At 36.5% G+C, this 72,089-nt stretch overlaps 4 protein-coding genes and 2 non-coding genes across 6 annotated transcripts; 4 read left to right on the top strand and 2 right to left on the bottom strand.

The window, feature by feature from the left end:
- Positions 1–6,580: 6,580 nt before the first annotated feature.
- LOC142179834 (uncharacterized) lies at positions 6,581–6,979 on the bottom strand. Its single transcript, XM_075250718.1, has one exon. The coding sequence runs from the start codon at positions 6,977–6,979 to the stop codon at positions 6,581–6,583; it is 399 nt and encodes a 132-aa protein (XP_075106819.1).
- Positions 6,980–24,621: 17,642 nt separating this feature from the next.
- On the top strand, positions 24,622–24,695 carry TRNAI-AAU (transfer RNA isoleucine (anticodon AAU)). The gene has a single exon. It is a non-coding gene; the product is annotated as a tRNA-Ile (tRNA).
- Positions 24,696–25,416: 721 nt separating this feature from the next.
- On the top strand, positions 25,417–29,197 carry LOC107815968 (2-hydroxy-palmitic acid dioxygenase MPO1). Its single transcript, XM_016641615.2, has 4 exons — positions 25,417–25,964; positions 28,648–28,710; positions 28,789–28,860; positions 28,949–29,197. Exons 1-4 carry the CDS (start codon positions 25,626–25,628, stop codon positions 29,063–29,065), a joined length of 591 nt encoding a protein of 196 aa, XP_016497101.1. The 5' UTR covers positions 25,417–25,625; the 3' UTR covers positions 29,066–29,197.
- Positions 29,198–30,613: 1,416 nt separating this feature from the next.
- LOC142179835 (uncharacterized) lies at positions 30,614–38,710 on the top strand. The gene is made up of 6 exons (XM_075250719.1): positions 30,614–30,861; positions 36,689–37,049; positions 37,153–37,502; positions 37,704–37,783; positions 37,982–38,148; positions 38,288–38,710. Exons 1-6 carry the CDS (start codon positions 30,614–30,616, stop codon positions 38,708–38,710), a joined length of 1,629 nt encoding a protein of 542 aa, XP_075106820.1.
- Positions 37,192–37,296, bottom strand: LOC142180419 (small nucleolar RNA R71). The gene has a single exon (XR_012709044.1). It is a non-coding gene; the product is annotated as a small nucleolar RNA R71 (small nucleolar RNA).
- Positions 38,711–58,108: 19,398 nt separating the features above from the next.
- On the top strand, positions 58,109–60,049 carry LOC107786226 (NAC domain-containing protein 100). The gene is made up of 3 exons (XM_016607673.2): positions 58,109–58,686; positions 58,786–59,063; positions 59,170–60,049. Exons 1-3 carry the CDS (start codon positions 58,494–58,496, stop codon positions 59,677–59,679), a joined length of 981 nt encoding a protein of 326 aa, XP_016463159.1. The 5' UTR covers positions 58,109–58,493; the 3' UTR covers positions 59,680–60,049.
- Positions 60,050–72,089: the final 12,040 nt, after the last annotated feature.

The raw sequence follows: 72,089 nt of genomic DNA on the forward strand, positions 1-72,089 counted from the left end.
CAAACTCTGTAAACACCAGCTTCACTAGTTTTGCCTTCATAATTTTCCTTTTTGTATTCTGCTCGATCCATTGTTGTATCTAGTTCCATGAGCTCATATCCACCCAAGTGATTTGCAGCCACTTCATTAGTTTATTCCACACCTGTCTTCCAACTGCACATTCCGCAAACAGATGGTCCCCGGTTTCAGCTATCTCTTTACACAACAACTTGTATTCCCCAGTTTTCCAGTCTTGAAGTAGTTAGTAGCTTGTCTTGTTTTTGGAGCCATATTATAAATATTGCTTTTGTCCGTGCTTCATTGCCAAAAATGATGTTTTTCCAGGAAACTTTGGGTAGATCCCCTACCATTCTCAAGTAAATACTTCTGATCAGACTTTTGTTCTTCAGGTGATCCGGTTGCACATGTCTCAATTCTTCTCTTGCTTTGAGTATTTTCCTGACCATCCAACTAGCTTGTTGGGGGATAGCCATACTCTCCAAAAGTTGTACTTTTATGTAGTATTTATGGATCCACTTAATCCACAGAATGCCTTTCTTAGTCTTCAAGTCCCAGTAAATCTTTATTATGAATGCTTTGTTCCACAGTTTAAGGTTTGTGAGATTCAATCCCCCTGTTTTCTTTGGCATACACATCCTACTCCAAGCTACTAGTGATTTTCTGGTGAGTTCATTTGCTCCTAACCAGATAAAACTTTTTCAATATCTTTATATAGCTTTCATCACCTTAGCTTGTATGATAAACATTTATGCCCAATAAGATTAATATCAAAGAGCACTGACTTTACCAATTGGACTATGCCTGCATATGATAACTTCTTAGCTGTCTATGATGAAATTCTTATTGTGATCTTGGTTATTAGAGGCTGCCATTCTACCAATTTCAGTTTTCTAGTAGCCAGTGGTATGCCCAGGTCCCTAAATGGTAAGTCACCCTGTCTATATCCAATTGCATGTTGGATTTCCTGCTTGATTGCTTCTAAGACCCCCCTCCCCCCATAATAGATAGTGCTCTTAGATTGATTAGCCTGCAACCCTGAAGCATTTGTAAATATACCAAACTTTTTATGTAAGAGCCCTACAGAGATTTTATCACCTTTAGAAAATATGAGGAGATCATCTGCAAAGCACATATGTGTGATATTTAGTTTAGAGCATTTTGGGTGATACTTAAACTGCTTCTCTTCCTTTAGGGTGCTGAGACTTCTACTCAAATATTCCATAATAATAGCAAATAGGAAGGGAGACATTGAATCTCCTTGTCGAAGTCCTCTGGCAGTATCAAAGGGTGGGGTTGATTCACCATTTATAACTATGGAGTAGTTAACAGTGGTAACATACTCCATCACCCATCTGATAAACTTTTGAGGAAAATGCAACTCTATCAACATTTGCTTCAAGAATCTCCAATCCACAGTGTCATATGCCTTCTGAATATCCACCTTAATCATGCATCTAGGTGATATATATTTTTTTGTATATATTTTCACCAATTCAAGAGCCATAATCACATTATCTGCTACCTTCTTTTCTGGGATAAATCCTGATTGAGTCTCTGTAATAATGGTTGCAATCACCTTCTGGATTCTACCTGCAGGGAGTTTAGCTATGATCTTATATAGGACAGTGCAACAGGAAATTGGCCTATACTCCTTGATTGTAGCAGGATTGGCTACCTTTGGTATCAGGGTGACTACTGTACAATTGATTCCTCTGTACATTTTGCCTGTTATGAAGAAATCTTGCACAGCTTCAATGATTTCACTTTTAATGACTGACCAGGCTCTTTTATAAAATACAACATTATAACCATCCACACCTGGAGCTTTGACATCTCCTATAGACTGAAGCCCTGCATAGATCTCCTCCTCTGTCACATCCTCACATATTTAGAGTTGTTGAGCATGATTCAGTACATTCCCCCTTCTCATGATTGTCTTTCTTACTGCTATCACATTATACAGAGCTGATCTCATAAGTGATTTATAAAATTGTATTATCTCTTGCTTCTGTTAATCTTCCTCCCTCTTGAGACTCTAACTCTAGTATTTGTTTCTTCTGCTTTCTGTCTTTTATAACAACTGAAAAATAGCTAGTATTGGCATCTCCAATTTTTATCCATCTTGCCCTGGCTTTTTGTTGCAATGCACCTTCTTCAATCATAGACCACTTCTCAAGTTGACATATAATCTTCTTTTTTGCCATTGCTAACTCATCTGAGTATTGATGTCTTATTTTGAGTTGTATTTCTTGGAGATCTTCTCTTGCTTGGTTGATTTTTGTTGCTACACCTTTGAACTTAGTCTCATTTAATCTTTTTAGTTTCTCCCTTAATTCCTTCTGTTTCAACCAGATATTCCTCATCTTATGCAAGTAAAGTTTCTATTTCCAGTTTTTCTCCACTAGGTGGAGAAAATCCTCATGAGTTGCCCACACATTAAAAAATTTGAATGCAGCTCTGACCCTTGGCTCCCTAATATTAGTGGCTATCGTCATAGGACAATGGTCTGATATATGTGGGAGTTTATACTCATTAATCAAGTGGCCATATTTTACCATCCATTTAGCATTTCCCAGTGCTCTATCTATTCTGCTCCATATTCTATCACCCCCTTGCTGCTTGTTTGTCCAAGTATAATAGTCTCCTTTCAAGGGCAATTTATTTAGCATCAGTTGTTGGATACATTCTGTGAAATCCTTTATCTCATAGCTAGTGGTTGTTGCTCGTTTCAATCTATTTTGTGGACTCAAGATAGAGTTGAAATCTCCCCAAATAATCCATAGTTTAGTTTTTGCTTGAGACAAATTACTCAATTGCTGCCATAAATCTTCCCTCTGCTCCATTGTATTGTATCCATAGACTATTGTCATTTCACAATCTATTTATTGATTCATGCTCATCACTTTACAATGAATAAGTTGTGCTTCTTTCTTCAGAACTTCAATCTTATAAGCAGTATTGTACTAGAGTAATCAAATCCTACCATTCTGTGCATGATTATAATTGTTTTCAAATTCCCGACATGGGGCAATTTTATTATATACTGCTTGTGCTCTATGCTCTTTCACCCTTGTCTCCACTAATCCTACTACTTTAACTCTGTTTTCTTTGAGATAATTAGCTAATTCTTTCTGTTTATATCTCTTATTTATTCCCCTCATATTCCATATTAACCATGACATATAAATCCCCTACCTATATCAGTAGGTAGGAGTTGTCTCATCACATCATCTTCACATTGCAGTATATCAAATTCATTTCTCACTGGAATAGCAGCCTCAATTAGTTGATTTACAGGTCGACCATTAATTTTTTTGGCTGCCTTCCCTTTTAGTAATTGCTTATCTTTAGATTGTGGGTTCAATTCCTCTGTATCTACTCTCTCTTTTGGTTGTTGCATACTTAGTTTCCTTCTGCTCATCATTAGCTTCAGCTGAATCTCTTTTATCCTCCTTTGGTACTCAGGTTTATACCGCCTTCTTAGGTCTTTGCTTCTTCTTTTGACTGTTGTTATTCATATGTTCCTCCTTTTTTAAATCCTTTATTTTCTGCTTTGTACAGTTATGCCCTATCGTTAGGCATTCTTCACAGTAATATGGTTTCCATTCAAATACTACTGATTGTTAGAATTGTCACGGTCCAAAATCCTACCACAGGCGTCGTGATGGCACTTAGTCTCTAAGACTAGGTAATTCAATTATAATTATAATTCAAGCCATTTTTTTAAAAAAACATATAATTTAATACACGTGTCGAAACCCACATCGAAAATAATTATAACACATTTCCAAGACTGGTAATACTGAGTCACGAACTCTATCTGAATACATGTAATGAATCTCAAAAATCGAATATACAACATTGTTCGAATAAGAGTTGACGGTACAATAAAATGAAAAGACTCCAAGGGACTGCGACGACTAAGCAGCTCTACCTTGAATCCTTGCGATCAACACACTAACTCTACTCGAGTCCGATATCTCCAATACCTGACTCTGCACAAAAATGTACAGAAGTATAGTATGAGTATACCACAGTCGGTACCTAGTAAGTATCAAGACTAACCTCGGTGGAGTAGTGACGAGGTACAGTCAAGACACTCCCTAGTCAAATAACTTGTGCAATATAGCAGTATACAATAGTACTGGAAAATAACTAGCAATGATAACAACAAAATCAACTAGTGATATAACAACAAGGCAACAAGAACATCATAATTATTGCTCAGACGAATAAGGAACACAAGTACAACCAATTAAACATGTCCTTCAAATATAAATCTTTCACATATAATTCTTTCGAATAAATACCTTCAGAATATAATTCTTTGAAATAATATTTTAAATATAATTCTTTCAAATAAAAATCACCTTGTGACACCTCATTTCAAAATCATAAACATATGGGTCTCAGCCCACTTCCATATTTTCACGGCACCTCGTGCCCATATTTCTATCACAACTGCACGGACAACTCGCGTGCCAATAATATCAATGTATATAAGATCCACATGATCAATTTATTTCCACTAAAGTGAGTTTATAATTTTTAAATCAAGTAAGAAATCAACAAAGAAATGAATTTATTTTAGAAATAATTTGGGTGAAGAAAATAACACTGCACTTAAATTAAAGCATCAGATAAACTACTAACTTGGATGTAAAATTATTTAATTTAAAACATAATAATAATTTTATTTATTTAAATCAATTCAATCATCGAAAATCAGTAAGAAAAACAAGAAATATTCTTCTTTAGAGTCTCGTGCTAAAAAGCCAAAGCCAACACAATACAACTAGGAGCACAAAATACATAATAATAAAGTCAACTAGTACATCACGGAAGAAGACAAGAATTTACATATTAAATAAAACAAAATCACCCAAGACAAGAATATAAATAAAGAAATATCAACAGGGCACTTTCAAGGTACCGCCTCATAGTCCCAAATCATAAATAAATTTACAATATCTCATTTTCTTATATCACCGCGGGAGCCTTCACATTTCATTTTTTTAAAGAAATTATTTTTTTCGAAATAGCATCCTGCATTTTAGCCACCCTTATCATACCGCATGACTTTTAGTAGTTCTCCTACTAGCCACGCGTTTCAAGCCACCCTTATCTCACCGCATGCATTTCAACACCCTGGCCTTATATCACTGCATGCATATCAATATCACAATATTTCACAAATCGCACCTCAAGTGCCCAAATATCTTAGCATAATACAACTTGCACCTCAAGTACTCACATATCACAACATATCACAAATTGCACATCAAGTGCTCAAATATTACAATATATCACAAATTCTACATCAAGTACTCAAATATTATAACATATCACAAATTGCACATCAAGTGCTCAAATAGTATAACTTTCCACAGAAATCAATAATACATTATTTTTCCACAGTAAGGAGCCCACGACTCGATCCTAATGTGTACAACATCTTAACAAAATGTTCGGGAGTGAACAACTCAACCAAATAATATTTCACAATTTGGCACTTTGCCTCAATATGATTCACGACCTTTATAATTCAATTTCAAATTTTCAACAACGTGAATTGAAAAGTAATTCATCAAGGAACAACACCTCTTTTAAATCACAACTTCAAGAAATAAATAGATTTATTCATCTTATTAACTAAATTTTTTTATTTAAATTATATGTAGGTAAAATCAATAATGAAAGTGTTTTCCATATTCAGTCGACCATAACTCTCTTTACAAATGTCCAAATGATAAATGGTTTAATTTTCTGGAAACTAGAATCAAAGAGCTACAACTTTAGTGTTTTGATAATTTTTATATTCCTTATAGATTTCGAGATATAAGCTTCCAAAGTCAGCTCTGTGATTGCACCAGTTGCTGTCCAAAAATAACTTCTGCAGCAGAAAAATTCCAGCAGCTCTTTTTGTCCGTTATCCATTCCGTTAACCTTCCAAAATCCACCCGAGATCCTCGGGACCTTAACCAAATATACCAACATGTCTTAAAATAGAATACGAACTTAGTTGAGGCTTGAAACTATGTCAAACAATGCCGAAATTACGAATCACGCATCGAATCGAATTATGAGTTTTCAAATCTTCCAACTTCTATATTTTGCGCCGAAACGTATCAAATCAATTCCGATTGACGTCAAATTTTGCACACAAGTCATAAATGATATAAAGGATCTATGAAAATTTTCATAACTGAATTCCGACTCCGATATCAATAAGTCAACTCCCCGGTCAAACTTCCCAAAAATTCAACTTTCGCCATTTCAAGCAAAATTTCATTACGGACTTCCAAAATATTTTTCGGACACGCTCCTAAATCCAAAATCACCATACGGAGCTATTGAAATTATCAAAATTCTATTGCGGGGTCGTTTGCTCAAAAGTCAACTCTCCGATCAACTCTTTCTATTTAAGCTTCAAAAATGAGAATTGTTCTTTAAATTAAATTTCGAATCTTCTGAAAATCAAACTCGACAATACACGCGGGTCATAATACATATTACGAAATTGCTCGAGACCTTATGTAGCTGAATGGGGCATAGATTCTTAAAATGACAAGTCGGGTCATTACAGGAATGTTTTCCCTGATGGATCCATCACAGTCACTTCATCTGGTAGTGGCTTGGTGACATTGACCTCTATAAGCATTCTAGCAAATGAGATTCTGGTTTGCTTTGATGTACATTTATCTGCATACTTTGGTACTCCAATCGCACTAGTTATCCTACTCAATGAATCCGGGCTCCAGCAACTTATAGGTAGGCTACGAAATTTAACCCACAAAGGCAGCTCTGTAAGGAACTCAACATTAAAATCAAACTCTGGACACCATTGTTTCAATATCATAGGTTTGTTGTTGATGCTATATGGACCTGCATACTGTACTTCATTCAGATCTGCTATCAATTGGAATTTAATAATATAATAGCCTTCTTCGTGATAATACACCTCAGGTTCTGCCACCATATTCCAATTTTGAGCCACATATCGTTTCATATAGTTATAGCCTGGTGTTTCACCTATCACATATACTACTAAAGCAGCCTTCTATTTATCAGCTTCCCTATTCGTTTCTTCCTTATCAAGCTTGACCATTAGACTATCTTCAACCAATTCTGGTGGTATGTAATCGAGTGACATACCGTTAGTTGCTGCACGATTCCGATTGAATAGCCCAGACCAGGTGGGATCTGGAGCTTGGCCTTTTGCAGTCTGCTCAGGTTTCCTCAAATCTAGTTGTTTGATCTGCGTTGATTGTTGTTGCTCATTAATTCCTGTCAATTGCAGTTGCAGAAGTTCACTTAAGTTCAATTTCTTAGCTCCGGTGGTCGTTTTGCTTGCCGAAATCAGCGGAGATAGAAGTGGAAATTGGGTTGCTAATGATGTAATCACTCGCTGTTCACTTCCATTTTCTAGGATTTCAGCTATCACCCTAGCACTGACTGAGCTTCCCACTGTTATAATTGCTTGTTTCTTCGGTCGTCCTCGCCCTCTGTCCATGGCTGCCGCCGTCGGCGTGCGTTTGCTTAACTTGCGCCGATAGCCCTAAAGCCTTGGGTCAATCAAAATTTTTTTTTCAGCGTCACTTTCACTGGAAGGGTAGACTGCCCTTCGTCCCGTTCTCATGTAAGGCGTGGTTTCTTTCGAGTCTTCTGGAGATGAAACCGGCCCACGTATAACATATTAAAACAAACAAAGTTACATAATATTTGAAAGAAATGCTTGCACGTCAGATTTCAGATTTTCATCCTTGTATGGAAGTTCAAAAACCGTACTATCTAATAGTGGTGTACATGGGTCGGGTTGATTCGAATTTTCTAATTACCAAACCAAATCAATTGTATCGGGTTATTAAATCTAAATACCAAACCAAACCAATAAAAGTCGGGTTTTTAAATCTCAGTTTTTCTCGGATTTTTCGGGTTTTCGGATTTTTTCGAGTTTATTTTCATAAAGTCTTCATAGCATAAAACGTAAAATTTATACTCCAAATATTTCTTTAATTGTAGTAAGACAGAACTATATAAGGTGTTTTTCAATAAAATAACATAAATATGAGATGAGTCATGGCAATGTACTAAAATATTCAACAATAAATATAATAAAATCGCATAAAATAAATATTATTAATAAACCACAATGAAAACAAACATAATTTAAAATTATGACTAATAAGTACTAATATTATTTACATGACTAACCACTAAAAGAAAAATAAGTTATACATTTTATCTAAACCATGAAAAAACTAAAAAATAGATATCCAACACTATTTTCATGCACAGTACAATTGAATTGATTGTCTTTTATTAGCATTAATATTGATTTGATTTTGGTTTAGGATTTATTTGAGTTACTAACATTTATGGACTACAAAACTTATTGAAGCATCTAAAAATTATAAGCTCAAGCTTGAAATAATACGTTAAAAGATAAAATTATAAAAAATCTTGAGAAATATTTATAAACTACACTAACATAAATATTTTTATGTATTAAATATATTTAAAACTTCTATACATATAATGTCGGGTTGGTTTGGTTTCGGTTTGACTTTTTTTAGTTAAAACCAAACCAAACCAAATATGGTCGGGTTTTTTTTTCCAACACCAAACCAAACCATAGTCGGGTTTTTTTTTCTCGGTTTGACTCGGATTATCGGATTGATGCGGTTTGTCGATTTTATTTGTACACCCCTACTATTCTAGATCTGTTTTACTAATTAAAGTATTACCCATTAATTTTGCTCAAATATTCATTAATTGTTCTTGACATAGGTTCTTTTCCAATTTCTTATATAAGCTTGAATACAGAAAAAATTAATACTCTTAATCAAATATAAAAAGTTAAAAATCAAAAGTTATTATGATATCAAAGATTTTTGTTAAGTAACATTTATTTTAAATGTGCAAGATGTAATATTATAATTCTCATACGTATCTTATCATGTTCTTTCCTTAGCTGAAGCCTTCCATAATCTTTAAAGTTAATAAAAAATAGATAAAATACATAAATAGCCACCTAAACTATATACCAATTCCCTGTTACATATTTTTTGACGACGAATATTATCTTGCACACTCAATATTTTCAGAGTGTGTCTAATACGCACTACTTCGGCACAGATAGCATGCACATGTCTAACAAACAAAGTAAGCGCCTAAAACCTCTAAATTTCAGTCCAGATCCTTAATTAAATGTCATGTGTCATAATTTTTTAACACATGGCACTAGTGGGCCCCGTTATTCTATTCATTTCTTCTTTTTCTCTTGTATTTCTTCTTTTCTTTTCATCTTCATTTTTTTCCGATCGTTAATTAAGTGCATGTTCTCTTTCTCCCTCATTTTTTCTCCAAAGCAAGATCTAATCTTTTGTGCCCTATCGTCCCCATTTAAGCTTCTATGGTACTTTCTGTTATGTTTTTATTTTTCACGGCAGTTGATTGAAAGGGACGGTGGCTATGGAGTTTTGGGGTTTTCAGGTGAAGCAATTTTGGGGTCTCGTTCTATGATAATTTTCACGGCTAGGTTAATTATTTTTAATTTTGGAGTCTCTTTCTATGATACTTTCAGTTATTTTGGACGGATTTTTTTAAATCACCTTACGACGAACTGTTCTTCAGGAAATCAAGACTGGGAAATCACCTTCCAATTTTGGCACTTCAATCTTCAAATTACCTTCGTCGAAAGAAAATTTAATAGTGTTGGTGAACCCACTTCTTAATTTGCTTTTTATTTTCCTTTCCCAAATCATCTTCCGGTGAACTCAAATGTCTACACCGAATTAAAGCCAATTTTGAAGTGGGTTTTTGGTCTTACGTTATAATCTAGCTTGCTATTATCTCAAGATTTCTGATTCTTCGCGCTTACTTGAGATTTTCTATTTTAATTTTGGTTTGAATCGGAAGGTGGTGACCTGGATTATTCTAGTTGTCAGCGGTAATGGATAATTCATCGGAGAAGAGAGAGATGAAAGGGAGAAGATGGTTAAGGGGTATAGTTGTAATTTTAAGTATTTTATTTTTTTAATAAAAATAACGACACGTGTCACAACTTTGTTGGTGCGTGATACTACACATATTTAAAAAATTGGTCAAGAAAAAAGCAGTGTGTATTAGACACACTATGGAAAGGTTGAGTGTGTAAGATAATATTCATCGTCAGAAAGTGTGTAAGAGGGATTTGGTGCATAGTTCAGGTGGCTACTATGACTATTTTCAACCAAAAGATAAAAAAAAAATGAAAGAAAAAAAAAAAAGCGGAACAGGGCGAGTGAACGCGGGTACAAATACTATGTTGGGAGAGGCGAGTTGAAATTTCGTGAATTAAGACAAAACCCGCTCCGCCCATTGCCATCCCTAAATAAACTCACTAAGCAAACAAAGATTCAAATTGCTACTACATCTTCATTTATGGTACTAACATCACCAACACCAACATATTTAATGAAAAATCCCACCATTTATACTTTGTTGTAGAGTTGAACGAGTAGAAGCACCAGAATAGCATAAAATTGCAAATAAGAATTCATTTTGCAAATGTCAAAATGAAAGATCCTTCACTATGTAATCAAATCTTGATGGCTTTTTCCCAACCTAATTACCCTGAGTTGGGTATTTCATGATTTTTCACTTTCATATTTCATGAATTTGACACAACGGAAATACTTGATTTCAAAGTTTGGTTTATGTAAAATTTTGTGTTAGTTGAGTTACATAAAATCTCTCCTGTTTAAACTACAGACGCTAACTAAGTGAACAGAGGGAGAAACAAATCAAGTCAATCAAAAAAAGCATGCCATTGATTGAAACAAAAGAAGAACCAAAGAATTCTTTTTAAAACCTGTAAATAAACTGAAATAAAGCTTTACCACTTACTAGGAAAATCTTCTAAATGCTTCGGATCTAAAAAAATTGTTCACTTTTATTAACGCAAGAGACTGTAACAACCCGACCGATCGTTTTGAGTATTACAGTCCCGTTCCCTCATTTACTGCTCAATTTATGCCTTACAGTTGATTTATGACTTATCAAGTTAGTTGATTCGGGTCCGGAAGGATTTCGGAGTGAAATGAGGCACTTAGTCTCATAATTAAAAACTTAAGTTTGAAAAGTTGACCGGATATTCACTTATGTGTAAACAACCTCGGAATTGAATTCTGATGATTTCAATAGCTCCGTATGGTGATTTTAGACTTAGGAGTGTATCCGAAAAATATTTTGGAGGTCCGTAGTAGAATTAGGCTTGAAATGGCGAAAGTCGATTTTTTGAAAAGTTTAACCAGGGGTTGATTTTTTGATATCGGAGTCGGAATCTACTTCTGAAAATTTTCATAGCTCCGTTATGTTATTTATGACTTGTGTGCAAAATTTGAGGTCAATCGGACGTGATTTGATAGGTTCCGGCGTCGTTTGTAGAAATTAGAAGTTTCAAAGTTCATTAGGCTTGAATTGAGGTGTGATTCGTGATTTTAGCGTTGTTTGATGTGATTCGATGCTTCGACTAAGTTCGTATGATATTTTAGGACTTGTTGGTATATTTGGTTGAGCTCCCGAGGGGGCTCGGGTGAGTTTCGGGGTGATTTCGGACCATTTTCAAGCCATTTTTAATTGTTGGTTTCTGCCTACAGAGGTGTGCATTACGATCGCGAATATTTGGCCGCGTTCGCGAAGAGCAAACAGCAGTTTAGAACCTTGTGAATCGCGATCGTGGAAGCTCTTTCGCGATCGCATAGAACAAAATCTATGTTGCACTGACCGAATTTTGGAAGCTTATATCTCGCAATCTATAAGGAATTTGGAGAAAATCCAAAAATAAAAGTCGTAGCTCTTGATGTCTAGTTTTCAGAATTGTAAACCATTTTTCATTTGGAGTTGTGTACAAAATGTTATTATGCATAAACTATAGGCTATTTGGGAAGAGTTTGGAAATCTCTGTTACACAGGGCTAATTTTGGAAGCTTATATCTAACAATCTATAAGGAATTGGGAGATGAGTAACACATAAAAGTTATAGTACATGAGCAATTTTGGGGCTGAAAAGTTTTGTGCTTCGCGATCGCGAAGCATTTTCCACTATCACGACTCGAAATTTCCCACCGACGGGACCGTGATGGCGCCTAACATTTCACTTGCTAGGCAAGCCAACGTTAGAGAATCATTAAACTAATTCCTTATTTTCATTCAATAAATAACAATAATTAACTAAGATGAAATATAATAAGTGCGGAATATTATAAAACTGTATTAATTACTACCACCCGGATCTGGAGTCACAATTCACGAGCATTCAAGAATTTACTACAAGTAATAGTCTGAAAAAAATACAACTGTCTCAATGAAAGAAAACAGTAGGACATAAAAGGTAGATGGGGACTTCAAGGTCTGTGAACGCCGACAGATCTACCTTGAGTCTCCGAACAGCGGACCAATAGCAAAATTTCGATCAACCTGAGTCGTGCCAAAATCTGCACAAAAAGTGCAGAGTGCAGCATCAGTACAACCGACCCCATGTACTGGTAAGTGTTGAGCCTAACCTCGACGAAGTAGTGACGAGGCTAGGACAAAACACTCACATATAACCTGAACAATATAATCATGCTAGTGGCAACAACAGTGAATAAAAAAATAACGTAGAAATAATGGGAAAGGGACATACAGTGGGGTAATACAATATAAAGAGTGAGAATAATGAAAAGACAGAATTAAACCGAAAATCCTTAAACGAATTGAGCAAATAAAACAGCAAAGGAAAACTGCACGGCATCACCCTTTGTGCTTTTACTCTCAACCTCACTGAATAAATAAATAAATAGAACGGCACGTCATCACCCTTCGTGCTTTTACTCTCAAGCTCACCAAATAAATAAATAAAATGGCACGGTATCACCCTTCGTGATTTTAAACCTCATAATATATACGGCATCACCCTTCGTGCTTTTACACTCTTCCTCACAATATAAATAATGCATGCACGGCATCACCCTTCGTACTTTACACTCCTCCTCACAAATCATAAAATCAATAACAACTGATAGATAGGAGTACCACAAAGAAACCAGTATTTTACCCATAATCAATAGCACAATGTAACCTCAACCTTGAATCAATATTCGAAAGTTACCAAATCTCAGTGAAACCAGATATAAGTCACCCAACATTTCAAATAACCCGCTAAGTATGGATAGTAGAATTTAAGGCTACAAAATAGACAAGAATAGAATTTCACTCGCATGCTATGACTCGACAACGACGCATAGATGCTCGTCACCTCACATATACATCTTATTTAACAATCAAACACGTAGCAAATGAACACATAATGCATATTCCATCAAGCCAAAGTTAGACACGATACTTACCATGCTCTGAAAGCCACTTAATTCTCAATCACAGCTTTTCCTCTAGAATTCACCTCCAAACCACTCGTATCTATTCAAAGATGATTCAATAATATCAAATATTGCTAAAGGAATCAATTATATTGCATAAATTAAATTTTCCAAATTTTCCTCCAAAAAGTCAAAAATTGACCCCGGGCCCGCTTGGTTAAAACCCGAGGTTTGGACCAAAATTCATTTACCCATTCACTCCCGAGCCCGAATATATAATTGGTTTTGGAATCCGACCTCAAATCGAGGTCTAAATCCCCAAATTTCCGAAATCCCTAGTTTCTACCCTAACCCCTAATTCTACCATGAAAACTCTAGATTTTAGGTTGATAATTCAAGAAACGTAATGGGTACTTGAAATAAAATGATTTAGAATCACTTATCAATACTTTGGGGAAGAAATGACTCTTGAAAAATCGCCTCACACCGTTTGGTTTTTGAGAAAAATAAATTTTTGGCTAAATCTCGTGTTTGGATTCTATTAAGTGTTGGGCGACAGTGTTCATCGCGTTCGCGAGAGCACTGTCGCATTCGCGAAGAGTATAGGCTTCCAAGCCTTCGCGTTCACGAGACAGTGATCGCGTTCGCGGTGAAGAAAAGGCTGACCCCCCCCCCCCCAATGCCTAACATTACGCGTTCGCGAAGGGTAATGCCCCCATCGCTTCGCGTTCGCGACCAATCCTTCGCCTTCACGAAGAAGAAATCCCGGCTTCATCAATTTACTCTTCGCGTTCGTGAGAGTACCTTCACGAACGCAAAGAAGGATATGCCAGACACCAGAATCTGCAGAAAACCAGATTTTTCCCAAGTCCAAAATATCCTGTGGCCTATCCGAAACTCACCCGAGCCCGCGGGGCTCCTAACCAAACATGCACACAAGTTTAAAAATATCATACGGACCTGCTCGCGTGATCAAATCGCCAAATAACACCTAAAACTCTAAATTTATCACTAAATCAAATAAAATTCTCAAGAACACTTTAAAGTTACTATTTTCTCAACCAAAGGTCTGAATCACGTCAAATCAACTTCGTTTCTCACCAAATTTCACAGACGAGTCTTAAATATCATAATGAACCTGTACCGAACTTCGAAACTAAAATACGGACCCGGCACTCACAAATGCCAAACATCAATCAATTCTTAAAAATAATTAATTTTTAGACTTTTAATTTTTATCAAAAATTCATAACTCAAGCTAGGGACCTCCGAATTCGATTCCGGGCATATGTCCATGTCCCATAATTCGATACAGATCCACCGGAACCATCAAAATACAGATCCGGACCCGTTTACCAAAAATGTTGACCGAAGTCAATTAAAATCAACTTTTAAGGCAAAAATTATTATTTTTATTAATTTTCAACATGAAAACTTTCCGAAAATATGCCCGTACTGTGCATGTAAATCGAGGAGGGTAAAAATGATTTTAAGGCTTAAAAGTGCATATTCGAGTTCTAAAACATAAGATGACCTTTTGGGTCATCACAGCCTTAGATTACAAAAACTCTGTTTATGTACTTTTCAAACATAAGATGTATTTACTTCATATCAGCTTCGTAAATTCTATTCTTAGAAGCTTATAATTTGTACTACCAGTTCTTGGGGAATGTATAAGATTAAGATTTTTTTTTACTTAAACTGCTTTAATAATTATTAATAGAATTGGATAGTTGATAATTGGCTTACCTAACGGGTTGGGTTAGATGCCATAACGACTAGTTGGATTTTGGGTCGTGACAAGTTGGTATCAGAGCCCTAGGTTCATAGGTTCTACGAGTCATGAGCAAGTGTCTAGTAGAGTCTTGCGGATCGGTATGATGACGTTCATGCTTATCTTCGAGAGGCTACAAGGCATTTAGAATATATACTTCCCATCTTTCTTTCCTTATCGTGCGGAATTGATTCAGCTTGAAATATAACTCTTTGAATTCCTTCCACGTATTCGTATGCACACATGAGCGCTCGGTATCAGATGTGCATCACCGAGCTTGTGATTCTATGAACGAGGTTCGAGGTGTGTATTCAGTGTTTTGGTGATGGGCCAGTCTGGAGGACTTGAGGCCATGGTTAGACCGCAGCTTGAGCTCAGTAGCTTCAGTTGTAACTTGTACATTTGGACTCATATGTCTGGTAATGCCCCTACGAGTGGAATTTGTGACTCGATGAGCGGTGAAATGGCTTTGTGATAAGTATGATGTAACTGCAGGATGTGTTATGATGATGTGAATGTGGCGAGAAATGTTTCCTTGAAGTGTAAAAGAAGGCCATTGGGTGCTTGATTTTCGATTTGATGTGACGTACAGTCTCGAGTGAATGTTTTGAAGGATCTTTCATGCTGTTAAATTCTGGGACAAACTAAATTCTCATGTCTTGTTAATAAGATTGGACTTGGAAATATTAAGTGATTGCATAGTAATTGTGACTGCGAAAGGGTATAACAAGATACCAATTTGAGGCTAAGCAGGTGGGTTATCTCTCGCGGAGTAATCTACGTAGGTGTGTTCCTTATAATGTGAATGGAGAGTTTCTCTTCTGCCAGCAGGGCATATATGATGAGATTTGAATTTGAATCTAGTTGAGAAAGTTGACTTAAGTGTTAAGAGAATAAATTCGAGCTTAGCGGATAATTGAGGTATTTTATGATTGGTGTTGCATGAGCTTGAGAAGAATTTTTGTTGTACTGACTATGGTATTATGGCGGCAATAGAGTATGGATATTGTGAGTTATCGAGTGTTTAAAATTATGGCTTTGAGCCAAGCGGGGAGTCTACTATTGACAATTCAATTTATGATTTTGTGTCAAAATTTGTTTGTTCTGGTCAGAAGTATACTTGTGGATTAGTTATAACTTGCAAAGGTGGAGTTCGAGAATGACTCGAGTAAGGAAATTTCTGGATACGGGTTATGGCACTTTATTAAAATATGAAAATCATGGGATGAGTAAGTTGTTAATTGTGAATGATGTAGTATGTACGGAGTATGAATTTGATCAGTGGTGTTAAGGCAGGATTACCTATTTGAGTGATGTTGTGCTAATGAGGCATGTGTCTTTCAGCCCATTTGAGCGGTGCAATTTGGATTTGAACAAAGTGGGTGACTCTCGAGAAAGTTCCAATAGGTTTAAGGTTTATATAGAGCAATTGAGAATTTCTCCTGACTTGTGTATGGATAAAATCTGAGATTTGCATTTGATGGTTCCTGGACTTGCGAAAATTCTATATGACTATGGATTCTATATTTTAGTATAAGGAAGGTAAGAAGAACAATTTCAAATTCACATAAGGTATTTTTAGAGTGAGTGTTACAGTTGTGGCAATTATGGAGGTGCTCAAGAAGAATACATTGACTTATGGGCCTTAGGGCGGTGTAGTTTTATGTTAGGGTGTCTTATAGTAAATTGTGGTTAAATATCGTGGTGTTTTAGCAAGGAGAAGTATCAATCTGAAGACAAATTCGGAAGGGACTCAGAGAAATAGGACAACTGGGTAGTAGACTGGACTAGTATGTTAATGGTAGGATCGGTCTTTTAGGTAATTACGATGTGGTAAGACTTTATAAATGTTTTGGTAATCTGCGTGGCTTGATTGAGTTAGAGAGATTCAGTTCTGATGGCTTGATTATGTGCAAATGGATTCCAAAGTATTCTCGAGGATTTCTACCACGGTTTGAGATGGGTCTTTTTCTACCGGCCTGAGGAGCATGTTGAGTATTGTGATTTTCTACTAGATGGGATCAAATGGAAGGCTTTTGGCTGATCAGATATGTATTATACTTGTGACTCAGAATGATTATGAGGTTCTAGTATTTTTTCATATAATGGTATGATAGATGTGTTGTGTTGTGTGGGATTAGGATTTACATGTACAGGGTGACAGTTCAGTCTTGAAGAGAAGGTAACGAATGTTGGACAGCATGGTCAGTTTCAGATATTTCGATGAATGTTATAACTGCTCGGTAATTCCTGAGAAGGGTGCGCATTTCAGAAGGCGCGTTGTGTTTTGACTTACATATGTTCATCGATATTGCAGTACTCACCTGGTTGATAGATTTCTGATATTCAAATTATTGCTATGTGGCACGGAAGAATTATGAAAGTATTCCTGATAGGATTATCGTGAATGGAATATGTGTTAGTCATTTTAGTGCTGGAGTTGGGATCAGTTACGGTGATTCATGTGTTCGATGAATTTGGAGACTGGGAGTTCTCAGAAGTATATTATTTCGGGGTTGCGACCTATTTGAGGTGACTATTTTATTTAAAACTCGGTGGAGGCACTAGTTGCGTTAATTATTTGTAATTGCTATGCGCTATGAGTGTGCATATATGTGAGGTTTGAGCCCATGTGCGGGCATTAGAACAAGTATTCATACTCGGAAGAATGCTTGGGCTATAATATGCCTAGAGTTGACTGTTAAGCGTAAAGTTATAATGTTTTCCGTATTCGTACCTTTGTTGAGAACTATCTGGGCTATACTTGAGGTTACAAAGAAGATGATTCCCTATATAAACTGGATAGTTATTAATTCTGCGTTAAAAAAATTACTGATGTGAAGTATGATAGCAGACTTTGCATATGCTTACACTATGGCATGCTATTTATACCAGTTCAGGAGCATGAGAATCTTATTTCGTTATCATATACAAGTGTACTTATTTAATTGCTCATGTATGATATGCTGGGACTGGAGGCCTGTGACCATGCCGGGCGATTCATATTATTGGCACGTGAGTTGTCCGTACCGTGTGTAAGAATTCTATTTCTATAATAATTTATCTTATCTATTAATTTTCTTCCTCTACAATTGTACACATGCACCTACAATTATCCTCTTCACGAAACTTGAGGAGTTGGTTGTAACATTGCGGTTGTGGTGGTGCTTGTTGAACTTGCAATATGGTTCTCTTCCTTGAGACATCTCCCATATTTGGGTACACAGATTGCACAGTTTGTGGATCTGAGTTATATTGGTGCGGCATGTCGGGGGATAGTTTGTTTAATAATATATGGTCATTGGACCTAGAATAGGTATTATCAGGTTCGATTACGGTATATTCGGGAGCATAATATTGAAAGTCCGCTTAGGAGGGGATTATGGTTCTGGTTGGGACGAGGGAGCTCCATGGCTAGTTGATCTGATGAGTAGTTATGAGTTTTTGAATGTTTCTTTCATCATTGGCAGTGTACGAAGGTTTCGGAATAAGGTTCTGTCGAATGCGGGGTTTTACACTAGTACTTGGTTGGTTTTGAGTAGTTATTGTAATCAGAAATGGTGCTACGAGTATGCGAGTTATGTAGTGTGTTATGTGATTATATCTGGGATTATGGTTATGGTTGGATACAGCTTGTTCAGGCTTATACAGTGTGTAGATGTGAGATTCGGGTCTTGAAAAGAATTCTAGATGTTAGAAATTTGGCTACATGGTTTTTGGGCTAAGGTTAAATTAATGATTATCAGTTATGTTGTGTGGTCAGGCCTATATAGAATAGGGTGACGTGAGATCACCCCGAGTATGTGCGTGGTAAGGTGGAATAGAGATTTGAAGGTTAAGAACAACTCTTGGCACTTTCGAGGACGTACGTATGTTTAAGTGGGGTAGAATGTAACGACCCGACCGATCATTTTGAGTATTATAAGATCGTTCCCCTATTTACTGCTCAATTTATGCTTTACAGTTGATTTATGACTTATCGGGTTAATTGGTTTGGGTCCGAAAAGATTTCGAAGTGAAATGAGACACTTAGTCTCATAATTAAAAACTTAAGTTGAAAAACTTGACCGGATATTCAATTATGTGTAAACGACCTCGGAATTGAATTTTGATGATTTTAATAGCTCCATAAGGTGATTTTGGACTTAGGAGCGTATCCGAAAAATATTTTGGAGGTCCGTAGTGGAATTATGCTTGAAATGGCGAAAGTCAAATTTTTGGAAAGTTTGACCGGGGGGTTGACTTTTTGATATCGGGGTCGGAATCCAGTTCTGAAAATTTTTATGGCTCAGTTATGTCATTTATGACTTGTGTGCAAAATTTGAGGTCAATCGGACGTGATTTGATAGGTTCCGGCGTCGTTTATAAAAATTTAAAGTTTCAAAGTTCATTAGGCTTGAATTGAGGTGCGATTCGTGGTTTTAGTATTGTTTGGTGTGATTCGAGGCTTCGACTAAGTTCGTATGATGTTTGAGGACTCGTTGGTATATTTGGTTGAGGTCCCGAGGGGGCTCGGGTGAGTTTCGGGGTGGTTTCGGACCATTTTTAGGCCATTTTTAATTGCTGGTTTCTGCCTACAGTGGTGTGCATCGCGATCGCAAACATTTAGTCGCGTTCACGAAGAGCAAACAGCAGTTTGGAACCTTGTGAATCGCGATCGCGGAAGCTCTTTCGCGATCGCGTAGAACAAAATCTCTGCTGCACTGACTCGACTTTGGAAGCTTATATCTCGTAATCTATAAAGAATTTGGAGATAATCCAAAGATAAAAGTTGTAGTTCTTGATGTCTAGTTTTCCGAAATGTAAACCATTTGTCATTTGGAGTTGTGTACAAAATGTTATGATAGATATACTATAGGTTATCTGGGAAGAGTTTGGAAATCTTTGTTGCACAGGGCAGATTTTGGAAGCTTATATCTAGCAATTTATAAGGAATTGGGAGATGAGTAACAAATAAAAGTTATAGCCCTTGGTGTCTAGTCTTTAGAAAGTTAAACCATTTACAATTTAGAATTTTGTACAAAATGTTATGACCATTATACTAGAGGTTGTCTGGAAGAGTTGGGGAGTTTGTTCTTCGCGATCGCGAAGCATTTTCCGCGATCGCGAAGACTAAATGTCTGGACAGAAGATATATTTTGAGGTTTCGGCCATTTTAATACATTTGGAGCTACGGAGCTCGGATTGAAGCGATTTTGAGGCAATTTTCACCATATGGATTGGGGTAAGTGATTCTAATTCGATTTTGGTTAAATTACATGAATTTATTATTATTTTTATCAACAAATTAGTGTTTTGGGTTGAAAATAGTAAAAGAATTCATAGACTTTAATTGAGGATTTGAAGGCCGATTTTTAGTCGGATTTGAATAATTTTGGTATGGTTGGACTCGTGATTGAATGAGGGTTCGAATTTTGTGAGTTTTATCGAATTTCCGAAATGTGGGCCCCATAGGTGATTTTTGGGGCGTAATTTTGGATTTTGAAAAATATTAGTATTTTGATATGGAATTAATTTCTATAATTTTTGTGGGCCGAATCAAATTAATTGTGACTAGATTCAAGCCGTTTGAAAGTTGATACGCGCAGAATTGAATTTCTGGAGCATTGCTTAACTTGATCGACATTGAATTTGGCTTGTTCGAGGTAAGTAACTTTTCTAATCTTGGAGCTGAGGGTATGAACCCTGAATACATGTATTATGCGAATTGTTAGGAGACGACGCACATGCTAGTTGACGGGCGTGTGGACGTGCACTATGAAAATTTTGACATAATTATTTCCGTGAAATCTTATAGTAAACTAATCTTGGCATTTTCCTTGTATTGTCATATGTTAAAGGAATTTTAGCTGAGAATCATACTGAAAATCATGTTGAGGCTATGTGTCAGTATTATTGGGACCCACAGAGGTCGTATTGAAATGAATTATTTATTTTAAATTGAAAATTCATACTCAGTCATATTCGTTTCATTGCATATCATATCTCAGTCTCTGTTGTTATTTATTGAAACATCATATCATCATTTTCGGGCTATTTTCATGACATTGTGAGCCCGAGAGACTAGAGAGATTGATGACTGAGTGAGACCGATGGTCTGATTGTGAGGATAATTATGGGATCGGGTTGCACGCCGCAACAGGCCAGATTGGATTATTATAGCACGTGAGTTGTCCGTGCCGATCCAGATATTATTATAGCACGTGAGTTGTCCGTGCAATACGTGAGTTGTCCGTGTAGATTATAGCGCTTGGGCTGAAGGAGCCCCTCCGGAGTCTGTACACACCCCCAGTGAGCGCGGGTACCTACTGAGTGCGAGTGCCGAGTGCGAGTGCCGAGCAATTGGGAGGACTGAGTGATTGTGAGGACTGAGTGACTGTGAGGACTGAGTGACGGGGAGGACTGAGTGAAATGATACTCTGAGAGTATGCATATGATTTTATCACTGAGTTGCATCGCATTGACATGCACACATGACATACAGACATAGAGATATATTTTTCTCATGTTGTACAGTATCACATCATTCATGATTTCTCATACATGTTGACAGATGGGCATAGTGATGCATTTATTTTTACACAGGTTATCTGGAAAGAAAATGAAACATCTTATTTATTATTAAAAGAATTTTGGAAAAATTATTATTTTCAAACTTATTCATATTTTTGGCAACTTCGGTAAACGATTTGGGTTTTCACTGATGTACTTGAAAGAAAGAATTATTATTTTTGAAACCATGATTTAGCTGAGTATTTTATCTCTGAGTTACTTCTTGTATTATTTGCTCTATGTGGTTATGGAATGTTGTGGACTATTGGTTTTTGGACCCGACCTTGGTAAAAGCTCGTCACTGCTTTCAACCTAAGGTTAGGTTTGTTACTTACTCAATACATGGGGTCGGTTGTACTGATACTATACTTCTGTACATTGCATGCAGATGTTGGATGATATTGTTGTTGTGCTCGATGGTTGCCGGATTTGAAGATGTACTTGCGTTCTTATTCATGGTAGCCTTAGATTACAAAAACTTTGTTTATGTACTTTTCAAATAGAATATGTATTTACTTCATATCAGCTTTGTAAATTCTATTCTTAGAAACTCATGATTTGTACTACCAGTTATTGGGGAATGTATAAGATTAAAATTTTTCTTTACTTAAAATGCTTTAATAATTGTTAATGGAATTGGATAGTTGATAATTGGTTTACCTAGCGGGTTGGGTTAGGTGCCATCACGACTAGTTGGATTTTGGGTCGTGACAGAGACAAGAACAATAGTATATAGGAATTAGCTGACTAGGGTTTTATGTTTTTTGACTTTTGGGATGAATTGAGATTAGTTTAGGGAATAATGTTATATTTGGGGATGGGGGAAATCGAGTAAACTCCAGGCGAGCGGGAACTGGGAAGTTGGGAATTGATTGTTTTAGTGATTTAAAGAATAAAAAGAAAAATTACGTTAGTAGAAATAGAAAGAAAAGAAATATTTAAGATCTTCTAAATCTCTTCTGTTTAAACTACAGATGCTAACTAAGAGAACAGAGGGAGAAACAAATCAAGCCAATCAAAAAAAGCATGCCATTGATTGAAACAAAAGAAGAACCAAAGAATTCTTTTTAAAACTTGTAAATAAACTGAAATAAAGCTTTACCACTTACTAGGAAAATCTTCTAAATGCTTCAGATCTAAAATATTTGTTCACTTTTATCAACGAAAGAGACAGGAACAATAGTATATAGGAATTAGCTTACTATGGTTTTATGTTTTTTGACTTTTGGGATGAATTGAGATTAGTTTAGGAAATAATATTATATTTGGGAATGGGGAAATCGACTAAACTCCAGGTGGGCGGGAACCGAAAAGTTGGGAATTGATTGTTTTAGTGATTTAAAGAATAAAAAGAAAAATTACATTAGTAGAAATAGAAAGAAAAGAAATATTTAAGAAATAAAAATTAAACAAAAAATTTGGTAGGGGTTTTGATCCCTTGACCTTAGGCTGCTGGAGCTAAGGGGCCAAAACTAATGATCCACATCGGCCTCTTTTGACCATGTGTTCCGCCTCTTTTGTTCCGCCTCTTTTGACCATGTGTTCCGCCTCTTTTGACCATGTGTTCCATCAAATGTGTGTGTGCGCACGCGCGCGCGCGTTATGTATTTTATATATATACTTTAACCCGAGGACTACGAGTCTACGAGTTCACGTGAACCACATTTTCTAAGGTGGATCCGCCCTTGAGTATATTAGACATCCATAGTTTAAATTTCACTCACGTTTAAGTTTGTCAACGCATTGTACTAGTAAGCAACATGTCTTGTATGTAATGAGAAAAATTAGTTTCCGTCAATTTTGGAAATATTGTACCTTATCATAAACCCAATGTCCATTACCATCACCTCCATCTCCTCTGTACTGTTCTGAATCATTGTAAAAACAGACGACATAATGTTTTTAATTTTAAAAATTACCAGCTTGAGAGATGCCACTTTAGTTTGTTTCACCAAAATTCACAAATACAGAACTAAAGGGAAAACTAAAGCTTACTTTGGTAGAACCAAAGAAACAGCAACCCCAAGCAGTGAACATGATGTAAACTGTGTCTCTAACATGATAGAATTCACACGCAAAAGTAAATTAATTGCAACATGATTAGTACTTAAAATTTATTTTAAACACTACTTGCTATTCCTGTTTCGTTTACGCCACTCAGTCATCTTTGACCCAAAAATACCGATTTTGGTCTAACCAATTATATTTAAATGATGGAGAGTTAACCTTAGTATAAAATAATATAGTAAAGATGAAGTTATTGGGACCGTAGCAAATAACTAGTATATTTATCCGGATGACGGTGAATATAAGCAATAATAACAATATTCAATGATCCAAAAAAGATTCTTTCTAATAATGATTAATGATTGATAAGCCTTTGAACATTTGAGTTGTTCTTGGTTCCGGCGGAAATGCTAAGCAAGAACCTTGGTAAAAAGATGGTTTTTGTATATATGCGATAAGACAAGATTCTCACTTACAAAGTCAATGTGTTCTTTACAAATGAATATCTCATGTCCCCTATCATTGTGTCTCTTTCTACTTATAGAGAACATTTTCCTAGAAAACCCTAATAGTACATGTGCAGAGAATATCCACTAGAATATTCTCCATTATGTCTTATCTTAGAACTAGCCATTATAACCCTGTCTAAGATGCTCAACCTCGACCTTGATTCATGATGACTTTGTGATCTTGGTCTTTATTGACTCTTCAACCGCATCCTTCATTGCTTTGAGACTACTTTGCCTCGAGACTGATATTTGTGGGGACCTTACTAATACCGCGTGATGGTCGACGAGGACTATTGTAATGGTGACGTGGTATACCCATATCAAAGATATTTTTGGGCCCATAGAAGTCATACGTAGGTAATTGGATAAGGGATTAATCTGGGTCCACGACTGTGTTGTAATGTGACTAATAAATTTTATTTGTCAATCAACAGCTGGCCCATTAGCTCAGTTGGTTAGAGCGTCGTGCTAATAACGCGAAGGTCGCAGGTCCGAGACCTGCATGGGCCATTTTCTCGTTTTTCTGCCTTTAAAAGGTAAAAACGGATACTTGCATTGTTCTTTTTCACGTCTGCAGCTAACTCTTTGTACGTTTTCTACCAAAACTATAATAAATACCTCGAGTAACAACCAAATGTTTGAAGTCGACCGTTTTAATAATTCTTTTTTCTCATTAACTAAAGAAAATTGAAATATGTCGATGTGGATATCCAACCTCATAATTATACTCACAATGAAACTTTTTATTTTCCTATAATGTTATTCTAATCTGAGGATCAATGACCGAATTTTTTTGTTAGCTGAACTTTGATGAAAGCAGTTTTTATAAATCGTAGCTCTACACTTATGCAATTCTTTAATTGAAAAAAAGTAGGACTAGAAGAGCCTAACTATAAGTCACTGATTGTGAGTCACACCTAAACCTTCAGAATAGGTTCGGCAAGCCAAAATTCAAATTCATCTTTTCTTGTTAGTAATTAAATAAAAATTTCCTTGAACTAAAAACAAAATAAAAGTAGAGATGCTTAAAAAAAAATTAGAGAGAAGCATGAAATGCAGTACTAAATGCCTAAACAAATGACAAATTAAAGCCAAACTACTACTTCTTCCTTATCTTTTTTGCTTCTAGAATAATTATATAAACCTCTATTTTCAGAAGTGTCAAAAGGAAAGAAGCTGAACACGCATTTGACCAGATAGGGTAAATAAAAAAGAGAAAGATCGTAATTCGTAAGGAAGCGTAACAAATCAACAAATCAACAAATCAATTCCTAATTCTTCCAAAAGCGTCCACAGTAATTTCCCCATCCCTATTCCCTTTCAACTTTCCTCTTTATAATAATCCCAAAAGAGAGTCAAATCATTCAAGCCCAATTTCTTCATAACTACCCGATTACCTAATAGGAGCAAAGGCAGAAGGAGGAGAGGGTGAAGGAAAGGATGGGAATATTTGACTTAGAGAAGCAGTTCGCTTTTTATGGAGCATACCACAGCAACCCAGTGAATATCTTGATTCACATGGTGTTTGTTTGGCCAATTTTTTTCACCGGTCTTATTCTTTTCGATTTTACGCCCCCACTTTTCAATTTACCTCCGATTCAGCTCTGTGAACACAGTTCCTTGGTCCTTAATTTCGGATTCCTGTTTGCCTTGGTTTATGCACTGTTCTACGTGGCTTTGGACAAGAAAGCTGGCTCTTTGGCTGCTTTACTCTGTTTTGTTTGTTGGGTTTCCAGCAGTATGGTTGCTCGTCAATTGGGCTTCTCTCTCGCCTGGAAGGTAATTGGTCTTCTCTCCTTTTCTGTTATTTTTGGTATTTCACTATAATTTGTTTCTTTATTTTCCCTAAAACATATTGAGCACTTGTAAGTTTGCGGGTTTACATGAGATGGCCAATTGACGAAATACTTTTATCTATTAATAGGTGTGTGATTCATCGATTCCTTGGTTTGATGTTGAAAAGCTTTAAGCTTTAGACTTTCTCAGCTTAAACTCCAGTTTTACCTCTTTATTTGTTCTTCTTTAATCGTTCAGTCTATTTACCAGCAATTGGATCTCAGGACTTCACCATACTCTAACCAAATTTTCGGCCTATTTGTCACATTAAGCCCATTGTTGATGTTGTGTAAAGACAAATTACCAGTCTTTTTCACGTGGTTCCTTTGTTCACCAACTATGGTACTTCGAATCCAGTTCTCCCTTGATTAACACATATATATACCCTGCACATGAATTGCTTGATCTGTTACTATAGAAGAGCACCCCTTGCTCGATTTGTTTCTCGCACCCCCGTCAATTAATCAGTCAATCAACTAAACCTCAATCCCGAAGAACTTGGAGTCAGCTGCATGGACCGTTGAATCTTTTTTTCCCTAATCGGGTTCATGTCATTTCAATTTTAAATAAGTTTTCTTTTAAGGTAAATTGAGGGTTCTCTATATGTGAGAGTTACCCCGTACTGACATACAATCAGGAACAATTCCTGATTAACCCAGTTGGACTGGTTAGTTAATGCAAGAAGGAGAACCAGAAACAGGTTAAATGAAATGAATACAGACAATCTTTTGTGAGCTGAAGAAAATGGGGGACTCTGCTAATCGAGGGTTACACTTGGCAGGGGTGGCTCAAGCACATACGGGGCCTAAAGCCAAAGTTTAATATGAGGCCTAAATTTTTAAAAGAAAGTTATAAGATATGTTTTTATTTGAAGTCTATTCTTCTAACTTTTTGAGATATAAAGTTGTTAATAATTTGTGTTATAATCGATTTTCTCTAATAATTCTAGCTCGTTTGATAATATAGCCAACTTATTTAATCTTTTTTGAGATATTGTTGATCTTAGATAAGATTTTATAAAGCAATAGAAGTATAAAACTATGGAAGCTTAAAAGTATTGTTGAATACTTGAACTAGTGAAATCTTGGAGAAAGAAGGTGAGTAAGAATATTAACGAGAAACACGAAAAATATGTAGGGTTTTCTGAAATATGAAGAGATTGGGAAAAAAAAAAGAAGATTGATTTGGACAAATTAAGGAAGAAATAGCAAATTTTTAAATGGAGGAGTAAAAAACGGGAAACTATTAATATACCCATTTTTAAGTAAGTCAAATTATTATCTTATTTATATATCTAAAAAAAAATCTTTCCTTTGTATTAAAAACTCTACTTTTGTATAAAAAGTACTATTTTTTTTTTAAATACCTATTATTTTTTAAAAATGGTGCCCCCCAAATTTGGGGGCCTAAGGCACAAGCCTTACTACACATAAGGTTGGAGCCGGCCCTGGCACCTGGCAATCTTAAGTTTTGCTTGTTTTTGTATCAAATGCTGTTTATGGGTTCCATGCACTTGTTACTTGTATTTCCTAATACAGGTAAGGCAGTCATTTAGTTGCTATTCCAGTATACACAAGTAGCAACATAAAGCTCTAAGTAGCAATACACACGGCACTATTGGTACTAATGTGACACCATTTAAAGGTCTAGTCGTTAAGCTGAATTTGCTTACCAATTTCAAAAGCTTCTGGCAATAGTAGTATCATGTAGCTGCCATGTTGTGTCCAGCAGTGTTGTCAAAGGCGCGCTTAAGCCCTGAAGCGAGGCTCAAAACATGTTGAGCGCTTCGTCTCGCTTTGTGAGCGCTTTAGTGTCGCATCAAGGCTCTAAGGCATACTTTTCTTTGCCACTGAGTGTAATCCTGAAAATGCGACATTAAACATTTGATATTTCACTTTATCGTAATTTTTTTTCAATTTCTTTGTCCATATATTTGTTATTCATGCTTATAATTATTACTCTTGGACTACATATACATATTTTTACTTTTTCTCCAGTTGTGCCTTTTTTCATTAAAGCCCACGCTTTATTTGCGCTTTGCGCTTAAAGCCGCAACGGACCTTAGAGCTTTTTTGCGCTTTTCGACTTTGATAACACTGGTGTCCAGTAAACACTACATGACTGCATGTTATACATGCCATATTGCGTGCGCCAGTCTGCATTTCTCAAATTCAGTGTTTTAATTCAATAGCTTTGCTGGTAAACTGGCTGTATATGTTTTTTCTCCTCTCTTACTTTGAACTTGTACCATGGACACAATATATCTTCTGATCTTTGGTCATTTATCTTCATAAATAGTTTGGTCTGGATGTGTCTGGGTCTTCTATGTGCGCCGACGACGTAATTCCTGGACTTCTTAAGCTATAGCAGTTCTTTGGAGTGGATAAACATAGCCTTCTGTTGTTTGGTCATGAATGGATTTAATCAAACTTGACCGTCATCTATTTGTCACTAGAGGCCAAGAACCAATAACAAGTTGGACACTCATCAAAATTTCATATGAAGTGAATACAGATGTATAATTCATGATCTCTTTGGTTGGAAATACTTTTGGATATGTCTAGTTATTCTTGAATCAAGTATGTGAGCTATTGGTGCTAACTATGACAAACATATGGATGGCCAGGTTGTTCTAGCGGCTCAGTTATTTTGCTGGACTGGACAGTTTATAGGTCATGGAGTGTTTGAGGTGATCATTTTTGTAATTTTATGCATGATTCTCAAAGCTTCCATTAATTTGGTTGCATGACATTGTTCAATTTTGTAGAAGCGAGCACCTGCTCTGTTGGACAATCTTACACAAGCGTTCCTTATGGCACCATTTTTTGTACTCCTTGAGGTAATAATACTAGTTCTATGTTAGGACACAAGTGCTTTCAGTGGTTGCATTGGATCTAATCTTTTCGTGACTTATTGGTTCCTCACAGGCCCTCCAATCTCTTTTCGACTATGAACCATACCCTGGGTTTCATTCAAAAGTGAAAGCAACGATAGATGCTGAAATCAAAGAATGGCAGGAGAAGAAACAGAAAAAAATATCTTAAGTTCGAACGTGTGATGCTGTTATCTATTCTAATTGTATCTGTAAATGAAACGAAGTCAGGTTCGCATGTGAACTGCTTATGTACACGTTAACTTGGTTTTTGTCGATAAAATTTAAAACTTGGTTTTGTATACATCCTTTGATTGTCCTCTTTTAATAAGATGGGTTAGAGGCGGCACCTACTGTACCAGTAGTCCATGATTGAGTAAACACTCTTCTCTCATTTACTTGTTCGTGTTATGTACAGAAGGAAGAGAATAATGTGTAGTATCTGTCCTGTCCAACAAACAGTGAGACTTCTAATCTTTCGGCAGGACTTCAGGAGTCTCTGTGTTGGGAATTCCTCTTCAACCCAGATTGTTAGCCCCTTTGTTCTTTCTCTTCCATTACAAGCGTCGCATGGTTAGACCAACAGCCTTATTCGTCTAGAGTTTCCAGTAGAATATTAGCAGGGGACGTTTTCTGGACTTTCCTGCTCCTCTTTGATCCATTGACCTGAACGCGCACTCATGTTAGCTAGAAGAACATAATGACTGCCATTATCTGGTTCCATTGTGTTCCACCGTGAACCCAACAAGCAGCCAACATTGTTCTCCATCTGATTTCATTGCATTTTATGGGCATTCTGCTAACTGGATCATTAGCCTCTGCAACAAAACCAGCTTGACACAATATATCAACGATGTTCCATATATAAGTTCCATATTTGGTTGAATGTGACATGCTATAAAATGCTTGCTTCCTTCTTCAACCATCCCACTATGGCTACATGCACTCAAGACACCAGAGAAAGAATTTGGGCACGGCCCTGTTCAGAAACCGAGGTAGCATAACCCATAGAGCCGTGCCCTGAGACTGCGCAAAACATGATACATTTTGCCAATGAGACAGATGCTCTAGGTTACTCCTGTTCGGATAATTTGGGCATGGTGTTGTTCCATCTCTTTCAAGTTAGTATCAAAAAAATGGTAGCCTGGTACACAAAGCATCCCCCATTCACGCAGGGTCTGGGAAGGATCGCACTCCTAGGGGTGTGACGTAGACAGTCTACCCTAAGTATAACCAATTTCATTTTCTCTGTCACATTTGAGAAAATGAAATTGGTTAAGTGCATTTACAATTTATGGGTGGACTTTAACTATAACCAATTTCATTTTCTCTGTTGTGGTATTGGTATTCATTTACATTTGTGTATGGTTCTTAGATAAACAAGAAAATGTGACAATTATTCTTGTTGAAGGAGGGAAAAGGAAGGATTATATTTACTTCTACTAATGGAAGCATTTAATATCTTAAAAAAGTATTCAAGAATTTATCCACTTACCAGATACTCCTTGTCCATAGCTCCTCTTTATTTCCTTCGCTGCTATCTCTAATGCTTGCATTATGATGGACTGTCTACATTATATTCTTTGGGTGCGGCCCTTCCCCGGACCTTGGGTGAACCCGAGATACTTTGTGCACCGGGCTGCCCCTGCCCTTGCCAACGCTACCTCTAATCATCCAAAAGTCCCAATCAGATATGTCTAGGCTTTGATGCACTAAGATGATGGAGGGTCTCCTCAGGTTACAACTTACAAGGGACCCATTCAATTGGCCAATTTGTGACATAGAGACAGTTACGTCTCAAATAGCAGTTGTTTTGGATTTGTTCTTCTGTCGCAAAGTGAAACAGAAAGTGGCAACGAAGGGAAGCATCAGCAGCAGGGCCCTGGATTTAGATGTTGTTTTCTTCTACTTAATCAATTCTGCTAGGCCTATTCTCTATCTGGGTGATTTTACAGGGATAATACAAGTGTTAGCTAACCAGCCCATCACTTCAAGATTAAAACACCTACATTGCGGTGAATAATAATGTCGGGATTGCGGGGAGTACTTCAAGAGTTTGTTTCGTAGATCTGTAGTTACTCTGATCCATATATTGCTATTACATGCACTCTTATTCCGTATTATATCCCTCACAAAATAATACACAGATCCTCATATTATAACTTATGAGTGCATGTATAATGAGGCCAACCAAACATTGTGTTAAGCTGTGAATATTGTAGTTAATACGTTAAACAGTTTACTCTGAACATTTTCTCATTGTTATCAAATTACACCCAATTGAGCATTGAACCTATCTCAAGTGTTGCCTTTTTCAACATTAGCAATATGTTTCTCTGCAGCCTCAACAAAAAAATTACAATGAGTTTTCTGTCTTCGATTAAATTTTTCATCAGATTGAAATCTTGCGATTTGTTAACAAACTTTTGTAATCCTAAGAAGTAAAAAAGAACTAGCAACACGGTGACGCAAAGACAAGGACAAAAACAAAAATCTATGACAATGACCAGCAACTTTTTTTTGGTTTTTAGGCAAAAAAGAAGGGAGATAAAGTAACCCAAAGAAAAGGGCCAACCCTGATATTGCACGTTTCTTGAGTTAAGCCACAGAACTAACTTGAAATGACTTTAAATATATACTCATAGAATAAGAAAAGGGCAAAAAGGGATCAATCATATGATAATGTACTACAAAAATATCCTAAAATCTTGACAAGAATAGAACTCAGAAGAATAATTAGGAGGTGACATTCTTGTTCATGACATGATTAATGGGTCATGATCTTCCGCCATTAATTCCTCTAAGTAGAAGCTTTTTTCCCAAACTGGTTTTTATATCAGGCATAATTAGGGCATGTAAGCATAAAGAAATTTTCATATGTCAGGTCACTCAAAGATATCTATAGATAATCTTTTATAGAAACTTACATATAATTTTTAAAATAAGCAAGTTACCTATTACAACCAATTGAAAAAAAAAAATTATATTTTTATCTCAGTTCATATAAGTTAAACTATTTTTCAAAGCAAAGCCGCCACCAATTATAGCTCAGAAGAAGAAAACAAGCTCTATGAATGGCCTCAAAAGCTAAAACATGCAGACAATAATTAAACCCCAGAAAATATCTTCTTAAAAATATTTTTAAAAAGTGACAAGAATAAAAATTAAAACTCATATATATATATATATATATATATATAGACAAATATACTCGATCACTATCCCTTTCATGTTCTTCAGTCAACTTTTCCTTTCAGGCCTTTCTAGTTGTTACTCTTACTAAACTAATTTCTGAGATACTCCATTTTCAACCATATAAGGGTAAGGGTTTTTTTTAAAATGTAAATTAAGGCGAAAGCCTCCAAGTTTTGCGGGGATTGGAATTGGATAGGGTCTTGGGAATTTTTAAATAAACTAGTGACATCATTGTTTGATTAGTTGGACCAAACACTCAAATTATGCTGCTTTTATCAAGTGCAATAGTGAATAAAAAGAAAATCAGAAGCGCGCATTAAGCGCGGGTGCCAACACATGAAACTGATTCAAATTAAAAATACAGGTCGCCACCATTTCTAGTTATTTGTCTCTTCAAGACTTGGTTATGTTCCTTTAATTTATTTCGCAAAATAATGGAAAAAAATAATAGTTGTGGTAGAGCAGTAAGTAATAGCTCCTTCATAGATCTGAGAACTGAACATATATGTTTGGTACTATAATATAAGCCATTTTTTCAGAACATTATTGTAATGAAGAAATTATTTTTTGGTATTAGTTGCCAATAGATACAAAATGTCGCTTGAATTATGAAATTCCTTTCAATAAATCATGACTAGTTAACTAATCGAGTCACTTTGAAAGTTTAGGTATACAAGCGCATTAGTAGTTTGAAATTAAAAAATAAAAATTAATTTCCTGTTTTAATAATTCTCTCCTTTTTGCAATATATTACGAGAGCTTGATGAATTTTCCTCCAGTGCATGATATAATTAATACTGGTTAATTTATAAGAGACTTGTAGATATGTTTCATATTAGGACTACAGGAGATCATGATTCATGAGATCAGCAAGAGCTACTATTTGTAGCGATTTTGGTATATTCCTAATTCCTTCTGAGGTTATCCAAGATTTTCCAAGTCTTACTTTGACTTGAATGCAACTTATTTAACTCGAGGGTGCCAAAACTATTGTTGTTGTTGATGATAATCATTATGATTATAGTATCACCACCACCATCATTATCATTATCATTATTGTTATTATAAGTTGTTAGAAAAATGCTGATTATTGTTCGCACACATCATGTAGTATTAATATAAAAAGTCGAACATTGGTCTAGAATACACCATGGCATGCTGCTACTGATATAAGAAGAATATAAATTTTAAAGTTAAAACTCTTATGTGCATGTTGATAAGAGTTGAATCCATAATCGCTTAGAGAAAATTATATTACTATGCTCAGGGACAGAGCTAGTAGATTTGGTTTAAATTTTGTATTTGTCTTAAAATATTATTGAATATATATAAATTATTAATTTAACACTAGTAACTTAAAAGGATTAGAATTCCAAACTCATTAGCTTGAAATCCTGGCTCCGCCTGCTGAACCTTATTTCTCAACCCAAAAAAAAAAGTAGTAGAAGAAGAAGCCAAACTATACTAACAGCATCAAGCAATTCAGAAAACTTAGAGATTTGATTGATCGTGCTTAGTTAATTTCTGGTCAAACACTAAAAAAGCTGTGACACTTGTGAGCATGAGAACATGGCAATTTGCATCCACAAATAGAAAGAAGTAATGATACATAAGCCACGTAGTATACTAAAACCTAATTTAATACTGCATAAGCGATTTGCAGATCATTGCAGTATGCTTTGGACCTAAAAGTATTATAACATATTCTAGAAAACAAAATACTCATCGCTCTCTTATATAAATTGATAGTTAGGCAATGCATAAAGCAGTCAATTATTATAAGTAGCATATATTTAGAAAAGTACTTTTAAAGATTTGGGAAGTCCTAAAAAGCAAATGACAGAGAATTCAAAGGCCTGACCTATGCCTAATTTTATTCCCTAATTTCCAATGAGAACCAATCTTCTTATGCCAAGTAAAGATGTCTCATTTCATGGGTGTTGGAACAAAAGAAACAGGGGTAAGCCTAATCCAGAGTTTAGTGGTCAACTCTAGAGTTAATTAACTAAACCAGAGTTTAGTTAAATTTTATTGCTTGGATCAATTGAGAGTAGCCAAGTGTATATTTTGATTATTGGATTTATATATGGCGGCACTAACTTTTTTTTTTCATTGGGCAAATTTTGGTGGCTGATATGAATGTTGACTATTTAAGCCACTCTAAACGGTTCAATGTTGAGAAGAATTATAATTTAATTTTAGGGTGTGTTTGGTAAGAAGGAAAATGTTTTCCATGAAAAATGTTTTCCTAGAAAATGTTTTCAAGGAAAATGAGTGGTTTTATCACTTATTTTTTCTTGTTTGGTTGGTGAGTGGAAAAATTTTTCCGAAACATATTTTCTAGTGTTTGGTTAACGAGTGGAAAATATTTTTTTTATGTTACTCTCCTCATCCCCTTCCCCTAAGCCCTCATGTTTCCTTCCCCCCTCCCTCCTCCCCCTCCCCCTCCCCCCCAAAATACTCAACGTTTTCAAGACTCTATTTTATTCAACAATTTAATTATTCTTCTAAAATTTCACACAAACCCAAAAGAACTAATGTGTTGCTTTAATTTTTTACGCAAAACAACGTTGAAATTTATGCAGTTGGAGGAAAATATTTTCCAATTGGAGGAAAATGAATTGACGAGAAAAATATTTTTCAAAATATTTAAGCTAACCAAACATGTAAAAATTAGAAAATATTTTCCGAAAAATATTTTCCTTCATACCAAACACACCCTTAATTCCTTAAGAAACGCAATCTTGGACAGGTGGCCCTCCTTTAATTGGGTTTCTTTCCTAAATAAGAAAGTTATATTGTTGCTATTTCCTAAAAAAATGAAAGGCCACTATCCTTTTTTGGTTTTTAGTTGGTTTAAATAAGTACTCCTCCCGTCTCAAATTATCTATCGTGGTTTCTAAAAATAGTTGTATGAAATTATTTGTCATTTTATAAGTTCAAAACTAGATTAATTATTTATTTCATATTTTACCCTTAGTACTAATTCTTCTTGAAGACTACAAATACCTCAATTATGAGTAAATTGATGTTTGGCTATAATTATATATTTTTAGTGCATTACTTACCTTATATTTTGGGGGTTTAATGCTAAACTATACTATAGTTGTGTTTAATTGAGTCTATGTTATGTGTAGGTACATTAGAGATGAAATTTGAACAAAGTAAATATTTAATGTCTAATTCATGCTCTACAACAATATGATAGGGAGCAAAGAAGAAAGCTAAGAAGTGATAAAGTGAAACTAAGCAGTAAATTAAGCAATGATTAAAGAAACAATGCAAAGGAGTTGGAAAGGAAAGACAATAACGTGAATTTGGCAAAAGTTGGGCAAAGCAGATGGAACTGAAATGAAGCAGAAACAGAACAAGCGTAGCAAGAAATTTTGCTCGTGAAACTTATCGCTTCGCACAGTGAAAAGAGAGCGTTAGAGCTCACGTCGCCTGGTGAACAGCGAGGTGAGGCTCGCGTTAGAGGTCGCGAGGCACGGTCTACAGCGAGCGTGTTCCGAATTTTTAAAGCCTATTTTGTCTCCTATTTGGTCTTGGATTTGATTATTTCGTTTGGGTCTTTTCTCTACACATATAAATAGTTATTAAACACCATTTTTAGAGGAGTTAGTTTTGCGACCGGAGGCAAGAACATCACGTGAACAACTTTTGGAGGAGAAAATCATAAAATTCTTCATCCCTTTATCTTTTCTTTATAATTTATTTATGCAAAATACTTGAAAAATTATTACTACGAACATGAGTGGCTAAAACCCATAATTCTGGGTTTGTGATTTAGCCATGAATATTGTTGTTTTACGTTGACTTAACCTTGATTACAATTTACTAATATATGGTTGTTTCTTCAATTCTATGATTAATTGCTTAATTGTCTGGCCAGCAGTTAGGTTTTATTTACTATCTATGCTATGCTTGGGAAAGCCATGTTTAGATTAGAGAAAAATTGAAAAGAGCATGATCTTAACTCTGAGGGGGGCGGATTTGTGGTTAGGATAGGAATATACCTAATCACCGTGCTTAATTAAATATCGTAATCTTAATGCGTTCTTGATAGACTGATTTCATAGGAATATAGACGTTAATCTATTTTGAATAGGCGAGTAGTACTTCGGGAGAAGGCTATGAGAGCAATTATTCGATTAATTGGCAACCATGAGTGAATTGTATGAAAGGAAGACTTAACTAGAACACAATAGGATTGGTGAATCGATCACAACCCTAGAATATTTATCTCTACTGAATACACCACAATTATTTTGCTACTTGATAATTTAGTTACTCCTTCGAATTTTAGTTTAGTATAATCACATTCTTGAACTCGATTTTGGCTTGACTAAATAACAATCTTGGTGATTTTAGTGGGTAGTTGATACAAGTCTCTGTGGGTTCGATACTCGACTTATCATTTTATTACTTGTATGACCACGTATACTTGCGTGTGCTCTTGGGGAACCAACAAGTCTTTGGCGCCGTTGTCGGGTACTTGGATATCGACTACTTTCTAGTTTTTGCTTTAATTGTTTATTTCGTCAAGTCTAACGTTACTTGATTGTTGCTCTGATCTCAGGAATTTCGATTGAATACACAGGGTCAGAAGCCAGGACAGACTTAAAGGCTTTGACCCTGAACCTAAGAGAACATTTCATAGGAGGTTGAGGAAAGCAAAGGATACAAATAATCTTCAGGCGCTAATTCAATTTCCTGTGAACATGGAAGATGAGCAACACATGACTGTTCAAGAGGTGGCGATGCCCAGCATTGCTAATGTCACCTCCAGCATTGTGAAGCCCAGAATCACTGGGCACTTTGAGTTGAAACAGAGCATGATCCAGCTACTTCATGCGATTGGGCAGTTTATGGGTCCTCCACACGAGGATCCACAACAGCATATCCTGAACTTCTTGGAGATTAGTGATACTTACATCACTAATGGGGTCACTCTAGACTATGTGAGGCTCACACTTTTTCCATTCTCTATGTTGGGCAAAGCAAAGCGATGGCTAAAGGCAGAACCAGCTAATTCTATTACATCATAGGAATGATCTGGCAAAGAAATTTCTGGCAAGGTACTTCCCTTCAGGCAAAATTGCAAAGATCAGAAGTGAGATAGTCGCTTTCAAACAGAAAGTGGGGGAGTCTCTATACTCAGCTTGGGAGAGGTTTAAGGGGTTGCTCAGAGATTTTCCTCATCATAATCAGACAAACGAAGTGTTAGCTTACACTTTCATAGAAGGGCTACATCCTGAGACAAAAATTGTGGTAGATACTGCAGCTGGAGGTCAAGTGTTGGAGAAAAGCTTTGATGAGATATATGTATTATTGAACAAATTCTCCAAAAGCAATCCAGATTGGCAAGGAGAAATGAGCAGACACACGATGCAAAAATCTTCACGGATTCTCGAGTTAGATGTCGTCTCGGCATTATCAGCGCAGATTTCTACATTGACCAACCAAGTCAATCCGATGACCTTGGTTATTAACAAGCAACAAGCTCAACCAGTGCAATAGGTTCAAGTGTTTTGTAAAGTATGTGGAGAGGGTCACACGAGCGACTTATGCTCAGTTAATCCAGTATCTATCTGCTTTGTGCGTAATGCAAATAGGGGCCAGACAAACCAATATGGGAATACTTACAACCCCAACTGGAGGAACCACCCAAACTTCTCTTGGGGTGGAAACCAAGGTGCTCAAAATCAATACCGACCACAAGCACCTCAACAACAATATAGACCACCTCAGGCTGAACAACAGGCAAACTCAACAAGTCATATTGAGGAAATGATGAAGAAATTGATGGCTGACCAGCAAGCCCAAGCCACAGCAATGAAAAATTTGGAGTGCCAAATGGGACAGCTTGCTAGTGCCTAAAATACTTGACCAGTTGGAGATCTTCCAAGTGACACTGAGGCTAATCCTAAGGAATCTATTAATGTTGTCTCATTGAGGAATGGGAGACAATTAGAAGAAGTCCAATCGAAAAAGAGAAAACAAGTGACCTTTAATGAGAAGCTGGCCACTATAGAGTCAGAATCAGAAAACATCAAAGGAGTCTGAGAAGCCAGCTGAAGAGGCGGTGGCTAAGCAACCCCCACCATTAGTTGTGAGGCCACACCTCCGTTCCCTCAAATATTGCAGAAAGTAAAGGATAATGTCCTGTATAAAGCGTTTCTTGATAATTTTGAAGCAGGTGCAAATAAATATTCCACTGGTAGACATCCTGCAAGAAGTGCCCAAATATGCAAAATACATCAAGGACATAGTGACAAATAAAAGGAGGTTGACTGAATTCGAGATTGTGGCACTCACTGAGGAATGTAGCTCTAGAATCCAAAGCAAGCTACCTCAGAAATTGAAAGATCCAGGTAGTTTCACTATCCAAATCTCGATTGGTAAGTATGTAGTTGTGCGAGCTTTGTGTGATCTTGGAGCGAGCATCAATCTGATGTCGCTATCTGTGTTCAGACAGTTAGGTTTGGGTGATCCGCGCCCAACAACGGTAATCTTACAGTTGGCTGATCGCTCCCTTGCTCATCCGGAAGAAGTGATTGAAGATGCGTTAGTTCAAGTGGGATCTTTCATATTCCCTGCCGATTTCATTATCTTGGACTAAGAGCCTGATTAGGAAGTCCCATTTATTTTGGGGCATCCATTCTTAGCCACAGGCCGAGCTATTATTGATGTATGCGAAGGAAAGATGACGATGAGAGTAGGTGATCAAGTGGAGGTATTTAATGTGTACAAATCACTCAGATTGCCAGCCCATTATGAAGAGTTATCCATGATTTCTGTAGTGGAAAGCAATGCTATGTCATTGGTTCCTTATATGAGCCCCATAGATCCTCTTGAATGAGATTTGATTGGGAATGAAGAAGACATTGAAGATAAGATGATGGGCGAAATTGAACAAGTACTTGGTACATCATGCAATTATGTCCATGGGTTTGGGAAGTTTGAGGAGTTGGGCAGGCTTGTTACTCTGACCCTTCCTAAGCCATCTATTGAGGAAGCTCCAAAGCTAGAATTAAATCCCCTCCCAACACATTTGCGCTATACTTATTTGGGGAACTCTGAAATATTTCCAGTAATTATCTCATCCAGCCTGGCTAATGTACAAGAAGAAAAATTGCTCAGAGTATTTCGCGAGCATAAAAAGGCTATAGGGTGGACAGTTGCTGACATCAAGGGAATCGGTCCATCGTTTTGCATGCATAAAATTTTTCTGGAAGATGGACACCGTCCAAGTGTTGAGCAGTAGAGGAGATTAAATCCTATCATGAAGGAAGTCGTGAAAAAGGAAGTAATTAAATGTCTCGATGCAGGTATCATTTTTCCTATCTCTGACAGCAATTGGGTTAGCCCAGTTCAATGTGTGCCTAAAAAGGGAGGGATGACTGTGGTTGAGAATGAAACAAATAAGCTAATTCCCACTCGCACTGTGACGGGGTGGAGAGTTTGCATTGATTACAGAAGGCTCAACAAAGCGACCCGCAAGGACCACTTCTCACTTCCATTCATTGACCAAATGTTGGACAATGGCGGGGCATGATTATTATTGCTTCCTTGATGGTTATTCGGGGTACAACCAGATCGTCATATGCCCGGAGGATCAGGAGAAGACCACTTTTACTTGTCCTTATGGCACTTTCGCCTTCAAGCAAATGCCGTTTGGTCTTTGTAATGCACCAGCTACTTTCCATAGATGCATGATGGCTATTTTCACTGATATGGTGGAAATATTTATGGAAGTTTTTATGGATAATTTTTCAGTCTTTGGGTCTTCTTATGATGATTGTTTGAAGAATTTGAGCAAGGTGTTGGCCCGTTGTGAAGAAACAAATATGGTATTTAATTGGAAAAGTGTCATTTTATGGTACAGGAAGGCATCGTGTTGGGTCACAGAGTGTCTAGGAGCGGCATTGAAATTGATAAGGCGAAGGTGAAGGCAATTGAAAAATTACCTCCACCCATTTCTGTGAATGAACCTAGTGCTCTGATACCAACTGTCACGACCCCAAATTCCCTCCGTAGGAGGTCGTGATGGCACCTAGTCTCTAAGACTAGGTAAGCCTATCAATGCGGAATAATCATAAATATCTGAAATAAATAAACTACAATTCAAATAATTACAACTCCCAAAACCAGGTAGAAATAAGTTACAAGCTTCTAAAAATTTATTCTCAATGTCTCTATGTATCAAGGTCAAAAGAAAAATAAGGAAGCAACATAAAAAATGATAGAAGGGGACTCCGGAGTCTGCGGACGCTGGCAGATATACTTCGAAGATTCTGTGCGCAGGTAACTCACTGACGTCTAGACTGGTAAGATGTACCTGGATCAGCACAAAAAGATATGCAGAAGTGTAGTATGAGTACACCACAGCGGTACCCAGTAAGTGCCAAGCCTAACCTCGGTAGAGTAGTGACGAGGTCAGGTGAGGCCCTATTGGAATATAATAATAGTATGGTAAAATGTTTACCAATATAAAAAAATAAAATGACATTGGAAATGAATCAAGTAGTGTGTCACCATTTAATTAAGCAAAATAATGGCAAATAATATCTCGTGGAAACAAAACCGAATTTCCTTTCAACTTTAATAAAATTACAACAAATAATCAAGGCAACTGCGGCCATAAATCAATATCAACAAGGGCACTCTCGAGGCACCGCCTCGTAGTCCCAAATCATAAATAAATTCACAATATCTCATTTCCTTATCTCACCGCAGGAGCCTTCACAATTTATTTGAAAGAAAATATTTTTTCCGAAATAGCATCCCGCGTTTTAGCCATCCTTATCACACCGCATGACTTCTAGTAGTTTCCCCTACTAGCCACGCATATCAAGCCACCCTTATCTCACCGCATATGTTTTAATACCCAGACCTTATACCACTGCATGCGTATATATCACAATATATCACAATTTGCACCTCAAGTGCTCAAATAATGTAACTTGCCAAAATAATTCAACAATAATATTTTTTCACAATAAAGAACTCACGACAACATCACAATGAGTACAAAAATCTTACAAAATATTCAAGAATAAATAATTCAGGAAAATAATACTTCAAAATCTTTAATACGTTGCTTCAATATCAAATTTAAAATGTCAAATACTTCATATTAACAATGTTTGATTTAAAGAAAATCACCTTTCAAATAATGCACAGAATAAAAGAAACCAAGTTTCAACTAAACAGGTATAACAATTAGCACGAAAAGGTCAAATAAATTTAAGGTATATATCTTAGATCAATGATGAAGAATATAACAAGATAAAATAATTTAATAAATGCGTAACAATGATCTACACAATTTAAAATTATAATCTTTTACATTTAGCCCGTGTACACAGTCGTCACCTCATGTACATGACTTTCAACACATTTCAATAATCACATTAATATCAATTCTAGGGAAAATTTCACCACACAAGGTTAGACAAGTCACTTACCTCGACTTGCTCCAATTTAACCAAGTAGTATGCTTTTTCCTCGATTTTCCGATTCCGATCGACTCGTATCTAGTCATAATTAATTTGATACAATCAACAAAAATTATAGAATCAATTCCATAAGAAAATACTATATTTTTCAATAAAATCCAAAATTAACTCAAAAATGGCCTGTGGGGCCCACGTCTCGGAATCCGGCGAAAGTTATGAAATATAAACGCCCATTCAACTACGAGTCCAACCATACCATTTTTACAAAAATCCGACATCAACTTGACCTCCAAATTTCAAATTCTCATTTTGAAATTCCTAGGCCCAAATCCTCTAATTTCACCTCAAAAAACATGTAATCTATTCGAAATATTCAATGATAATCCAATATAATTGACTAACAATGATCACATATGACTTACCTCAAGTTTCCCCGTGAATTCTCTCCGAACAATTGCCCAAATCCGTGTTGAAAATGTCCAAATGACAAAAATATCGGAACCCCTCTGTTTTTGTAATCTGGTTAGTGCTTTCGCACCTGCGGACAAAATTCTCGCACCTGCGGGCCCGCATCTGCTGTGAAATACCGCATCTGCGGAAATTGCTCAGCCCAGCTGCCTTTGCTTCTGCAAGCTTTGGACCGCATCTGCGCTTTTGCAGGTGCGGAAAATTCCATCGCACCTGCGGACCTGCCCGCGCTTGCCCCCTTCTCTCGCTTCTGCGCAAGCGCTTCTGCGCAACATGAGCCGCATCTGCGGCTCCAACTGGGCAGCCCTTCGTCCGCTTCTACGAGCCACAGCTCATTTGTGCGAGTCCGCACCTACGGTCAGTCCCTCCGCAGGTGCGATGACACCAGAAGCTGCAAAATTTCAGAATTTGCCTAAGTTCAAAAATTGATTCGATTTCGATCCGGATCGCACTCAGGGTAATCGGGACCCCGTCCGAAAATACCAACAAGTCCTAAATCATCATACGAACTTAGTCGAGTCTTCAAATCACATCCAACAACGCTAAAAACACGAATCACACATAGATTTGAGCCTAATAAATCTTAAGAATTTCTAACTTCTACATTCGATGTCGAAACCTATCAAATCAAGTCCGATTGAACTCAAATTTTGTACACAAGTCATAAATGACATAACAGAGCTGTTAAAATTTTCAGAACTGGATTCCAACCCCGATATCAAAAAGTAAACTCCCCGGTCAAACTTCCAAACTCAAATTCCTATTTTAGCCATTTCAAGCCTAATTTCACTACGGACTTCCAAATAAAATTTCGATCACGCTCCTAAGTCCGAAATCACCATACAGAGCTGTTGGAATCATCAAAATTCTTTTCCGGGGTCGTTTGCACATAATTCGACATCCGGTCACTATTTGAATTTAAACTTTTAATTTTTTTTCAAAATTCCATATCTCGGGCTAGGGACCTCAGAATTTGATTCCGGGCATACTCCTAAGTCCCAAATCACGATACGGACCTACCGAAACTATCAAAACACTGATCCGAGTTCGTTTGCTAAAAATATTAACCAACGTCAACCCAGTTGAGTTTTAAAGCTCTAATTCACATTTTAATTCATTTTTTCGCATGAAAACTTTCCGAAAAATTTTACGGATTGCGCACGCAAGTCGAGTAATGATAAATAGTGCTTTTCAAGGTCTTAGAATACATAATTAATTATTAAATTTAAAGATGACATTTTAGGTCATCACATTCTCCACATCTAAAACAAACGTTCGTCCTCGAACGAAGTTAGAAGAAATACCTGAGCTGGTGAATAAGTGTGGATAACACTGCGCATATCATGCTCAGTATCCCAAGTCGCCTCTTCGACCGGATGACCCCTCCACTGAACCTTCACGGAAGCAATGTTCTTTGACCTCAGCTTTTGAACGTGCCTATCCAAAATAGCCACTGGTTCCTCAACATAAGATAGATCTTTGTCCAACTGAACCGAACTGAAGTATAACACATGAGACAGATCGCCGTGATATTTCTGAAGCATGGAAACATGGAATACCGAATGAACCGTAGAGAGACTAGGTGGTAGTGCAAGTTTATAAGCCACCTCTCCAACTTTCTCAAGAATCTCAAAAGGCCCAATATACCTAGGGATCAACTTGCCCTTCTTCCCGAACCTCATCACACCCTTCATAGGCGAAACCTGGAGTAATACCCGCTCAACAACCATGAATGCAACATCACGAACCTTCCGATCCGCATAACTCTTCTGTTTAGATTGGGTTGTACGAAGTCGATCCTGAATCAACTTAACCTTTTCCAAGGCATCCTGAACTAAGTCTGTACCCAATAGTCTAGCCTCGCCCAGTTCAAACCAACCCACTGGAGACCGGCACCGCCTACCATACAAGGCCTCATACGGAGCCATTTGAATACTTGACTGGTAACTGTTGTTGTAAGCAAACTCCGCAAGTGGTAAAAACTGATCCCAAGCACCCCCAAAATCTATCATACACGCACGAAGCATATCCTCCAGTATCTGAATAGTGCATTCGGACTGCCCGTCCGTCTGAGGGTAAAATGTTGTACTCAACTCTACCTGAGTACCTAACTCACGCTGTACTGCCCTCCAAAACCGTGAGGTAAACTGTGTACCCCGATCAGAGATGATAGATACCGGTACACCATGAAGTCTTACAATCTCGCGAATATATACCTGAGCCAGCTGCTCTGAAGAGTAAGTCGATCTTAGAGAATAATCTGGCACTCTGAAGCTGATCAAATAGGTCATCAATACGTGGCAATGGATACATGTTCTTCACGGTAACCTTGTTCAGCTGGCGGTAATCAATACACATCCGCATAGAACCACCCTTCTTCTTCACAAATAAGACAGGAGCACCCCAAGGCGATACACTAGGCCGAATGAAACCCTTATTAAGCAATTCTTGTAACTGTTTTTTTAATTCTTTCAACTCTGCTGAGGCCATACGGTATGGTGGAATAGAAATGGGCTCTGTGCCCGGTAACAAATCAATACCAAAATCAATATCCCTATTAGGTCGCATACCCGGAAGATCCGCTAGAAATACATCGGGAAAATCCCTTACTATAGGAACTGACTCCACGGTAGGAGTATCAATACTAACATCTCTTACATAGGCCAGATACGCATCACACCACGTCTCAACCATTCGTTGAGATTTAAGAAATGAAACAACCATGCTAGGAACATGATCCGAGGTACCTTTCCACTCTAGCCGCGGTAGACCTGGCATAGCCAACGTCACCGTCTTGGCGTAACAATCAAGAATAGCATGATAGGGCGACAACAAATTCATGCCCAAAATAATATCGAAATCCACCATATTGAGCAATAATAAATCAGCTCTGGTCTCAAAATCACTGATAATAATTAAACACGACCGAGGCACACGGTCCACAATAATAGATTCACCCACAGGTGTAGATACATAAACAGAAGAACTCAAGGAATCACGTGATAGCCCAAATACGGGGTAAAATAAGATGACACATAAGAGTAAGTGAAGCCTGGATCAAATAAGACTGATGCATCTCTATGACTGACCGGAATAATACCTGTGATAACAGAATCGGATGCAACGGCATTTGTCCTAGCAGGAAGGGCATAATATCTGCCATGGCCTCCCCCTCTAGGGCGACCTCTACCTGCCCGACCTCCACCTCTAGCTGGCTGTGCAGGTGGAGTGGAAATTGGTGCAGTAATCATGGCCTGAGAAGCTTGAGGACCCTGTGGAATAGGTGGGGCCTGAGAAATCTGTGGAGGTGCACCCCTCATAAATCTGAGGCAATCTCTCATAATATGACGAGTGTCACCACACTCAAAACAAGCCCTCGGAGGACGTGGCTAGTGGACTGGCTCGGGCCTGATCGACTAGACTGCCCACTGAAAGCACCCCGTACAGGAGGTACAGAAGACACTAGTGGTGCATAATATGGAACCTGAGGTCTGGGAGTAGTCGGAATACCACTGGAAGCTGGAAGTGCTGAATAAATAGGACGGCTCACATAACCTCTACCATGACGGGCTGCAACTGGGGCACGAGAATTATTATATGTGCCAGAATCTCGGGGTCTCTTAGCTTCCCTATCTTCCCTCTCCCGAGTCCGCATATCTTCCAATCTCCTAGCAATTGACACCACCTGTTGGTATGTGATGTCCATCTCTAGCTCTCGGGCCATACTGTATCTGATACTAGGGTAAAGACCCTCAATAAATCTGCGAACCCGCTCTCGAACAGTAGCAACTAAAGTTGGTGCATGCCTAGCCAAATCATTGAATAGGATCGCATATTCTGACACGGTCATAGAACCCTGGCGCAGCTGCTCAAACTCTGTGTGTCATGCATCTCTAAGACTCTGAGGAATATACTCCCTTAAGAACATATCTGAAAATTGAGTCCAAGTAAGTGAAGCTGCCTCAGCCGGACTATCCAACTCATGTGCCGCCACCACTGGTAGGCTACTCCTCTAATATGGAATGCCGTGAAAGAAACACCACTGGAATCCACAATACCCATAGTACAAAGGATACGGTGACATTCCTCCAGAAAACCCTGAGCATTCTCTGAAGCTAAACCGCTGAAAGTGGGAGGATGGTACTTCTTATACCTCTTGAGCCTAAGCTGCTCCCCGTCTGAAACTGTTGTCCTAATCTCAGGCCGAACTAGGATAACTGGATGCACTGGTATAACCTCTGGGGCATGGTCAACTTGGGCCTGTGACTCTAGAGTACGGGCGGCGGGAGTCTGCGCTCCTCCCCAGCCTGAGATGTGGCAGGAGCAAGTGGAAATAATCATACCTGAGCTAAAGTGTCAAACATGCTAAAAAAACTGGGCAAGAGTCTCCTGAAGTGCAGGAGTAGTAACAGGCGTCTCAGGTGCCTGCTCTCTAACTGGAGCTACTGGTGGCTCTGGTGCAGCAGCTCGTGCAGGTGCTCTGGCAGCACCACGTGGTCTTCCTCGGCCTCTGACTCGGCCTTTGCCCCGTCCCCGGCCTCTTCCGGCTCCAACAGGGGGCGCGGGTGTCTGATCATTAGATCCAGTTGTGTGTGTACTCACCATCTGTGAGAGAATAGAAAGACAATTGTTTAGAACTTTGAAATCAACAAAGGCGCACGATAAGGAATCAAAGAAGTGAATATTTCCTAACAATTCCATAGCCTCTCGAAGATAAATACAGACGTCTTTGTACCGATCCGCAAGACTATACTAAACCTGCTTGTGACTCATAACACCTATGAACCTAGTGCTCTGATACTAACTTATCACGACCCCAAATTCCCTCCGTAGGAGGCCGTGATGGCACCTAGTCTCTAAGACTAGGTAAGCCTATCAATGCGGAATAATCATAAATATCTGAAATAAATAAACTACAATTCAAATAATTATAACTCCCAAAACCAGGTAGAAATAAGTCACAAGCTTCTAAAAGTTTATTCTCAGTGTCTCTATGTATCAAGGTCTAAAGAAAAATAAGGAAGCAACATAAAAAATGATAGAAGGGGACTCCGGAGTCTACGAACGCTGGCAGATATATCTCGAAGTATCCGTGTGCAGGTAACTCACTGACATCTAGACTGGCAAGATGTACCTTGATCTGCACAAAAAAGATGTGCAAAAGCGTAGTATGAGTACACCACAGCGGTACCCAGTAAGTGCCAAGCCTAACCTCGGTAGAGTAGTGACGAGGTCAGGTGAGGCCCTACTGGAATATAATAATGGCATGGTAAAATGTTTAACAATATAGAAAAATAAAATGACATTGGAAATGAATCAAGTAGTGTGTCACCATTTAATTAAGCAAAATAATGGCAAATAATATCTCGTGGAAACAAAACCGAATTTCCTTTCAACTTTAAGAAAATCACAACAAATAATCAAGGCAATTGCGGCCATAAATCAATATCAACAAGGGCACTCTCGAGGCACCGCCTCGTAGTCCCAAATCATAAACAAATTCACAATATCTCATTTCCTTATCTCACCGCGGGAGCCTTCACAATTTATTTGAAAGAAAATATTTTTTCCGAAATAACATCCCGCGTTTTAGCCATCCTTATCACACCGCATGACTTCTAGTAGTTCCCCCTACTAGCCACGCGTATCAAGCCATCCTTATTTCACCACATGCGTTTCAATACCCAGACTTTATACCACCGCATGCGTATCAATATCACAATATATCAATTTGCACCTCAAGTGCTCAAATAATATAACTTGCCAAAATAATTCAACAACAATATTTTTCTACAATAAAGAGCTCACGGCTCCATCACAATGAGTACAAAAATCATTCAAAATATTCAAGAATAAATAATTCAGGAAAATAATATTTCAAAATCTTTAATACGTTGCTTCAATATCAAATTTAAAATGTCAAATACTCCATATTAATAATGTTTGATTTAAAGAAAATCACCCTTCAAATAATGCACAGAATAAAAGAAACCAAGTTTTAACTAAACAGGTATAACAATTAGCAGGAAAAGGTCAAACAAATTTAAGGTATATATCTCAGATCAATGATGAAGAATATATAACAAGATAAAATAATTTAATAAATGAGCAACAATGATCTACCCAATTTAAAATTATAATCTTTCACATTTAGCCTGTGTACACACTCGTCACCTCGTGTACATGACTTTCAACACATTTCAATAATCACATTAATATCAATTCTAGGAAAAAATTTCCCCACACAAGGATAGACAAGTCACTTACCTCGACTTGCTCCAATTTCACCAAGTAGTATGCTGTTTCCTTGATTTTTCGATTCCGATCGACTCGTATCTAGTCATAATTAATTCGATACAGTCAACAAAAATTATAGAATCAATTCCCTAAGAAAATACTATATTTTTCAATAAAATCCAAAATTAACTCAAAAATGGCCTGTGGGGCCCACATCTCGGAATCCGGCAAAAGTTACGAAATATGAACTCCCATTCAACTACGAGTCCAACCATACCATTTTTACAAAAATCCGACATCAACTTGACCTCCAAATCTCAAATTTTCATTTTGAAATCACTAGGCCCAAATCCTCTAATTTCACCATGTAATCTATTAGAAATATTCAATGATAATCCAATATAACTGACTAAAAATGATCACAGGTGACTTACCTCAAATTTTCCCGCGAATTCTCTCTGAAAAATCGTCCAAAACCGTGTTGAAAATGTCCAAATGACAAAAATATCGGAACCCCTCTGTTTTTGTAATCTGGTCAGTACTTTCGCACCTGCGGTCTCGCATCTGCAGTGAAATACCGCATCTGCGGAAATTACTCATCCCAGCTGCCTTCACTTCTGCGAGCTTTGGACCGCATCTGCGCCTTCGCAGGTGCGGAAAATTCTATCGCACCTGCGGACCTGCCCGCACCTGCGCCCTTCCTCTCGCTTATGCGCAAGCGCTTCTGCGCAACATGAGCCGCATCTGCGGCTCCAACTGGGCAGCCCTTCGTCCGCTTCTGCGAGCCACAGCTCGCTTGTGCGAGTCCGCACCTGCGGTCAGTCCCTCCGCAAGTGCGATGACACCAGAAGCTGTAAAATTTCAGAATTTGCCTAAGTCTAAAAATTGATCTGATTTCGATCCGGATCGCACTAGAGGTACTCGGGACTCCGTCCAAAAATACCAACAAGTCCTAAATCATCATACGAACTTAGTCGAGTCTTCAAATCACATCCAACAACACTAAAAACACGAATCGCACATAGATTCATGCCTAATAAATCTTAAAAATTTCCAACTTCTACATTCGATGTCAAAACCTATCAAATCAAGTCTGATTGACTTCAAATTTTATACACAAGTCATAAATGACATAACGGAGCTGTTAAAATTTTTAGAACTGGATTCCGACCCCGATATCAAAAAGTCAACTCCCCGGTTAAACTTTCAAACTTAAATTCCTATTTTAGCCATTTCAAGCCTAATTTCACTACTGACTTCCAAATAAAATTCTGATCACGCTCCTAAGTCCGAAATCACCATACGAAGTTGTTAGAATCATTAAAATTCTATTCCGGGGTCGTTTGCACATAATTCGACATCCGGTCACTATTTGAATTTAAACTTTTAATTTTTTTTCAAAATTCCATATCTCGGGCTAGGGACCTCGGAATTTGATTTCGGGCATACGCCCAAGTCCCAAATCACGATACGTACCTATCAAAACTATCAAAATATTGATCCGAGTCGGTTTGCTAAAAATATTGACCAAGGTCAACTCAATTGAGTTTTAAAGCTCTAATTCACATTTTAATTCATTTTTTCGCATGAAAACTTTCTGAAAAAATTTACGAACTGTGCACGCAAGTCGAGTAATGATAAATAGTATTTTTTGAGGTCTTAAAATATAGAATTAATTATTAAGTTTAAAGATGATATTTTGGGTCATCACAACGCGGGATTCTATCGACGCGGGATTTAAGATTTTTCTAAAATTGCTACTCCCTTGTGCAGGTTGCTTGAAAAAGATGTGACTTTCAATTTTGAGGACGCCTACCTGAAAGCATTCGAAGAGCTCAAAATGAAGCTAGTGGTTGCCCCCATTATTGTCGCACCGGATTGGTCCTTACCATTTGAGCTTATGTGTGATGCAAGTGACCATGCTATTGGGGCAATGCTAGGCCAAAGGAAGGAAAGAATATTTTATTCCATCTACTATGCGAGTAAGACTCTTGATGATGCGCAGCTGAATTACACCACCACTGAAAAAGAGTTGTTAGCTGTGATGTGGGCCTTTGAGAAATTTCGGGCATACTTGGTGGAAACAAAAGTCATAGTCCATATCGATCATGCATCAATCAGGTATCTATTTACAAAGAAGGAATCTAAGGCTAGATTGATGCACTGGGTTTTGTTGTTGCAGGAATTTGATGTGGAAATATGAGATCGAAAGGGCATAGACAACCAAGTAGCTGACCATCTATCAAGGCTAAAAAATCACGACCACGTGGAGGAGGGTGACCAAATTAAAGAAGTATTTCCTGATGAGCAACTTTTTGCTATCACCCAAGACCCTCCCCCATGGTACGCGGACTATGTGAATTATCTGGTGAGCGGGGTACTTCCTCCTGAAATTGAATCTGAAGCTAGAAAGAGATTTCTACATGATGTGAACTTCTACTATTGGGACGAGCCATATTTGTACAAGCAGTGTGCTGACCAAATGATGAGGAGATGCATACTTGAAAAGGAGGTCGAACTAGTGTTGTATGATTGTCATGCATCACCCTATAGGGGACATCATGAAGGCGATAGAACAGCTGAAAAGGTATTACAATCCGGTTTATTTTGGCCAACATTATTCAAGTACGCCCATGCATTTGTTAAGAAGTATGACCAATGTCAGAGAACATGAACAATCACAAAGAGGCATGAGATTCCTTTGAATAACATCCTCAAGGTCGAGATTTTTGATGTGTGGGGGATAGATTTTATGGGACCATTCCTATGGTTCAGAGGAAATAAATACATTTTGCTAGCAATTGACTACGTGTCAAAATGGGTAGAGGCGATCGCATTGTCAACGAATGATGCCATGGTGGTAGCCGCGTTTGTAAAAAAGTATATATTTTCGAGATTCGGAACTCCACGTGCTTTGATTAGTGATGAAGGGACACACTTTTGCAATCGGTTGTTGAATAACCTTCTAGCTAAATATGGAGTCCGCCATATAGTTGCGATGGCATATCATCCTCAAACAAGTGGACAAGTTGAGGTGTCTAATAGAGAAATAGAGCAAATCTTAGAGAAGACGGTGAGTGTTAATAGAAAAGATTGGGCTACAAAGTTAGATGATGCCTTGTGGGCATATAGAACTGCATACAAAACGCCAATTGGGGCGTCGCCGTATAGGTTAGTTTATGGGAAGGCATGTCACTTACCTGTTGAACTTGAACACAAAGCATATTGGGCCATTAAGAAGTTAAATATGAACCTTGAAGCTGCGGGCGAGAAAAGACTCTTGCAGTTTAATGAGTTAGATGAGTTCAGGCTGCACTCTTATGAAAATGCTAAGCTTTACAGAGAAAAGACAAAAAAGATGGCTTGACAAGCATATCAAACCGCGTCACTTCGAGCCAGGCCAACAGGTATTATTGTTCAATTCTAGACTAAAGTTATTTCCTGGGAAGTTAAAATCGAGATGGTCAGGCCCGTTTGGGGTAGTGAGAGACACTCCTTATGGTGCAATTGAGCTGCGAGCTTTGAATGGTGAAAGAAATTTTTTGGTGAATGGACACAGAGTAAAGCATTATTTGGGAGGAATAATTGATCGTGAGAAGACCAAGGTTGTACTCGCTGATGAGTAAGCGAGATTCTGAGTCGTGCCGTGATGTTAAATCATGTGCTTGTTGGGAGGCAACCCATATTTATTGCTTTCGTTTATTTCTAATTTTTTTTATTATTGTTGTAGTATTTGTTTTTATTTTGTAGGATTATAAGCATAGGAGGCAAAGCCATTGGAAGAGTGCAAAAGCGAGTTAGATGGTGAGAACTAAGTATGGGGTGCCACACAAAGGACCATGCTTGGGGGAAGTCTAAGTACCCGTGAGCCGCTATTGCTTCGGCCTTTCAGGGAATTTCTTGTCCACCCTCGTTATTGTTTTGCTTTATTTGTGCATTGGAGACACTACACTCTTTTAAGTGTGGGGTGGGAGAATTCTCTAGATAATTAGTTGTAGGATGTTAGAAAAATGTTAACTTCTTATTTTTATTTTAGTAGTTGTGTAGTATTTTAGTAGCTATGAAAAAAACAAAAATCGAAAAAAGTAAAAAAATTGGACTTCTCCCGACGATGGATCTCATTCGACAGGTTTCTTGAGGGATTTAAGTTGAAAGAAAGAAAAAACAAAAAATAATTCTTTTGTTAGGTAGTGTAATAATTCCTCCTTGATTTTTCTTTGTGCCGCGGTTATTTTCCAACGGTTTTGTTTGAATCGTGTTTAGCTAGTTTTATTTTTTTTAGGAGTAGGTGCCACTATGAGATGAATTAAATTGGAGCAATATCTCTTGACTTTGTTATGCCTTGAGAATAGTGAGTACTTTGGTTGTGACACTTAGGCTCAGTTTTTGACTCTTGTATAAGTACCTTAAATTGTATGATCTAAAGTTGCTTAACTGCTTTGACTAGAGTGTCTTGATGAGTCCGATCCTGAGTGAGTTATGTGCCATATATGTGTGAGGTTTGTGTGTTATTCTGTGCATTGCATTTGATGTCTAGAACTTACCCTGTGTGTTTGCAAAACGAAATAGTAGAGTTGTTCAGTCTTGGAAGTGATATATGTGTTTGTTTGTTGAGCCAGATATATATAGTTTACCCGTCTAATTGTTATGTATCGTAGTTAACCCTTTGAGCCTGTAATCCTATTTCTTTGGCAATCACATTACAAGTCTTACCCATTTGTTTGAATTAACCATCTATTTAAACTTTTTAACCTCTCATGAGCACTTGAATTGTTATGAATTTTATAAAAGTTAAAGTGTGGGGTGGTTGGTTTGGCTTTTGAGTGGAACTAATGAAATATGGAGAAAGGTGCACTGTTTTGAAAAAAATAATAAGATCCCCTTGAATTGAAAAAGAAAAGAAAAATATAGTTGTATTGCCGTGAAAAATATTCCTTAACAGTGGTGACTCTTGATGTAATTGTGCTTAAAGAAGTATGGAGTTAATATACATTGATGTGAAGGTGGAGTTATGGTTTGACATAAGTATGGGGTTTGAATGTTAAAGTACATGTATTAAAGTGCTTACGGAGGTGTAGTCACTATTATATTCAAATGTATCCTACCCGACCCGCAGCCTACATTACAACCAATTAAAGTCCTACTTGATCCTAGAGTGAATGAGCTCGATTAGTAGAGTAGTACACTACGGGCAAGCCTATGGTGCATCTTTTGTGGCATATGAATATTATTTCTCAGAGTGAGTGAATTTTTTCTATCTTGAGTTCCTAATTGCTCTTAAATTTTTATTGTGTGTGGAACTACTCTCTTTTGTTGTGTGAGGGAACTTGATTCATGAAGGAAAGGTAATGTTATTGACCTCTATGTTAGAGTGAGTAAGTGAGTTGTGAATAATGTGTGATACTTGTGAGTTAAATTTTGAGGTGAAGATGTTACACCCTTAAGCTTAGTCTATTTTAAAGATTCTTGGCGTGATGAGTTAGCAGAATTGTTTAAAAAGGGCGTGTCTATATAAAGTGTAGTTTGATTGCTCGAGGATGAGCAACGTTTAAGTGTGGGGTGGTGATGTTTGGCTATAATTACATATTTTTAGTACATTACTTACCTTACATTTTGGGGCTTTAATGCTAAACTATATTATAGTTGTGCTTAATTTAGTCTATGTTATGTGTAGATACATTAGAGATGAAATCTGAGCAAAGTAAATATTTAATGTATAATGCATGCTCTACAACAATATGATAGTGAGCAAAGAAGAAAGCTAAGAAGTGATAAAGTGAAACTAAGCAGTAAATTGAGCAATGATTAAAGAAACAATGCAAAGGAATTTGAAAGGAAAGACAAGAACGTGAATTTGGCAAAAGTTAGGCAAAGCAGATGGAATTGAAACGAAGCAGAAACAGAATAGGCGTAGCAAGGAATTTTGCTCGCGAAACATATCGCTTCGCACAGTGAGAAGAGAGCGTTAGAGCTCGCGTCGCCTGGTGAACAGCGAGGTGAGGCTCGCGTTAGAGGTCGCGAGGCACGGTCTACAGTGAGCGTGTTTCGGATTTTTAAAACCTATTTTGTCTCCTATTTGATCTTGGACTTGGTTATTTCGTTTGGGTCTTTTTCCTACACATATAAATAGTCATTAAACACTATTTTTAGAGGAGTTAGTTTTGCGACCAGAGGCAAGAACATCACATGGACAATTTTTGGAGGAGAAAATCATAGAGTTCTTCATCCCTTTATCTTTTTTTTGTAATTTATTTATGCAAAATACTTAGAAAATTGTTACTACGAACATGAGTGGCTAAAACCCATAATTCTGGGTTTGTGATTTAGCCATCAATATTGTTGTTTTACGTTGACTTAACCTTGATTACAATTTACTAATATATGATTGTTTCTTCAATTCTGTGATTAATTGCTTAATTGTCTGGCCAGCAGTTAGGTTCTATTTACTATCTATGCTATGCTTGGGAAAGCCATGTTTAGATTAGAGAAGAATTGAAGAGAGCATGATCTTAACTCTTGGGGGGAGGAGGAATTTATGGTTAGGATAGGAATATACATAGTCATCGTGTTAAATATCGTAATCTTAATGCGTTCTTGATAGACTGATTTCATAGGAATATATGCGTTAATCTATTTTGAAATGAATAGGCGAGTAGTACTTCGGGAGAAGGCTATGAGAGCAATTGTTCGATTAATTAGCAACCATGAGTGAATTGTATGAAAGGGAGAGTTAACTAGAACACAATAGGATTGGCGAATCGATCACAACCGTGGAATATTTGTCTCTACTGAATACACCACAATTATTTTGCTACTTGATAATTTAGTTACTCCTTCGAATTATAGTTTAGTATAATCACATTCTTGAACTCGATTTTGGCTTGACTGAATAACAATCTTGGTAATTTTAGTGGGTAGTTGATACAAGTCCATATGGGTTCGACACTCGACTTATCATTTTATTACTTGTACGACTACATATACTTGCGTGTGCGTTTGGGGAACCAACATAAATATTAAATGAAGAGATGTTATATATTAAAACATAAATAAGGATGAAACGTTCAAAAATCTCTCATATTTAAACGATCTTTTTTTTTTTCGAAGCTGCTTATTACAGCAGAATTTTCTAGTTATCTATATTTTGTGCACCGGTTTAACAGCAATCATAAGGTTAGGCTTTAAAAGTTAAAAATTCAAGTATTTCGAAAAACGTAATCGCACCGACCGATGTTCTTATCAAACACAAGACATATATATTAATATGTGTTTCGCTTTAATTTGTATATGCTAAGATTCTTTATTTAATATAAACATCAGAGTGCGGATAAGTATTTACCCACATTTCCCTTGTATTGTAAGTTTCTACACTTAATAAAGGTGCTTTCTCCTCTCCTTTGGATTTGCTAATTAAGCACTTAAATATATTAGTAGTATTGCAATTTTGATTGAAACCAAGTATAGATCCGTTGTTACATGGTTCTTGGATTGATATGAGAATTTTCCTTTAAAATTTAATTGTTAGCAAGGGACCTATCATTACGGTTTGTGTATATATTACATGTAGTAAATGCATCTCTTTAATCATATTGACGATTTCACACTAAACTTATTTGTCTAGGTGCAAATTCTACCATATTAAGGATACATGACGATGAATTATTAAGTGTTCACACTATTATATTCATTTACAAAGCAAATTAAAGTATCTTAATTTAGTTTGATGTAACAAATGTTTCATGCATTGTCTAAATTAAATTAATGCATATAGGATGGGAAACGACAAGTCTACAATTCTAATTCAATATGGAAGTATTTTCTTTTTTCCTCTTTCTTTCCCATTTGGTATTAAAATCTCCAACGGTCTCACATTTTTTCAATTTTCCTCTAAGGCAAAAACTTGATTTAAATTTAGCTAGTGATTGGATGTGTACATAGGACCTCCCAAATATAAAAGTATTCTCTCGCTCTACATACACACACATAGTGTTACAGCTAATACACATAAAGACAATGACGATAACCCTGATATAAGAAAGATGCTAGAAATATTTTTATTAGTACTCACATATAATAGGATAATAGAGGTTGTTTTGCCTATGTTCTAAACGTTGATATTTCCGGTTTGGGTTTCGAGAAAATCTTTTCTTTCCATTCTCATCAATGATGGACCTAGCAAATACTGGGAAAATGCCTTTTTGTAAAGTAATAAGTAATATTATATGTTTCCAATAAGGTCCCTTAAAGAACATACTTCCCAAAGTTTCTTTGCAACTATTCCCTCCCTTTTTAATGTACATGGGCATGGTATAGTTTGAGTACGATGTAAAATTTAAGAAATAAAAGAATATTTGCTTCTCAGAATTGAAAGCACGTGAACTTCGACCAATATTTTAAAATGTATTTTTTTATAGAATTGAACTTTTGTATTTTTCGTATACTATTTGGATATCTGAATTTTTATTTTTAAATATTGTGTTGATCTAATTCAACTTAGGTCTTATTGATTCTCGAGAAGCAGAAAGTAAAAATATTTTTAAATAAGTGAATATATTGCAGTGGAGTAATAAACATGGCAAAAAATATCATGCAAAGAGTAACGCACGTTCAAGAAGAGTACAATTGGAACTATTGAAAAGAACCCCATGTACACTGGCCACCATATAGCAAAGAAAGACAGGATGGCCTGCAATAGTAAGCTTTTTGTAAGTTTATAAAAGACAGTTGAAGATGAGTCCAAAACTATATAATAACTTTTAACTGAACTTCCTAAACCCATATCCCAACCACAAATGGTCTTCTTAATAATACCTTTCGGCTTTATGTTTGTATCTTCCAATGGGCCCTACCTAGCTAGTTCTTTATTGCTTCATTTAACTACTAATATCTAATGAGCTACTTAGTTGCAGAACTGCTTAACAGAAATTTCTGTTCATGAGAAAAGCCCTCTTAAAGTCCCTTTTCATACATACCAGAATCTTGTTAAAAGAAACTTTGAATTGAGAATGTAATTAAGTAAAAGATACGTAAATGTTTGAAAGTAAGAGTAGTCACATCCGGCATTTACAGTAAACTGCATTAGTTTACCATGGTTAAGTATTAATAGACTGTATATTAATTATTTATGATTAAATACTAATAACGATATATATAAAGATGCATGTTATGTATTTATTGAATTAGAAACGATTAACATCGTCGTTGGACCAAGGTACAAATTAAAAACAGTCTTCTTTTATTGAAGTCAATTGAAAGTATGAAAAGCCTTTAAGAACCTTAGACTTTTTGGACTAATTTTCAGCTTTATAAGGTGAGGTGAACGTGTCTAATCTGAAAACTAACAGCATGGAGATTCTGTTGAAATAAATATAGGGTTAAAATGGTAATTGACACTTGGTTAAATGGGATTTAAGCTAATTTCAGGTAGATGATGTAAACCTTCTCTCTCTAATCTCTTTTGTTAATTTGTTTCATTAAGACCAGCCCGTTTTCACACGCTCCAAAGTCAAATATTTTGTATAGAGAAGGTTAATTTAGGAAAATCATTGAAGAATTCTATGAGAAGAATGTAGGAGATGGATACATATTGAAAGCAACCTTAATTACTTTTTATAATTAAAAAAATTAAAACAATATTAAGTCATGTTGGAAATACAGTTGAAACAACCATGAAAGCAACAAATTTAAAGCTTCATCAACAACTATTACACAACAGAAATTCCAAATATAAATAAAATTATATGATCCAAAGAAAAACAGGACTTTAGTTAAAAATAAGAATACGACAAAAGAAATTTGACAGAATTACATGCATAGTTTAAGGGGATGAAATGTATTTAGTCAAATATAAAAAGGGAAGGGGTGTAGAGGTTTATATGAGAAGGCAGAGAAAACAGAGTTTTAAGTAAGAGAAGGCCAAAAACAACCTCCCCCTTACAAAAGTTCCTTAGTGCTCACGTTTCTATCTCTCCCCCAAAAACCAGTATTTATGGCCTTGTTCTCTTCCTCTCTCTGCTTTTTTTCAATCTTTCAGGTCATTTCCATGGATTCTTTTCTTCACTTTTCTCATTTCTTTCCCACTTTCCCTTAAACTTTTCTGCAAGACCAATATAGTCAGTACCTTCTTTTAATTTCATTAGTCTTGATATAGTAGTCTTTCTCGTTGTTTTTGCAACTGTTTGAAAAAAAACCATTAGTCTGAATTTTACAAAGGGGTGTGTAAGGGTTTAGGTTTTGATAATGGAGAATTTTTCTGGAGTTATTAAGGAAGATGATCAGCAGCAGATGGAGCTTCCTCCTGGATTTCGCTTTCATCCAACTGATGAAGAGTTGATTACTCATTATTTGTCTAAGAAAGTTGTGGATACTGATTTCTCTGCTATTGCTATTGGAGACGTTGACATGAACAAAGTTGAACCTTGGGAGCTGCCATGTAAGTTGATTTCTCCCTTTTTTTTACTTGTCTGAATTGTTTTGTTTTGTAACTTTTTATGTGTTACTGATTATGTTTTCTGATTGTTGGTAAATGTAGGGAAGGCAAAAATTGGGGAAAAAGAATGGTACTTTTTTTGTGTGAGAGACAAGAAGTACCCAACTGGCCTAAGGACAAACAGAGCAACTGCTGCTGGTTATTGGAAAGCCACAGGTAAGGACAAGGAGATTTTTAGAGGAAAGTCTCTTGTTGGTATGAAGAAAACTCTGGTTTTTTACAAAGGGAGAGCTCCAAAAGGTGAGAAGACAAATTGGGTAACTCATGAGTACAGATTAGAAGGAAGATTATCACTTCACAACCTTCCCAAGACAGCAAAGGTACTAACGGTCTTTTTTTTAAGATTAAGATGTAATATTAAGGCATTTGTCCTTTCATTTCAAGATTCTTAAATAATTCTTTGTTTATGTTTTTTGACTATTGCAGAATGACTGGGTCATATGCAGAGTATTTCAAAAGACAACTGGTGGGAAGAAAATTCACATATCAGGGCTTATGCAATCAAACTCTACTGGAAATGAAATGGGAAATTCCCTTTTGCCACCATTGACAGCTTCATCACCCAGTCACGTGCACTGCTTCTCCAATTTTCTTACTGCTCAAAAGAGTGAAGAAAACATGATCAATTATTTCGACACTTCTCCTAATTTCTCTGCTCTCTCAAATCCTATGGACATTTTCCCCAGAAATTCTCTTCCAAATACATTTTCCTGGAACCAAACAGTCCCTTTTCCTCAGCCAGGTTCATTTCCTGTACAAGATCCTGTAAGTCTTAGGAATTTGCTTGAGAATTATGGGCAAAACATGCAGCAGAGTTTGAAAAAGGAGAAAGAGATGGTCAGTATATCACAAGAAACAGGTCTAAGCACTGATATGAACACTGAAATTACATCATCTGTCGTTCAACAGGATCTTGATTGCCTCTGGAGTTACTGAAATTCTTGACACAAAAGGGCAAAACAAACAAAGGAAGAGCAGAAAGATGAGTAGAGCTTCAGTAGTACTAGTAGCTATTATGGTGTGGAATTAATTGTTATGTGTATAGATTTTCTAATCCCCTAAGTTGCATTCAACATAGTAAACCTTATTATGTCACAAAAAATATACTTATCATGTAGAAGTATGTTAAATTTTACTATTTTATTTTTCCTTTTTTCCCACTTCCAGTTGTCTCACTGCTGCTATTTGTTATTGTGATATTGAATTTGTAAAAAAATTAGTATAGTACTGAACACTGTTAGCATGTGACTGTATGAGATCAAGTTGGTGGCTTACTGATCTTTTATTGTGTTCTTTTCTCTTTGAAGCTACCTTTGTTGTCTATGGATTCTAGCGGTTGCTTTATCCAAACTTTTAGCTTCTACTTGAATTTTTCACTCAATTTAATTAATTAATACAATCAAAGAACATTTTGTGGGGACTTCAAAACCAATATGCCGTGGACCCTCTTCTTCCCCCCACAATTTGTGTGTAATTGTGTCATGATTAGGAGATAATCTCAAAGTGCTTTAGGACCACTTCAGATGTCAAAACATGGTACTAACCACGTGTGTCTTGTCTAAGAAATGATCTCAATAACTGAGAGCCAAGTCGTTATCTTCTTTTTGACAAAGTACAATACTCAATATTAATTGTAGGAATTAGTTGCCTTAGGACCATCTCTTCAACGAACCAAATGTCATTGGATTAGTTGTAACGACAGTAATGTTGGCAAGTTCAAATGGATGTTATGTATGTCAAGTTGAGTTAGAATTTGGAAATACAAAATAAATACAAATGTGGTTCTTGCCACGCATTAAATTAGAAAACAAAACAGTTCGAGGCGCTAAGCATGAGGAAGTTCTGTCGTTTGGATGTTTCCTTCATGCTTCAGTAGTCCCACATGTAAAACAAGGGGTTTAAGATTTATGTACTTCCATTGAACGTCCAATCCAATATTTTAATTTTATGAGTTCATGAATCAGGTTCCAACAACTGAATATATCACCTTGTTTAAGTTAGGACTCATAGTTCAATATATCTTACAAGTTCAATTGATTTATACTGATAAACCAAGTTTAGGCTAAAAATTATAGGTCCAAATAAACTCACAAGACTGGATCCGCCCTTGCATGTAAACAAGCTTAGTTTGTAAAAGGAATGAACAAACTGAAAAGAAGAACGAGGTAAAGTTGTACCTATTGAGAATATGAAAAGTTTCACAAAATCTGTCACAAAGATGATTGACAAAATGGAAATAAGGTTGCTAATCTCATACATTCAATATTCACAGAAAATATCATGGCATATCATCAATTGTTGACAGAGGTTTCCTTATCATGGTATTTTAGTGATGTGACAATTAACATCACTGGCAACATGTCTGTTTGGTGGAGTGTTATTTTTCCAACTAAGGCTAAGGAGCAATTGTCCAGAAAACATATTGCAAAATGGAACTTAATAAACATATGGTAAGTTCAGTGCCAACTAAAGAACTCCAGAGCCAGAAATATGAGTGATAGTAATATCTGGTAGTATTCCTCTACATGCTCTTTTCCTTGTGCCTGACATAAAAAAGAATTGCTAGTCATTGCCCTTGTCCCGACTCAGATATGATCCGTCAGAACGCTATTACATCAATTATATATTACTTTGATACATAATTTTTTAAGTGTGCATTCTTCAGTTTTAACTGAAAAACTCAAACAAAAAGGAGTAAATATTTTTATGTTTTTAATTGACTTTGCTTTTCATTCCAGAATATTTTTGGTTTTTCAATTCAATTTTCAGTTTCAAATAAAAATTTTAAGAACACCCGAAAAATTAATGAACCTTAATTTTCTTCTTAAATTGTTTGTCCAAAAACTTGTATATCTATCGATTAATATTGCAACAAATTGTTTAATTAGCAAGAATATGACATCAATCTAGGTAAGCAAGAATATGACATCAATCTAGGTGAATTTAAGTACAAAGAATGGTAATTGAAACAATCAATCAGAAGTCAACAAGATGCATAAACCCAAAAGGCAAAGTGCTGAAGTTTATTTCGTTTCGGTACTCGACTAATTTCTTATTTACACAGTAAAAACCTAAACAAACAGATCAATTAACTCAAAACCGATTGAAAACAATAAATTTAGGTGACTTTGGCCTTTCACACTTAAATTCATTCATTCATTCAACTTCCTAGTCATATATTTGTACATTGGATGATGACACTGCAATTCCGAGACCTTATTCACACTCTCATCAATTGTACTCGTTTACAAAGAATAAGAAGGAACATTTTTCTTCTTTGTCACAATGAAAATAGTTATATTGATTCTTCACTTTGATCATTTTAGCTGGAAACAGTCGACCGAAGATAAGGTACGTATTTTTAAATTTTAATTACATGAAAATACTCCATATTGTTTAATAACGTAACATACGCTATCAAAACCTAATACATAGACGATATTTTGTCTTCACACGAGTGACACGGGGTTAACAAGTTGGCAAAGGTTATGGCTTATGATTTCAGCTTCCATTCTATTGGGAGAATTGTGTAGCCAATAATAACGCGTCTGACAGCTAACAATACTTCACATTTTATTTTATGTATTACTCCCTCCGTTCACTTTTACTTGGCAGGTATACTAAAAATAAATTTTTATTTTTATTTGTCACTTTACGCTTATTAAGAGAAGACAACTTCTTTTTTCATGTTATACCCACAGTATTTATTACTCATTTCAAATCATTTTCTCAAATTCAATAAAATATGCATTAATTAATATATGTATCATGGTAAATTATGTACTTTATTTATTATTTTTTAAAGGGCGTGAAAAGTCAAAACGTGCCAAGTAAAAGTGAATGGAGGGAGTAGTTGGAACTTAGAATATTAAACGATATCCAATATTCTCACGTGATCCAACTATAGTACTAATCATTAATGCTCTCATTGACCTTATTAAAAATTAATCATGTATGGCCCTCTTAGTAGACTAATTAAATTTTGTTACAATCAAGCTCCCTTTCCCGATATATATTCAGACAAACAATCGTTGAGATGAAGTGTAAAAGAGATATATGTTTTAAGCAATATTACGATCATGAGAAAGTATTAAGTACTCTTAGCGGGCGATTGGATTAGGAAAAGACTGAGTTTTAATTTTAGTTTTGTTTTAGTAAAATATTATTAGTGTTGGAATTTGATTAATTAAAAATGATTTGCGTTTGTTGGACAATTTGTTTTGGATAACATCTTATCTGAATCCAAATAAGTATCACTTTAATAAATAAATAAAAAAGTAAATACGATTCTAAACACGAAAATTGACTCTAATTTTACAAACCAAACTTTTATTTAATGTTTTCAACTAAAGTGTCCTAACATAACCTTTAAGAGTCGTGTCAACGAGTGGTAATCTTTCAACAAATTTCTTCAAAGAGAAGATGGTTGTCATGATTAAACTTTAAAATCTAAAAAAGGAAAACAACAAAACCCACGGAGGAAAAGAAGGTAAAGAGAAACGAGTGGACAAGTGGAGGACAGTTAAGTCATTTGGGCAAATGGCCAACCTCCATACCATAATCATAATACCAAACCTTGACGTGGTTGTTTTGTTCATTTGTTGTGTGTTTTTTGTATTGTCCCTCCATGAGTGAACGAGGTAATTAGAATTAGGTTTCTCTAACGGTGGACACGTAAGCGAATGGGACCCACTCGGTCATTTCCAAATAGGACACGAGGTTCAGGTTTTCTTGTTTGCGTCACCCTTCTGGTGGCTAACGAACTGGTCATGACTTTCTGGCCACCATTCACTTGCCACGTAATATCATTTGTGGGCCCTCCTCCATACTTTATTAATCTGCTCAGGTGGTTCCCACGTGCTTGCGTAATAAATATTTTTCCGAAATTTTAAGGCTGTTATAAAATAAAAATTGTAAAGTAAAGACAAGTATAGACAGAAACTGATATATTATTCAAACTTCAAACTTATGTACACAATGAACTGAAAACTCCTCTATTTATAGAAGAAAGGAAGCAGCTGCGAGGCTTTTCAGGAAGCAGCTGCAAGACTTTTCTTTAGCTGCTTGTAAGTTGTCTGCATGAGATGCTTGCAACCTGCCTGTTTAATAAGAAGCTGCTGCAAATCATTTCATTGAGTTGCTTGCAACCTGCCTGCATCATCTGCTTGTAGATAAACTTCAACGGAGTACTAAATGGATAATCTTCTTCAGGAAGATTATCTATAGCGGAGTAATAAATGGACATCCACAATATAATTATTTTCATAACACTCCCCTTGGATGTTCATTAAAAGGTATTGTGCCTCGTTAAAACCTTACTAGGAAAAACCCTGTGGAAAAAACCTAGTGAAGGAAAAGGAGTACACATATTTAGTAATACGCATTTCTAGCTGCCTCATTAAAAACCTTTCAAGAAAAATCCCATGGGAAAAACCTTAGTAAGGAAAAAAGAGTACAGTGCGTATTTCACTCCCCCTGATGAAATCTTATTTCAAATATTTGAGTCTCTGTATTCCAATCTTGTATACCATCTTCTCAAAACTTGAAGTTGGCAAAGATTTAGTGAACAAATCTATCGGATTGTCACTTGAACGGATTTGTTGCACATCAATGTCACCATTTTTCTGAAGATCATGTGTGTAGAATAATTTTGGTGAAATGTGCTTCGTTCTATCTCCTTTTATAAATCCTTCCTTCAATTGGGCTATGCATGCAGCATTGTCTTCGTATAAAATTGTGGATCTTTTATCACACTCCAAATCACATTTTTCTTGAATAAAATGAATCACTGATCTCAACCATACGCATTCCCTACTTGCTTCATGGATAGCTATTATCTTAGCATGATTTGAAGAAGTAGCAACAATTGACTGCTTTGTGGAGCGCCATGATATGACAGTACCTCCACATGTAAACACGTACCCGGTTTGAGATCGAGCTTTATGGGAATCAGATAAATAACCTGCATCTGCATAACCAACAAGATCTGCACTACCTTTGTTAGCATAAAACAAACTCATATCAAGAGTTCCCTTTAAATATCGCAAAATATGCTTAATCCCATTCCAATATCTCCGAGTAGGAGAAGAGCTATATCTTGCTAGTAAATTAACAGAAAATGCTATGTCGGGCCTTGTAGCGTTAGCAAGATACATAAGTGCACCAATTTCACTAAGATAGGATGTTTCAGGACCAAAGAGTTCCTCATCCTCTTCTGGAGGTCGGAACAGGTTCTTATTCACTTCAAGTGATCAAACAACCATTGGTGTACTCAATGGGTGCGCTTTGTCCATGTAAAAGCGTTTTAAGACCCTTTCTGTATAGGCAGATTGATGCATAAAGATCTCGTTTGTTAAATGTTCAATTTGCAATCCAAGACAAAGTTTTGTTTTCCAAGATCTTTCATCTCAAATTCTTTCTTAAGATATTCAATTGCCTTTTGGAGCTCTTCTGGAGTTCCAACAAGATTTATGTCATCAACATAAACAGCAAATATAACAAATTCTGATGTCATTTTCTTTATAAAAATACATGGACAAATAACATCATTTATGTAACCCTCTTTCAGTAAATATTTACTAAGGCCATTATACCACATGCGCCCAGATTGCTTTAAACCGTACAAAAATCTTTGTAATCTGATTGAATACATTTCCCGAAATTTCGAATATGCTTCAAGCATTTTAAATCCTTCAGGGATTTTCATGTAAATCTCATTATCAAGTGACCCGTACAGATAAGTTTTAACTACATCCATCATATGTATTTCAAGTCTTTCACGTAAGGCTAAACTGATGAGATATCGAAATGTTATGGCATCCATAACTGGTGAATATGTTTCTTCATAATCGACTCCAGGTCGTTGTGAGAATTCTTGTGCGACAAGGCGAGCCTTGTATCTTTCAACTTCATTTTAGTCATTCCTTTTTCGCACAAAAATTCATTTATGACCAACTGGTTTTACACCAGCAGGTGTTTGGACTACTGGTCCAAAGACCTCTCTTTTAGCAAGTGCGTTCAATTCTGATTGAATTGCCCCTTGCCATTTTGGCCAATCAGATCTTTGTTGACATTCTTCGACAGATCGGGGTTCACAATGCTCACTATCTTGCATAATATTAAGTGCAACATTATATGCAAAAATATTATCCACCACTATTTCAGATCGATTTAAATTAATCCCATCACCAGTAGAACTTATTAAAAGTTCCTCACTCACTTGAGTCTCGGGTTCATTGATTTCTTCAGGAATCTCAGAACTAATCAGATCTTGGGTCTCTTCAGGAGATCCCTTCATAATATCATTTTGATCATTTGTCGATTTTCTTTTTCTAGGATTTCGATCCTTAGAACCCAAAGGCCTACCACGCTTCAGGCGTACTTTAGATTCACTAGTTCTTATGCTAGTAGATAGTCATGCTAGGACATCATTTTGTATAGGCACATTCTCTGCAGGGATATGTGACTTAGTTATCCTTTTCAAATCAGTAAATGCGTCTGGCATTTGATTTGCTATATTTTGTAAATGGATGATCTTCTGGACCTCCTGATTACATATAGGGGTACGTTGATCAAAATGAGATAATGATGAAACTTTTCACACAATTTCTCTTTTGATTTCCTTTTTCTCTCCCCAAAATTGCGGGAAATTTGTTTCATCAAATCAACAATCTGCAAATCGAGCAGTAAATAAATCTCCCGTCAATGGTTCAAGATAGCGAATAATAGAGGGTGATTCAAACCCAATATATATTCCTAATCTTCTTTGGGGGCCCATCTTACTGCGTTGTAGTGGTGCTATTGGCACATACACAGCATATCCAAAAATTCGTAGATGGACAATATTTGGTTCATGACCAAAAACTAATTGTGACGGAGAATATTTATTATAATGTGTTGATCTGAGATGGATAAGTAATGCTGTGTGCAAGATAGCATGGCCCCAAACAGTGATGGGCAATTTTATTTTCATAAGTAGTGGTTTTGCTATCAATTGCAGCCGTTTAATAAATGACTCTGCAAGGCCATTTTGAGTATGAACATAAGTTACAAGATGTTCAACTTTTATTCCAACTGATAGACAGTAATTATCAAAAGCTTGAGATGAGAATTCTCCAGCATTATCAAGGCGAATAGCCTTTATAGGAAAATCTGAAAATTGTGCCCTTAATCAAATTATTTGGGCTAATAACTTTGCAAACGCCAGGTTGCGAGATGATAGTAGGCAAACATGAGACCATCTTGAAGATGCATCTATTAGGACCATAAAATATCTAAACAGCCCACTTTGTGGGTGAATAGGTCCACATATATCCCCATGTATACGCTCTAAAAAGGTAGGGGACTCAATGCCAACCTTCATTGGTGATGGTCTAGTGATCATTTTGCCTTGATAACAAGCATCACAAGAAAATTCATCATTTGTAAGAATCTTCAGGTTCTTTAATGGATGCCCACTCGAATTTTCAGTAGTTCGTCTCATCATTATTGATCCAAGATGGCCCAAACGTCCATGCCAAAGCACAAAAGTATTTGAATCAGTAAACTTCTGGTTTACGATAGAGTGTGCTTCAACTGTACTAATCTTTGAATAGTATAAGCCAGAAGATAAAGTTGGTAACTTTTCTACAATGCATTTCTGGCCAGAAATATTCTTTGTAATACAAAGATATTCCACGTTCATTTCATCTATTGTCTCAACATGATACCCATTTCGGCGGATATCTATAAAACTCAACAAGTTTCTTCGGGACTTGGAGGAGAATAATGCATTGTCTATAATAAGTTTTATTCCTTTAGACAGAAATTACAATAGCTCTTTTAGAGCCTTCAATCAAACTTATATTACCAGAAATTGTAGAAATATTTGCTTTTTCCTTATGCAAATACGAAAAGTATTTCTGATCTTTGAATATGGCATGAGTTATTCCACTATCAATTACATAAATATCTTCATGATTGGTCTTTGATCCAAACATAATTTGAGGATTATCCATATTTTTCAAAATGACATAAACAAAATAAATATGATAGTAAACATTATTATCAAAGCATAACTTTTATTTATGTACAATAATTACATAACCATATTATCTACTACAAACAACAAAAATTAAAATATTTACAATTCTTACAGATTCACTACCGATCACATGACTTGTTTCTCCTTCTGGGAGTGCAAAATAATCAGCTACATCCAAATGCATGAAGTCTAAATTATCTTCAGAAATAAAATTTGCTTCAGCATTTTTCTCCGTCTTCTTCAGGGAGGCTTGATACAGCTCAACCAGGTGCTTTGGCGTACGACATGTACGTGACCAGTGCCCTTTTCCTCCACATCTATAGCATGAATTTTCTGGCTTTGCTTCTTGCACCGCTTCATGCTTTTGTTCCTTCCTTTTCCGCTGCTGGTGGTGAGGAGGGTTCTTTGGTGCATTGTTATTACAACGATTAGAGTTTCCTCCCCGACCATGGCCATGACCACGACTGGGGCCACGTCCTATTCCACGCTTAGCTTGGTGGAAGTTCGTCTCATTCACTTCAGGGAATGGACAAGAACCAGTAGGTCGGCTTTCATAGTTTTTCATTAATAGCCCATTATGTTGCTCGGCTACAAGAAGATGTGAGATAAGTTTAAAATACTTTTTAAATCCCATCTCTCGATATTGCTACTGCATGAGCATATTCGAGGCATAAAAAGTGGTGAAAGTTTTCTCCAACATATCATGATCAGTAATATTATCACCACATAGTTTTAATTGGAAAATAATTCTGAACATAGCAGAATTATACTCACTGATAGATTTAAAATCTTGTAGCCTTAGATGAGTCCAATCATAATGTACCTGTGGAAGAACGACCATCTTCAGGTGGTCATATCTATCTTTTAAATTATTCCACAGTATGACTAGATCTTTAACAGTAAGATATTCTATTTTCAGGCCCCCATCAAGGTGGTGGCATAGGAATATCATTGCTTTGGCACGGTCTTGGTTTGATACCTTATTTTTATCTTTGATGGTGTCTGCCAGACTCATCGCATCAAGATAAATTTCGGCATCAAGCACCCAAGATATGTAGCTTTTGCCCGATATATCCAGGGCTACAAACTCAAGTTTAGAAAGATTTGACATTATTTAGAAAAAGAAAGTTCGTACCTCTAATACTTTCAAAGTATTTTCTCGAGATGGCAGAGTCTCGTGCTGATAACGTGTTATAAAATAAAAACTGTAAAGTAAAGACAAGTATAGAGAGAAACTGATATATTATTCAAACTTCAAATTTATGTACACAATGAACTGAAAACTCCTCTATTTATAGAAGAAAGGAAGTAGCTGCGAGGCTTTTCAGGAAGTAGCTGCGAGGCTTTTCAGGAAGCAGCTGCGAGGCTTTTCTTTAGCTGCTTGTAAGCTGTCTGCATGAGCTGCTTGCAACCTGCCTGTTTAATAAGAAGCTGCTGCAAATCATTTCATTGAGCTGCTTGCAACCTGCCTGCATCAGCTACTTGTAGATAAACTTCAACAGCGTACTAAATGGATAATCTTCTTCAGGAAGATTATCTATAGCGGAGTAATAAATGAACATCCACAATATAATTATTTTTATAACACTCCCCCTTGAATGTTCATTAAAAGGTATTGTGTTATTGTTAGTAGAGACTGCTAAAACCTTTGTACTTCGTATGACGTAAATCTAAAATCTAAATTAATCAAACCAATAAATTCTGAACACAAGATGATATACAAGAAAAAGGTTGTATATGAATGGCAAAATACATAATTTACCATTGACCTTGTACACAAATCTCTTTTACACACCTGTTGATCAAGAGAATAATATTGAACACTCAAATCATTTAAAAGTGTGTCAATAACACACCAGTTTTGACCGGTCCAAGTAATAGTCTATGATGTGTATAACACGCGCATCTCTGAATTAAAAGCACCATTATAATAAACTGGCCCTTTTAAAGATCCAACCCACTCAAATAAAAAATACCCAATGTGCATCACCTTTCCCACCACCGCACCGCCTTCTCCACCATTGCAACCCCTTCTTCTTTGTAAAGAAATACTTCACCATAGTTACCACAAAACTACTAGTTGCAATACCCAAATAGATACACCCAAACAATATACCCAAAAAACTTCACCGGTCGAAATTTCGCCTGAAACGTATCTCCGACCTTCCTTCTTTTCTGTCATTATGTTTTCCTTTCACAAAGCTCAATAATGATGAGCTAAAAGAAAATAACGAAAACGGAAAATTTCAGATCTTCTTTTGGCAAAATTAGAAGAACCACAGAGGCTACTTTGTCAACAAAATTTCAAAATAAGAAATTGAAAACATATTTTCAAACAAGTCAATCGTCTACTACTGAACTTAACCGAGAAGGTAAAACAAACATTTTGGATATGAATCATCAATGATTTGCCTAATTCTAATAAAGTGTTCATTCTTCTGCAATTCTGCTCTTCTCACTGACATAGATACCATCAAGAAACTTTTGAAGAAATTTAAAATCTTGAGCAACCAAAAAAAAAAAGAAGCAAAATGGGAGAAGGTTGTCGGGGAAGAAGACAAAAGGGGGAGGGGCATATGAACAATATAATGCAACGGGGAAAGGGTTTTTTTGTGGAGTTGGGTGGGGGGAGGGGGCGGAGGAGGGACGACATAGATCGGGGAATGGTTTGGGACAAGGAAAAGAAGACTCACGGTGTTGGGGGTTGGGCCGAGGAAGAAGACAAGAGTGGGAGGGGGTGATTTTTCTTTTTCATTTATTTGTTAATTGGTGTAAAAAGGAAAAAAACTTAATAATTAGACACATAACACTACTAAAAATCTGCTAAAAACCGACCAACTATTTCCGACCAACGTTGGTCGGTCAAAAAATACGACCAAAAACCGTCCAGGTTGGACGCAAACTGGGAAAAAAAACATTTACATTTTTTTTAAACAAAATACCGACCAACGTTGGTCGGTAAATTGGTCAATAGCTGGTCAGACAAGAAAATTTTGGATTACCGACCAACGTTGGTCGGTAATTTGGATCCAATTTTTTAAATTTTAATAATTATTTTATTATTCTTAAATATTTTATAATATTTAAGAATTTATATTTAAAATTACCGACCAACGTTGGTCGGTTAAAGATTTTAATTTTTTTAAAAAAAAACCGACCAAAGTTGGTCGGTTTTTGGTCAAACGGTCAGCACTTAATGTACCGACCAAAATTACCGACTAACTTTGGTCGGTAATTCTAAAATCAGAGAAGTGAAAAACGGGGGAAACCCCCATTTCTCTAAAAAATTTCCCTCTTCTTCCTTCCCTTCTCTCCTTCTCCCAGCCCCTCCCCCTCACCGTCCAGGCCTCCCCTCACCGTCCAGCCGTCGCCGCGCCGTCGCCGTCGCCGTCGCCTCTGCCACTGCCACTGCCGCCCCTCGATCTCCTTCTCCATCTCCTACGAATTCTAGGTTTGAATTACAACCCATTTATTTATTATTTTCAGGTTTTGTTAATTAGTTATGAATTAGTTTCAATTGATTAGTATTTTAATTATTTGAACATTGCATTTTATTGAGGATTAGGGTTTAGGTCTTGTTTTAATTAGTTTTATTAATTAATTTTATTAACTAATTAGTTTTGTTAATTAGTCAATTATTTATGAATTAGTTTAGTTTAGGGTATGGGTTGAATTTCTTTAGTTTAGTTAGTTTATGTTTAAACTCGTAGGATATGAATTAAAATTTTAGTTTTTAGGATTTGTTCTTGTGAATTGAACTTTTAGGATATGATTTGAACTTTTAAGATATGAATTGGACCTTTTGGATATGAATTGAACTTTTAGGATATAAATTGGTGTAATTAGAAAAAAATAATTATCTTGAATTAACTAAAAAAGATATAATTAATTTATAATTGTAGAATAAATTAATTTGTTCTTGTGAATCGAACTTTTAGGGTATGGGTTGAATTTCTTTAGTTTAGTTAGTTTATGTTTAAACTCGTAGGATATGAATTGAAATTTTAGTTTTTAGGATTTGTTCTTGTGAATTGAACTTTTAGGATATGATTTGAACTTTTAAGATATGAATTGGACCTTTTGGATATGAATTGAACTTTTAGGATATAAATTGGTGTAATTAGAAAAAAATAATTATCTTGAATTAACTAAAAAAGATATAATTAATTTATAATTGTAAAATAAATTAATTTGTTCTTGTGAATCGAACTTTTAGGGTATGGGTTGAATTTCTTTAGTTTAGTTAGTTTATGTTTAAACTCGTAGGATATGAATTGAAATTTTAGTTTTTAGGATTTGTTCTGGTGAATTGAACTTTTAGGAT

Source organism: Nicotiana tabacum, chromosome 4 (genome assembly GCF_000715075.1).
Source record: "Nicotiana tabacum cultivar K326 chromosome 4, ASM71507v2, whole genome shotgun sequence".
Classification (NCBI taxonomy): Eukaryota; Viridiplantae; Streptophyta; class Magnoliopsida; order Solanales; family Solanaceae; genus Nicotiana; species Nicotiana tabacum.

What these genes read in the sequence shown, in the direction of transcription:
- LOC142179834 (XM_075250718.1), bottom strand. Translation starts at nt 6,979, where the DNA reads ATGGTGGCAGAACCTGAGGTGTATTATCACGAAGAAGGCTATTATATT.
- LOC107815968 (XM_016641615.2), top strand. Translation starts at nt 25,626, where the DNA reads ATGGGAATATTTGACTTAGAGAAGCAGTTCGCTTTTTATGGAGCATAC. An exon ending in GCTTCTCTCTCGCCTGGAAG is followed by an intron (nt 25,965 to 28,647) that starts GTAATTGGTCTT and finishes ATGGATGGCCAG; the next exon opens with GTTGTTCTAGCGGCTCAGTT. An exon ending in TAGGTCATGGAGTGTTTGAG is followed by an intron (nt 28,711 to 28,788) that starts GTGATCATTTTT and finishes TCAATTTTGTAG; the next exon opens with AAGCGAGCACCTGCTCTGTT.
- LOC142179835 (XM_075250719.1), top strand. Translation starts at nt 30,614, where the DNA reads ATGGAGGGTCTCCTCAGGTTACAACTTACAAGGGACCCATTCAATTGG. An exon ending in AAATCTTCACGGATTCTCGA is followed by an intron (nt 37,503 to 37,703) that starts GTTAGATGTCGT and finishes TAATGCAAATAG; the next exon opens with GGGCCAGACAAACCAATATG. An exon ending in AATCAGAAAACATCAAAGGA is followed by an intron (nt 38,149 to 38,287) that starts GTCTGAGAAGCC and finishes ATTTTGAAGCAG; the next exon opens with GTGCAAATAAATATTCCACT.
- LOC107786226 (XM_016607673.2), top strand. Translation starts at nt 58,494, where the DNA reads ATGGAGAATTTTTCTGGAGTTATTAAGGAAGATGATCAGCAGCAGATG. An exon ending in TGAACCTTGGGAGCTGCCAT is followed by an intron (nt 58,687 to 58,785) that starts GTAAGTTGATTT and finishes TGGTAAATGTAG; the next exon opens with GGAAGGCAAAAATTGGGGAA. An exon ending in ACCTTCCCAAGACAGCAAAG is followed by an intron (nt 59,064 to 59,169) that starts GTACTAACGGTC and finishes TGACTATTGCAG; the next exon opens with AATGACTGGGTCATATGCAG.